Below are 71,895 nucleotides of genomic sequence, written 5' to 3' on the forward strand. Positions count from 1 at the left end.
TTATTTTTAGTGCAATGCAGCCCGACTCGCAGTTAAGAATCTAAATAATGTAGAAAGAAAAAAACTAACTTCATTCATCCGGTCTGAGGGACATGAGTCTCCCCGGCGCACTCTGCATAGGTGTGTGTTTGTTATTGATCCCAGAGACAAGCCCGAACAGAGATCATTTACTATTTGACTTCAAGAGGTGTTAAGATATTTTTCCAGTGTGACAGAGAGACAGACAGCTGCTGAGGAAGACAGGTGTCCTTTTAAATCCACCCTGCTCGGATGAATAACCGTCCCTCACTCATCCTGTTTTGTGTAACCACACAACTTTCCGTCACACAGACCCAAATCCCTAATTTCCACCACTTCACAGCACTCTGATGTTTAAATTGTAAGTTGCACTAAGTCCAAATGTCGTCTGAAATGTTCTGCAGATGTAACCCCTTCTCATGTGGTTCATGAAAGCAGAGATTTATCTGGTGAGAGAGGGCTCATTGCTCTGCGGTCGCAGTCTGCTTGCCTCATATTGTCGTCGCGGTGGGTGGTCCTAGCATCTTCTTATTTCTCAGGAGGATAAACAGCAAGTATCCTGCAACAATCAACTCCTGTTGATACGCTTTAAACAAAACGCCTAATTATATATTCATTAAAATCAAAACAAGTCAGCGTGGATCTTAAACTAGACATGTGCAGCTATGGCCTGTAGTGTAATTTGATCCACTGCAGTATTGAATTATGCATCGAAGTCGGGGTGAAAACAGATTAAGTGTAGAAAACAATAAGGCAATATACAATACGTGGAAGCAGAGTAAAAGTATCACACCATCTCCCGGCCATGACACGTCTAGGTGCATCTGTGATAGATTTGCACTGCTGGAGTGTTTGCAGCTGAGCACAACTGATGTCCTACCATATGCAGACATGCGTATCATACACACACACACACACACACACATACACACTTGACCTTACAAAAGCAGTGATGACAGCTTTCAAGCTCCTCTTTTCTGAAAAGTCATATACTTTCATCCCACTTCTTGTTTTTCTTGCGGTGACTTGTGTCTTCACTTCCTTGTCTTACAAGTATGAAGTAACACTGAACTTTGACGGCACAATGTGTTCAGACCTGTTGAGTGAAGGTAAGTATCCTTTTTGTTCATCTGAAATTCAGTCCCGAGAGGGTGATCCAGTCGAGACAATTCACCGACGTCCTTGGGCCAATGCATATATTTTTGAAATCCAAACACTGACACATCTGCATCTTGTCATCCCGCCTGAAGTCCTGCAGTCCCAGCGACAGGGAGTTTTGGGTCAGATTGTCGGTTTGTCTCCACCTCACATTTCCTGTTATGAAATGGTTGGAGATCTAACATTTTAACACAAACCATGAGAGCGGAAACCACGTTCGCATAGAAGTTTGTCTCACAGTGCAGTTCTTTTGAAATTGAAAGACTAGTTTCTTTACATTATCATTCAAGCAGGTTTTTAAAGAAATTGTCAAATTTCAAATTAATTCCACACACAGCTTTCAGAAAACACTGACAGGGCACAACCTCAGACACTGAAATGGATTTGACTTGGGATGGATTCCACCCCGGATCTTGCACTGATCTACAGAGAACAAAAAAAGAAGCAGCAGCAACACATTCTGTGATCACAGTTTCTATACAATGTGGTTAGGTTTTATCCAAACGCAACAAGGCCTGTAATAAATTTTGTCTTCCTTCCATCAGCCTGCCAGCAGCTGGGAGCTGTCAAGGGAAGCCACCCCAAGCAAAATGTTATTCCAGCTTGTTAGTGTTTGAAGTCGCAGCGAGCTGCGCTGCAGAAGCTGCTGCCTGTGGTTTATGGCTTGTGGGGTTGCTCGAGATACGGAGTCTCACTTTCCAAGTCAGGATGTCCCGCCGCCATTGAAGCCCACTACTGTAGCTGTGAGATAACGCAGGCACGTTCGAGAGGAAAGGACTTCAGAGCACACATGTGGTCTTGACTCACTGAATGACAACACTGAAGTGTGTGTGTGTGTGTGTGTGTGTGTGTGCGTGTCAGGGCCTCAGCTCGTGTTTTTCACATCCATGCAGTGCTGCAACCACTTGCTGAAACACGATCGCTTTGTCTACCGCTTCAAACCCAAATCGGTTATTTTTATTGTGACGATAATTTAATCAAGCACTCAAAATCCGACAAACCCAGATGGATATGAAATAAAAAATGGATGTGCCATTGTGTATGTCTGTGTAACATATAGAGGGATTTAATGTTCTACTTTCAAGGCCACTAATAATCGATTTCTGAAATTCAACATTGCCCCAAATATCTTTGTCCAGATTAGAGCTTCAGGGATATTTCGACCCCAATAGGTCAAAGGTTGTCGGTGTAGACGCTGCTGTGTCTGATATGTTTCTGAAACTCTCTCATTGTTGCAATATGATACGATTGCTTAACAGTGTACAATATTTAGTCACGTACAAAGACAACCAGTGGTGAAAGAAGTGTTGAGGTGTTTTACTTACAATATCACAAATGTCCAGCATTTCAAATGATTGTACTTTATACTGCAGCCCAGTATTACAAGTATTATGAGGAGAAAGTTTACTTTGAATTACTTCATACCTTGTTGGGTTGTTTTAACTCCATTAAAACATCATATTTTAAAGCCTGACTTTAAAGAGGGTGTTTTTCAAACTAACTGCGGATTAATCAACGGCGTTATCGTTAAGAGTAGCAATCGTCCCACTGTCACTTGGATGAGTTCTCCACGGGGCAGAGGACGGAGCCACCTGCAACAACGTACCCTCACTGAGAATGACAAGGTAGGATGTGAAAATGTCGCCTATTTACTATTATGAATAAACCATCAGGGGCTTAAGTGAAGGACATGCAGATACTAATTGGATATGCTCGGTCGATTCTATTACTCTATGAAGATAAGGTCAGGCAGAAAGGTCAAAAGGGCAAAGCGATGCTCCATCTGAGTCTGTGATAGTGTTCCCGACACCGCCGCCCCCTGCACACACACACGACCCGGGGGGGTCAGCTGTCGTGGCTTTGGCTCCGCCGCGTCCCTTTGGGACAGCGAGTGGACGGGCTATTGATCAGCCGCACTATTATCAGAGTTGAAGCGGTTTATCACGCTGTCTGCTCCCAGCAGGGAGTCTCTGTCTCTAATGGACCGCGGTGCAGCACCTGTCCTTGTCACCCCCACAACTTAAGCACCATCGATCCCCACATCCCCCGTCCTTGCCCTCTAGTGCTCCATTCTCAGTGCTCCTGCACTGCCAGCATCGTGTTTTTTATAAACCACAACGACAGTGTGGTCCTGAAACATTAAGGCTCATGACTCTCAAGTGCGCGAATGGGAAACCATCTTCGTCTTTATGTTGACGGTTGCTTATCCGAATTGGTCGAAATTCTGCTGAGGAGGAGATTACCATTCTTTCCTTCAAAGTCACCTCTAGAATGTACAAGCTTATTTTTTAATAAGCTTTTTAAGGTATTGTAAGGTGTTTCTAACAAGCTGTAGCCCACGTAGGCGGACAAAGCTTGAGTGCCTCTTTCCTTTGGGATGGAGTGACGTACTACATGGGATAAAACCGTGTCTAGTCACAGACTTTGAGGCAGTGGTCAATATCAGTTCTGTGTACAGCAGAGCTGTTACGCTGGCCTATTAAAAAAGCGGCAATAAATGTCCCACACCAGGAGCCGGGGTCGTAAAGCAGCCAGTGGACAGTGGTTATGCAGAGGTCAGGCTGAGTGCTCAGTCGTCTGTGGCGGCTAGCCGGGGGAAACAAAGTGATTTAATGATATCCAGCTTTGTGGCTATTGATAGTAGAGTCAATGGGCTGCACTGTGGGTGTCTCTCCGATACACAGCAGATTAGCGGCTCTGTGCCAGATGAAAACGTCAGGGATCAATAGGACACAGGGGAGAATCAATAATCGCCCCACTACTCTGTGGCTTTCATTTGGTAGATTGCTCTGGTCCTTTTACGGCCTGCCGTGCTGTCAGTGTGCCATTAACTGCATTCATAAAACATGCACCACAGATCTGTCACGGGCATCATATGTTAATGCCTGCTGCTGATGAATATGAATGCTCTGTTCATAAGCCAAGTCTCTTTCTCATTACATTGCTTTACACCTCGCTGAGCCCAGAGAGCTCGCCTTGGATGAAATGTAAATCACTGCTTTATTAGGGTAAAATGCATGACTATCGTACTAAAACGCCATGCAGATGAGAAAAAAATAGACTCACTTTGCAGAAGAGCCAATGCTTTGAAGCCAGTTGTCTTACAAAAGTGTGAGAAATGAGTGGACTAATTGTAACGTCATCACTGAGTTTAAGGAAATAGGAGGGGAATATTCAGTCATGTCCTAAATACTATAATCAGCATTACCTGGCTTGTCGCGCTTCATTATAGTCCAGAGATCTTAGATTAATTAGCATTATTCTGCACAGCGAGTGAGAGAATTGGACAGTAATTACATTAACCTTCGGGATCACACCTTGTCTTTTTACAAGACGTGTCTAGGCAATAAAAGATTGCTACTGCATAGATGATTACTCTTATCCTTGACAGTGTCTGCCTTCTAAATTGATCCAATTAGCCATTCGGGGCTAATTTAATTACTTGGGGCTGCTATAGCCTCTCTATCTTTCTGTCCTTGCCACCAGGATAATCAAAACTCTGAGAACTGGAACAGATTATCTTTAGCACATGCACGAAGAAAGCAAATTTAATCAGATATAGGAAGCATGAGTTAACAGTCCTCCTTGCTGCAACTGAACGCGAGCAAAGAAGCCTGCTTTGTCCTCACTTCTTCACTGTGTTGATATGAACCACAGCAAGCTTGTTCTTCAGTACAGACAGACCTGTGAAAGAGAATCTGGTGAGTCTAGCGCTGTCACAGCTATCAGTCTCACAAGTCTCCTCCCGGTGAGCTTCTCTGGAATATCAATCGTGTGTCTCCCTTCAAACACTAATGAAGGCGAGAGCTGGATCTTATGAAAGAACACATCCGTGTGATTAGTATGCGTGGTGCAGGCTCGGAGTTGATAGTAGGTGAGACCATCTTCATGCACACAGAGCAATCTCATCTGCCTTACATTCAGCGCAGCAGTGGGACGTCGGGCGTGCACCAGTCTCCTCTGCTCGGGGGGCAATATGGTTTTGAGAAATGAGCGGGGGAAGCCCCCGGCGTTGCCAGCCACATCCATAATTGGCAAACCGAGCATGATGACAATGAACTCTGGGCTTGGCTCGTCTTTGTTGTAATCAAGATGAAACTCGCCAATCGTTGAAGCTCACAAATGGAAGTTTGACAGGAGGCCAAGAGTCCATTGAAAGACCATTGGCTTGCAATTTGTATGTATTCATCTGTCTCAGCAGAGCGAAGGAGAAGACGTATCTCCAATCAGCATTCGGGATTGGGATCCGGTGAGTAGAGTTAATATATCAGAAAAAAGCAGTAAAAATACGCTGTAATGTAATTGAAATTAGATGCAGCAAAATATACTACAATTAAAAGGTTTTTGAGTAGTTATGTAAATGCATTGCACATGTGAAAGGAAAGCCAAGCTGCAAATTCCACCTTGTATCATCTAGTCAACACTTTGCATTTTGCATATTGAGGTAAAGACAACACAAATATCCACGGTAACCAAATGTGTTGAATATCCTGGAAAATCTTTCTTGTACTTTTAATTTCAGTTGCGTCGCCTCATCTCTCTACGTATTCCGTTAATAAGCAAGACAAGTTAGATTCAGGCCAAGTTTTGGAGCTAATGAGTTGAAACCGATCCAGAGGCTTGATGTGCACAATAGCCAGTGGGAGCCACATTAAAGGCTGTGTGTTTGCAGCCCTGCTCGTCCTACTGGGGCTTTCTTCAATGCCTGTGTGTGAATCTCACTTGGACACGAGGGGAGCGTATAAACAGGGTTTTAATCAGGTAATTGTTTGGGTAGAGTTCTTTTAATCTGTGATTATAACACCAGATCAATGAGGATTGCCGCTCTAAGCCGTGTCAATGATAAAAAGGAGGATCTACATCAAATATTCATAGGCAGCTTTCCCGGAGGATTCACCACCACAGACAACCCCTGACTTTTTTATTCTACACAGAGCAGTTGGAAAACAAAATCTCCAAGTGAATTCTCTGTAAAGAACGAGCTCCTCCAAATTGGGTTTCATGTAAGGGGGGAAAGTTTCATTAATTATCTACAAAGTGCTATCTTCAATGTCGAAAAAAACATCATTTTTAACAGGGCAAAAAAATGCTTTTTTGCCAACCTCCCCCTGCAACCAGTGAGCCAACGACATGTAAGGGTTAAACAGCGCATTATAAAATCCTTTTTATTATGGGGGGATTTGGCTTTTTTACATAAAAAGATATGCAATATTGAGAAGAAATAAAAACTACATTAAACCACATCAGTTGTCTGAATGGTGGCCTATACAATAATACTGTGTTACTTTAGAGGCACAATTCATGCTAATAAATCAGAGCATTTATACTGTCCACATTGCCATTTATAACGAAACAGAACTTAGAATACCAACACACGCTCGCAGCAATGCAAGCCAATTTAATATTTTTCAATGTTTGATGGTATTTGCTTGAAAGCGTAAGCAACAAGTACATAATTATCCGTCTAATTAAGCTGCCAAAACACAAGCACAGAGCTGGAGCACCTCTGAAACAGTGAGTGCACCATTCATTAGCATGTGCTATAAGCTTATTAATCATCTAACAGCCAATTAGCAAGCTGTTACCATTTGCAGTGGGTGTGTAAATACATTCCTGGGTTAATTTCTTCCTCTGATAATAAAGGAAACATTATAAAAATTAGCTCTGTGACTATGTAAATGATCTATGTCGTTAATTGCATAGCAGCGATAGATGTTTGCCATGAACAGGGCTGGTGATGCAACAAATATTTCCCAGGCTGTTAAAGAAATTAATCGAGTATCTGCAGATTCCCCGGAGGAATCCACAAGCTACAATAATGACATTTACCCAGCCCTCTGGCACGCTGATAATGACAATGTCGGTGCTTGGCAGCAGGCCAGTGGGAGGTGAGGGCGACGGGGTGGGGCTGGCAATCATCTCTGAGAAAGACAGCATGGACACAAATACACATGCACACAAATATGCATGCACACAGGCCACACAGGCAGAAAACAGTGGGCTTTAAGGACTAAATCAGCCCCTTGTATCACCCACTGGTAATTAATAATAATTGCTTTCTAATAAGGGCCATGCCATTAGCAAATTACCCCTCTACTGAAACGCAACCACAGCAGAACACGCTGTTATTGGAAACGGAATCTAATGGGATTCACTTGACCAAAATAAAAACGCACACACATCCACAATGGATTCATTGAAAACAAGTGATGACCACTCACTTCTAATGGAATTAGATGCATAATGCATTATGGCTGTCAAAATAATGCCATCACTTTCACGGACAGCAAGCTGAAGCATTGTGCAGCTTGACGGGAGAACCGATGGGCGGAATTTCTCTCTGCTGACGTTTTACTGACAAGTCACAGAAGTGAGATGTGTTCTGATGTCAGATAAATAAAAATTGAGGTGGGCTCTGCTTCTTTTTGCTCGAATTCCAGCCCCACGTTCTGGCCTTGTGATAAATGCTTCAGGCTGGTCTTAATCATGCGTGCGACAGAGGAGGAGATGGAGGCCGGGGCAGACAGGCAGGATGAATGGAGCATTTACTTCGGGTGGTTTCAATAAAACAGCTCTGCGTGGAATACCGCCCTTGTTCGTTGGCAATGTCCGGCGACTCATTGTGCAGCTCAGACACAAATACACTCTGCAGGGCCAAGCGGATGAAGAAAGGCTTCAATCATCTGCCTTCAGACCAAGACTAGTGAATGATCAGATTTGCATCACTTATATGACTTTTCACAGTCTTGAGGCATTGAATTGATGAGGTTTATTAATAGTATGAAATGACTCGTTTAGCTATCTGGGTCGCAACTATTTTGGCATATTACATAAGTGAAGGTTCAGAGTTAGTGTTCAGCTATTTAGCCTTGAAATCTCAGAGCAGCCCAATCAATTAACACACGGGTAATACCAGGCCTATTATAGACAGCCAAAACCTTCCCAGCCCTGTCATCTGCTGTTGGAACAATTGCTTAATATAACACCAGACTCAAAGGAGCACTTACCAGGGTCCAATCTTCTGGAATCAATAACAACAGGCAGGCTATATTGTTTCCAACAAGGAAAGAGTGGGGGATGAGAGAGAGGGGAGAGATGGTGGGTCAATACAAGTGCTTGGGTTTAAGAGACGCTGGCTCAGCCATAAAAAATAAAAATAAAATAATTGTGCTGCTGTGCTCTGATATGGATACAAGCCCCACATCCATGGCAAAGGGGCCTGTGTTATTAAGGCCTGAGAAAGGACACGGCCTATCACCAGGCCTCTCCAAAACCATGAGAAAAGTCACAAGGTTTAACCTCTAAACCGCAGCACAGCGGCTAAAAGGGCAGCGGCCCCCGGGGGGGAGCCGCTGTTCCGCCGTCTACAGCCTTTGTCACCGGCGCTGTGGGGGACGCCGTCGGGGAGAGGCAGCGGCCGTGGCATTTAGGGTCAGGGAAGATTTCATTTTCTTAATGATAATTACTCAGGAGCTGTCCATCAAAGTTGATGAAAATTCAGATTGCGCTGCAAGCAGATGATTAGAAAGGCATTTGCCATCCACGTAGCACAAATGTCACAGCCTCGCCAGCATAACAATGACAGGACAGAGCCACCCAGCCGCGCTAATGGAGAGCATTCTTCTAGTAAGTGAGGCTGTCGCCTCTCTGGGGCCTGTCAATGTCAGAGTCGGATGGATCGCATCATTTCCTGTGCCAGCAGGGCGAGCTGGCTTGGGACACCACAAGGAATCGATCGGTCTGTAATAACACCAGCAGGTCAGGGATTCAGAAGAAAAAAAAGTCTTCCTTTAGTGTTTAGCTTTAAGGACATGATCCAATTTCTTTGCCCTGAGAAGGAGAGGACCGCAAGAAGGAGGGAGAGAGCTACCGTGTCAGTGATCTTTACTACAGGCCGACCAGAAGAGCAGGCCGATATCGACGGCACGCTGTCTGTCATCGTGTCGGAGGAACCTCGGATGTCTGAGCGAGACTTCATCCTCACTGAATCATCTAGCACAGCTTCCAATAAGAAAACCTTACATTATTCCACCAGGTAAGCTTGGTTCAATCAGTATCTTCAAGAGGAGCATCAACGAGGCGGCAGATCACAGAGAAATGAAAGCCAACTGAGGAATGGGACTTAACATTCTTGAAATTCTCTCTCCCTCTCTCTGTTTCTTAAAGGGATGGAATGCTTCCTCAAGGTGCACTCACGCATTTCTATTAACACATGATCAGTGTAGTTAAATGGCTTTTCACAAACCTCTGAAAAAACGCCATGCTTTCAGGGGATGGAAATTTTAATAATTGTCTTTTTAGCTTAACAGTTGGTTTTGAGCAACAATGAATGGGTGAATGATCACACCCGCATCTTTGGATAAAGCCGCTGAACCTTGACCGACAGAAAATTGGATGGAGATAGTGATACAGATGAGGAGGAGGTGTGAACTATAACAATCTCCAAGAGTGTGATCATCTCTGCCTCTCATCTCACTTGCATTGATGTATTCAAATGAAAGTATCGCCAACGCAGACTCATCTGAATCTCGTGAAAGGTTTAAATGTTCGAAAGCTGCACAAAATGTATTACATGGTTTTACATCACAATTAACGAAATTACAACATTTACAACTGTGGATCTGCTCACAAAATAAAGGAGAACAGGAAAGTTTTAGAGGGTACATGAAGACAGACACATGATTTTGAACCCACCGGTTTGCCATTAAAAGGCATCACAGGAAAACAAAATAAACCTGTAAATATGAAGGGAAACACTTGAATCATGAATCTGAGAGAATGTTTACACTCATGCCTCAATATATTGTGGTGGACACAGATTTTTGGCCACATATCCGCCTGCTGACAGACTGATATATATATGGAGAGAGAGAGGGAGAGAGAGAGCTGTATAGCTGCTATTAAACAGCACACCATGACTTCTTCCAGCACGCTACCTGCATACATCCCCCCCAGTTGCCATGGTAATAGAGACTGGCGTAAGTAGTGACGGGCCAACCACAGACATCAGAGCGGCTCTTAGGCAGAAACATCAGAGGACTGCTGGCGTGTTCAAAGTCCATCTGAACCATAACAAGCCCATAAGCATGCCCCGGATCGAATACTTTAAATTGGTTTGGAAAGTCTTCTCCCTCTTCATTAAAGTATTCATATTACATTTCAGCATGCATGAACAGCTGAATGAAAGGACAACAACAATCTGAATTAAAGATTCCGGAGTGTGTTGAAAATCAAGCTCACAATATTATTTGGAGCATATCATGTTTATGCAGAGAGTGAGCCGTAATTTGCTGCTAAATAATTGACTTCTCCTATGTTAAGATCTCAGGAGACCCTTTCAGTTTATTCATTGAATGGCCTTTGCAGCACACGCAGCATATTAGCCTTTCAAGGATGTCTTGTCAGGTCTGCCAGCAGGCTGTGCGTACGGACTCTTCTCCTCCATGCTTTTCCCTGAATAATAACCTTCAACTAACCTTTAAACCACAGTGAATAATTTCAATCCTATTTTCATATCAATGGCTAAGTCAAGCCAGGCAATTATCTTTTATCCGTATACTTTGCTGTCAGTGGAGAGAATAATAAAGTTTCCCTTGTGAGGAGCCGGAGTAGGAAGAAAAAAGACGGGGGCCAAAAAAAAAAACAGAGCAAGATGCTGGAGATGCTATCTAAAGACATGAATGCAGCGATGAATTATTCAGTAATGACTACACGATCTGTCATAAAAAAAACTCTGCTAACATCTGCACTGTGTTCTGAGGGGGCTGAGCAGAGCAGGGCATCGACGCCAGAACGCCTCTGAAGATAAACATGACAAATTGGCAGATCATCTGTTCAATTAGGATAGCAGAGCAGGTGCGCCGGTAAGGCGCGTGTGCCACAGGATGACACAGTTACCAAGTCCAACCAGAGGCATGATGGGAAATACCTTGTTTGTGTGACAGTGATTTAGAGCGATGCACCAGAAGGATATCCCAAAAAAAAAAAAAAAGGATATTCCCCTTGGTACTCATTAAAATTCGACTGGAGGCGGCACCCTGCCCCTCTCCATGTCTGCCCCCTCTCCCTTCCTCCCCCCTCTCCCTTCCTCCCCCCTCTCCCCTCCCCCTTCGTTTCATCGCTTCATCCCTCTGCTTTTTGCTCCTCTGCTGCCTGACTGGACCTTCCAGGATCATTTCTTATTAATCCATAAAACATACCGCGCTGGTGATTGGATTGAAGGAAGCAGTGGAGCAGCAAAACATGAGGTATGGGAAAACATCACACATTTCGGCGAGCAAGCAGGCGGGTTCAGTGGGTGGATGGGGGAGTAGGAGAATAAGTGGTGAACAGGGAATAGGCTGTGTGTGAGAGAGAGAGATGATGTCAGGAGGTTCAATCATGGGGGCAAAGGAGGGAAGGAAGGTATGGAGGGGGGAGGAGGGGAGAGAGGTGGGTGGGGGGGGGGGGGGGGAGCAAGAAACATGTTTTGAAATATTAATCCGTGGTTCTGGCCGTGGGCTGGAGCACAGAGATGAAATAAGCAGGGGAACCTTTGAAGCGAGGGAATGTTCCCTGCATCCGTGAAGCAGACGCTGCACAGACGGCCATGTTGGTGGAGAACAACTGGGGCAGGTGCAATGTTTCTCCCTCACGTCTGAGAGCCCTCGTCTCCGCTTACCAACCCCACGCGCCTTATTGGTGCAGCGTGCATTTAGAGTGCTTCTTTTTCCTGGCCCTGACACAAATGAGATGAGTGTGGTACAGTCTCTTAATCCCCCGGTGCCTTGTAAAGCCTTTGAAAGGAATACTAACTGCGGCATAAACTCATCGTTCTCAGTCTTAAAGCAAGTACATTAGGCTATGTGCTCTGAGGGAAAGACAACTTTCTGCTCGCAGAATCCACCCCGGCTGTAGCGTCATCAGATTTAGGCGAAGGAGGAAAGGTGTATAACCGGAAAAACCACAGAATCGAATTGAACCTTAATGACCTGCTGATACCCTGCTGAGAGCCTAATGGATTCAGCAACTGCCCTGTGTGCCTGTTCTAACCTCGGTCCACTTACTGTGGCCGCCTCTCAGCCCTCTCTCAGTGATATCACCAAAACTCCTCGCTTTTTACGCATAGCCGAACATGAGCCGCGGCCACAATGCACATGGAGCAGCGTGAAGACGTCAGCACATAGTGGCAAAAAGGGGAAGGCTCATTAAACTTGAAAGAAAAAAACTCATTTAGGTGGATAACTTAATATGCAGTGCTCGAATCTACCACAGCAAACACATCTGCTGTGAAGACAATACATTAAAACACTTTGAAAAATCACATTGGGAAAAGTCATTATCATTAAAGCGTACTCGGGCTAAGTATCTTAGATGAATTATGCTCCCTGCTTTCAGAAGGCAGGAGGAATAACATTGAGAGTGTGTCCTTTTCGCTTCTATTCTCTGGCAGCGCCCTGCTGGGAAACTTGAAATTACCCTCTGTCTGGCTATTCTCCACTAATAATAATGATAACGTTTTTTATCCCTAATTATGCAAACTCTCAATTAGCATAACTCGTCCTCTGCGTCAGTACAAACAGTAGAACACCCCGCGGGCCCATGATGGTTTCATTCTGAGTCTGTGGTGTTTTTTTTTTTTTTTTTTCTCCACCGACTTCCTGTAGTGAGTTAATGAAGATGTATGTTAATGAAGATATGTGTAGTGGTTGTAGTAGGGGTGTTGGTGCAGGTGTTAAGGAGCTGCTGCACGAGGGGATGCTGTGTTTAGTATGCTGCCCTCTGGAGGCCCCCCACGGGGGCTGCAGTGCTGGGGAAGGCAGGCCTAGAGCCTCAGTTGAGAGGGAGTGACACACTCCCTCACACAGCCTGCAGCAGAGATTAAAGATGTATGTTTAGGGCAGATCAAATAGAATGCAAAATCCAAAGGCCCACAGAGAGAACAACACATTCATCTTTTTCTTTTTTTTCTTTTTTTTAAACATAACCATACATACTGTATGCTCAAGGCTTTGTCTGAGCCTGGTGTCATGGCGACTGAAAACGTCCAATCAAGCATGCAATTATCAAAATAAAACAGAATCAGGGAAACTAGAACTACTGGCTGTGATTTGTGCATTTTAAAAAGGTCAATGGCGTACTGAGGAAAAACCATGAGAGAAAAATGGAACAATTGATGTTCATTGCGATAGGATGCTGTTCATAGTTGCGCATGAAAGGGAATGCGTAGCAATCAGTCGTTACAGACTCAAAAAAGACTTGGGACATGTGGTGACTCATACGTTCTTGTTTTGTAAATGTAAATGCGCGGAAGTGTGAGAAGAAAGTAAAACATAAAAAACTGAAGGACAAGGGTGGGAACGTGTGTGCTATGTAGTGTTCATGAAAGTGCCTGAAGTCCTTAAGGGTTTTGCAGTAAACACTACAAACAGACAATCCCTGGAGAGGTCTTTCACCGCCCTCCTCCTCCTCCTCCTCCCAAAGGAAAAGCTCTTTGAGGGAGAACACAATTATTAAGACCAAACTGAGGGTAAAGACACAGCACTTCTTAAAAAAAAAAAGAGCCAGACCAGATGCCAGTAACCCCCAAATAGATCCATCTGACTTGTGCTCGATCAAGTATTCTCAACACTGGAAAAAGTCACAGCTGAAAGTGTGAAGTGGACACCCATCCACCACATGACACGGCGATATCCAATCAGTGAACACGTTTTGACACATCAGCAGCACTCCAGAGGGCCTGTGTCGACTCAAGTGTCCACATTCCTGCTCGGTGGGCGCTCGGCCTGGCCAGGAACACACACACACACACACACACATTCAGTGACACAGGCATGTACGATGCACAGGGTGGAGCAATGTTTCCTGTGAGCAGAGGAGATGAAAGGTCGCATTATGGTGTCAGATTAGACATGGCTTTGAGTCCGTCCCTCTCTGCGTCTCGGTCAGACACATTAGAGGGACATGTTTTCCCATCGCCTCATTTGAGGTGCGCTTGTGAGCCTCGTGAAATCCTCTCCCCTCCTCACATCCCACTTCCATCGCCTCGGGCACTCACAGAGAAAGAGAGGCGAGAGTGAGAAAGAGAAAGACTGTGTGTGTGTGTGTGTGTGTGTGTGAGAGAGAGAGAAAGAGAGCGAGGTTTTCACGAATGCCTTCATCATTTAAACGGCTGTGCTGTCGCTGGAACGCAGCATGAATAATTCAGTGAGACCGCTCCTTCTTCAAACAGACAAATAGAACAGGATTACGCCTCCACAAAGCAAACGGTAAACACCACAATCAAAACAACAGAATTAATTAGGTAATTAGGGAGACAAAATAAATGTGAAATAATGATAAACTCTTCTGAGACCACAGCTGCAACTCTGTTACAGTATGCAAATATGCAGATTCAAGAGTTGAGAATACATTACAGGCTCAGAGGATTGTTTGGCATGAATGGCACTGACAAGCATTTGTAAAATGAGGAGATTCATCACATAATCCACATCCAAGCACACGGCTGAGGAGGGATTTCAAAAGTGTATTTGCAAGACAGCCGTGCACAAATTTATACGAAGCCAATCAAATCAAATAGTGATGAATATTCCCTTTTCAGGTGAGCAGAGAGTGTTGTAGTTGCTTATTGTTTGCTTAAAATGTGTTTTTTAGGAGTGCTTTGATTGCCGGGTCTGAAAAAGTAAAGTAAGTGCAGAAGTGACTCAAACTTGCACTATTCATAACATCCAGCAGGGGGCGACTGCTTTGGTTGCAAAAATAACTCCAATTCTGATGCTGATTTGTGACATGACCGTTTTGGTATCAGTTTAAAATGATAAACGCCAGGATTCAAAACAGTCCTCGAACCCTTGGTTGACATGACAACGTCCACTTCTTACACGTGGTGTGTGCTTACAGCGCATGTCATTTCACTGCAATGTCCTAACCCTCTCTCTCCCCATTTCAAAATTTTACAAATACGGTACCAATACAGCTTTTCTGTGAGGGCTACCATGGCGATGGCCAACAGTTCTAACAGCAGAATAAAGCAAACAGCATATAAAAGCTAAAGCCTTTGGGGCACACATGCGATGACATGCAGGCGCAGGCAGACTCGTTGTATAAAAAGCTGAATAATTTCTCTGTATATCTTTCCGTTGCGAAAATCAGTGTTTGCTGCCATGTTAAAGCTCTGAATTCTGAATTTAGCGCATACACTTATGCCACAAAAGTTGAAGGAAGCTCTAAATCTTGTATTTTTGTGTATACACGCTGACACCGTTGAGTAGGAAAAAGAAAACAGATGGCAGCTTATATAATTGAAGAATGAACAGCAATCCTCAAAGTTCATTTGCAGTCTAGTTAGGTCATTTATCTCCTCCTCCTTCCAGATGCAGTATTTCTCTACTCTATAGCCTCTATATTTGAAGTGTAAGCAAAGAGAATCCTACTCATCTCTGAGAAATCCAACCGTGAAGAACAAGGGACAAACGCGTGCGGAGCAGCGGGCCTAAAGAGAATTTTGTTTGCCTTGTGATCTGGAAAGGTCAGGGCTAAACCTTCTGCTAGCAGCAATTAATGTCTTTGACTCATGGTGCAGGAAGTACAGTGATCATCAGCCGACATCCCAGGCTTTCATCGCATGACGGAGCCTGGCACGAGGGGCTTAGGTGAATATGAGTTATCCGTTTCAAGCAATATTTAAATCACATTTCCAATTTGCAGCCCTTGAACAGCAGTTTAGAGCAGGATGAGGAGGTTGAGGCATAATGACAGCTTCTCCAGGGTTTATTGAAAGTGATGAATGCTCAGAAGAGGGGATTGCTCGATGTGAATTCATGAATTTGAAAGAGATTATTTAAGCAGACATCAATTTGAAAGTCCTACAGCTCAACATTGATGCAATGTTTCAAGAGCACAAAAAGAAGAAACACTGAGCACTGAGCCTTTTCGCCCGCTGGAACAAATTAGCTCTCCAAATCTGATAATGCCTTCATCCAAACCGGTTTCATCAGAAATATCAGGGCAAGGGGGACACTATACATGACACACTAGAGTGAAGAGGTACTGTACAGATACTGCACAGCTTAATCTACCCACTGTATACGCAGCAGCAGGAAGTATAAGTGAGAAGATGAAACACAAGCCTTGATGTCCGCCGAGGCAGCAGTGGTCCAACAAAGAGGCCCAATCAGTAGCCATTACAGCTATGGAGCACACATTTAAAGCCAAACCGCCTCTGACCTGCTGGGACTAACTACATTAGTCATTGCTGACTACAAACCCCTCAAGACGCCATTAAAGGCCCCATAAGACAGACTATAATACGGTGGAACCATAAAATGATCAATGGAAACCAATCCCTTATGTCGGAGTAAAGACAAAATAAAATGAGATACGAAGATAAAGGAAAGAATGGGACAAAAAGAACGCGGCGCACGTACTTCTTGTGAATTCGGGAGTCAAATGGAATAGTGAATGAGGAGCTGCTGCTACTGTCCTGCAGGGACGAGGCGGCTGCTTTTCTACAGGAGCACATCCCCGTCTCGGCCAGCACTCATTCACTGATCTCATTAGTATCCTCACTCTGAGGAGGAGAGAGACAGCGGCTGCCCCCATCCCCCATCCGCCACTCCTTCTCCTTCCCCCAAGTTGCCGTTCCACTGGGTCCCCCCCCCCCCCCTCCTTCTCTTCTCATCTCCGCCTTCTCTGTAGTTCAGTAATTGGGCTCAGCTCATTGTTATTCAAAACCCTGTAGAACCAATTAGCTGCAGACCTTCTGACCTCGGGTTGCTATGTAATGGTGCAAGCTAAAGACTCTAAGTGAGAAAGCCAAGAGCAAAGGTTTTAAATTCCTTTAGTTCCTGATTAATAATCCTGTCAGGGCGATCAGAGGCATTAAAGAGAGACTCTGGTTAGGCTTCTGCTTTTTATGGCTTCTCCCTCATTTCTGGGCTGTCCATTAAAGCTTAATGATGCCGGGGGGGGTCACTCTCGCTCCTCTGTCTTGTCAGATAAATGTACAGTTAACAGGACGATGAGGAATCCGGATCCTCCGGCGATCTGGGACATAGCCGGCACCGTGACCCTTGCTGGGGGAGAAGTAGGGCAGCCGGGGAGGAGGAGCGGAGGGGACAACGCAGCCAGTGGTGGTGTGGATGGTGGGCCGTAGATGTCCGGCTGCCCGGGAGGATGGAGATGAAAGTGAGGGCCCAGATAGAGGCTGAGACAGAGATGAGAGGGATGCAGATAACACCTCATGCAACATTGATGAGGAAGGCAAAGGTAAAGTACAGGTGGAGCCTGCACAGACGTCCTGGTGCTACAAGGAATCTGTTCAGGAGGAGAGTGCACATGTTGGTCTACAACATTTCAATGGCATCTGAGGAAATGATGACTAAACGTATATAACGCAGCAAGGTTGTTTGTTTTTGTATGCTGGTATTGTCAGAGCATATGTCTATAAATGGCTTAATTTGCATGTAATCAACATTTCACAGGTCGACGCAACATTTAAATACTAAACAGCTGTAGGGCGGCTACAATTAGTATTATTTATTTTTAACGATGGATGGAAAGGGGTTGCACCAAACTGCACACAAACAAAGTAAGTAACTAGCTTGTGAACATATAGTGAAGCAATTAGCAGCTAAAGAGATTGAAGTTTACAAGATCAACTTAAAAAAAAATGACCATGAATTGCTGGTTTCACCTGTTTGCATTCTTAATGCTAAGCTAAGCTTACAGACTGCTAGAGCAGCTTCCCTCTTCACAGAAACATTCTCAAACTCAATAATAAATCGAGTGATTACACATCTTTTTCCAAAATGCCAAATGATTCCTTTAACTTACACTGCTCAACTATTCGAGTCATATTTACTCGTTCCCTAAATGTTTTTGTTACAAGCTTGTTGACTTGCTGTTTTCTTTTGTGTTGTTAGTATCAGTTTAATCGATCATATAATTGTATCAATTCCCCCCCCCCGACCACATCGGTCCATCTATGGCCTCTGACTGGTCTTGTTTGTGAATCTTTTCTGCAGGCGATTAGCTTTTCTTTTTTTCAAACCAAGAGCCCACCAAGCTAACACCTGTTTTCTCAAACCTGCTTGGAAAGGTTTTGATGTTTGCATTCCGACCGCTCAAGTGCTTGTTTGGTTGAGTTCTCCAGGCTCGGGCCGAGAGTTGTGGGAGGATTCACATGCGACGCTGTAAACACCGCTTCAAGCCCTCTGACACTGATGCATCGCCTCCCGGGCTGCTGTAAATCCTTTTATAACAAACTCCATGAAGCTCTTTGGTGCCTAAATATTTATGGTTCCTTGAGTTTCCCTCAAGGGTTGCTTTCTATCAAAGTACCAACAGCACTAAGTCATGTGGAGCGACTCCAGACATCTTATCTGGAAGTCGGGGTAAAGTGCCTGGCAGTCCGGCGGAGGAACACACAGGGAGGGGGGGGGGGGTGTCTCTAACGAGTGCTTCTCCTCACAGGCCTCCTCTGCTGGTGGACCCAATTGACCCGGCAAACTAACATGGCGCCGCGTGACCTCTGCAGACCAGACGGACAAGCCAACAAACTTTTACGTGTCAAAACTATGAAGTGCGACCACAGGGGGTGGGGGGGGAAGCAAGACAAACGACCTGGAAACGCCGATGGACAGAAGACAACAGCGGACGCCACCGGGCCGGGTGGGTGACTCATCGGAGCGGGGGGGGAGGTCAAACGCCGTTATCGCTTGCAGTGCACGCCATCGGTGTGCGGATAAGGGGGGGTTGGAGAGAGTAAACACAGGTGTGCTGACGGCGGATCTCACAGGTGGATCCCTTTTCCTGAAGCGTGTCATTTCGCCCGTCGCAGTCAGCTGCTAAACAACGTGGCTCCTTGAAACAAGTGCCTCGGAAAAAAAAGCAGCAGCGGGCCTGATGAGTCCTCGAGCATCCTCCCGGAGCTGTGATTACTGACGTTTACCCTCTTTAATATGTGTAATTCCCATTTTCTTTGATTCAGTAAGAGCCCTCGGGGGGGGGGGGGGGGGGGGGCACCACAGTAAGTGGCAGTCTGCCAAAGCCCTCCCGGAGAAAAGGCTAAGTCACTTCTCCCCGAGCAGTTGGATCCAGCGGAACGGTTACAGGTCGTCTCGCTTTACTTTCATTATTGTTTGCATCTTGGAGCCCGGATGATGGCTTGGTTATACAACGCCTAATGTCATGTGTTTACACATGCAGGTGTGACACTTATTATGACTGCGTGTCTATAAAAAGGCACTGAAAAATTGGAAGATGTTTCACACAAATTGCTACGAAGCCCATTTAATGACCACTGCTCAGCCAGCGTGAGGACAAAGGTTATTTTCCTAATCCATTTTCCAACACACTCATGTGTTAAGACTCTGGGTCAGAAAAACATGTTTGGGTTTTTTAATATACGATGACATCCCTGCACAATTTACATTGTGAGAATTAGAGAAGTGCAAGAATAATTTTCTCTCACATAGCATGTTGGATCCCCGCCCCCCCCCCCATCTCTGTCCTTCCCTTCCAGAAAGCATGTGAGAGAGTGCTTTCATTAAATGTCTAGTTAGTGTATTCTTTTCATCTCTGGGTTTCAGCGGGTGCTTCGGGCCAAACACAGAAGGCCCGGCCCGTCGGAGCACGGCTTCCCGATGACAGACCCACCGATGAATGTTGTCCTGACCGCCATGTGTAACGCGGCACCAGAGTTTCCTTATTAAGAAGTGAAACAATTTCCACCAAAGTGGTCGGTGGTGCTGACAGCCCAGATGAATGCTCTCTGTAAAACAGCCAGAACAACAACTGCTCCTGCACGCATCGTGAAAAACCAGTACGTTGGACTGGGGGGAGGCTGCCAGCTCGACAAATTCATGCATATTTGGGTCTGTGAACATCTGCCAGCGCAAATAATTTATGCTGTTCTCTCAGTTAAGGGGCAATGAATCCCCCTCTGCAAAGTTTTCTCCGACTTCAACAAGCACACCACCCCCCCCTCATCCCTTCATCCCTTCATCCCCCCCTTCCTGGTGTGAAGTGGCGCAGACACGCGCTCCGACCGTGGGCCGGGCTGAACGAGGAGGATCCCGAGGCGTGAGGGGAAAGTCCCCGAACCGGGGAGCCAACTGTTTCCTGTCCCTCCTCAGGCCTCCGGGGGAGGGGCTAGGGGGGGTAGGGGGAGGAGGGGAGGGGGGTGTTAGAGCACGCTGTCAAGGCCACATCCATCCATAACATCCCCCCCCCGAGCCGCAGCATGAATGGAGCCTTGCCTTGGGTGGGACCTTCCAACAGCAGGCCCCAGGTCTGTCGGTGGGGGGGGGGGGGGGGCCCAGTAGACATGCTGGTGCACCGTCTCGTGAGCGGCGGAGGCGGATCAAAACATTTGAGGCGGGCAGACAGTGCCGCACTATCCGAGAGCTCTTGTTGTTGTGTTCCAACACGATGGTATCAGGTGATTTAACATCCGTGGGGGCGCATTGATATTCAAAACGCCGCCACCAACAGATGCTCTGTTAATCATTAATTGATCGTCTGCCACATTTCGTGTTTGATCTCGCAGACACAATTCTAGGGTTCATTTCGCTCCACCGGGTCACGTGCCGCTCAGGTGATGACAGCCAGACTATTTATGAGCCTAGAAAGGAACCCGTCATTTCCCCCCAAAATGATACGCTGCTCTCTGTTCCTGTCGGACACAAAGCCAGCTCTTACTGCGCTACACCAGCCTGCAAATTAAATAACAACCGTCAAAATATTACGTTACACACCTGACAGCTAATTATATCTCATGAAAAACACCTGGAGATAAAAAAAAAAATGAAAGTAGTAATTTAATAAAGGAACACAACCCTATGACTCACATAGTTGAAATGCAGGGGGGGGGGGTGGTGTGGGCAGAAAAAGTTCAGGTTAACTGTGCCAAGTGTGTGTTGTTGTTGGTGTGCATCGGGCAAAGGCAAAACACTGTCAAGAAGCCCCCCCCCCCCCCCCTGTCTCACCCGTCTTCAGCCCTCTTCTCCGCTCCAAGGCGCCCCCCCCCCCCCCCCCCCCCGTTCCTCCCCTCCGGTGCCCGAGCAGGAGGGAGGTCAGCAACAGGCCACACTCGCCGGCAGCCCCAGAAGGGAGCTGCTGTCAACAAGCACCGCGGATAGTTGGAACACGGAGGGCAGTGAGGTCAGGAGGAATCACTCAACCGAGAGCTGACCAACAGCACAGTTGGAAGAGATGGAGCTGTCGTGGTTCAGGCCTCCTAATGAGATATCAACGTTACATTCCTGACAACGTTAAGTGTGCTGCTGCCTGTTGCTGTTGAGGATTGCACTTCTTCAGAACCTTCTAGTGGATCCATTGTGTATTAGAAAATATTTTAATAAGAATTTAAAAAAGAATAGCAATATGCAAAAATGTTCATGTAGTTGGATAAATTCGATTCGAGGGCTGTTATATTTTAAACTAGGTGCACCACAGGGAACTAGTGTAGCTTCTACTCCTCTTTGCTCTGAGCTCGACAGCTGATTCATCAGCAAAGTTTGCCCTCTGCAGGTGTAAATACGACAAACGTAGTTAAAAGAAAAAGCTGGACTCGGCAAAAACTGAAAGAAAGCAGTTTTACAACAGCTAAAGGACACTTTTTCTTCAAACCAAACTTTGGAGCAAGATTTGATTCATTATGTTATTAAACTTGAATCATTGTCCACATTGTCCCCACCGTAGACGATTAGCTCCGTGCTCTCTGGTTTTATTGGGCCTAAAGTTCTGTTTGAAACAGGACAATCTGCTCCTGAATATTCTACATTGTCCCAATATTGTGTTGCCTAGAGACATCTTTATGTTAAACAAGTCTATCAGATAGGAAACTACTAACCTAATAATGGGTTGTTTAAGTTTGGAGAAAGCTACAGGATCAGACAAGACAAGAAATGAATCTCTCTCCACTTCTTAGCCTTCTTAATACTGCCTTCCACCAGGTTTAGTTGTACTATTTTCTTCTTTACATTGCATTAAATGACTTCATCTGTATCATAAGATATGAAACATTATATTCCGACGCCATGACAAAAACAGACAAACTGAAATCACGAGAGCCTCCTGATGATCCAGAAATCCTTTTTTTATTTCCAATCATGAGACTGCAAAATCGTGGGAAGCCGATCAAACCTTCTCAAGGTGTCAAAGGTTAAATCATACCTCTGCCCTGCATTGATTTTGTTAGGGGAGCTTTCAAATATGTCTTATCTGAAAATCTCAACTAACAGAGACAAATCTTTAGCACAGAGACGCAATCGAACCGGCAGTCAGACGTGGATCAAAGCGGTGGGAAGAACGCCGGGGAATACCAGATGAAAGAGGCACGCATTAAGCTGTTTACTAAGGTGACATGAAAAGGTGTTTTAACTCAGGATCCAGCCTAATGAGGGGGAGAGACCGAGGGTTATCTCATAAGATATTCACAGCTACCAGTTCGCAGCCTTTTACATCCCCTCTCAGCATCAAAAGAAAGCTCAGTTTTCTGGCAAGGTTAAGTCTAATAATAGGGACGTCTCTGTAGAATAAATTAACATTTCATTTTTCCATTGAGATACTCAGTTGTAGCCTAGTCGGGCCCTAACTAGATGAGGTGAGGTGTCAACACAAGGATAAGGAAAAATAATCTACACAAAATGACATCAAGTCATCATTTTTTTTTTTTTATTGAATCCCAGGGATTGATAATTAAAACGAAATGTAACTTCATGAATGAACCGATGTGCTATTAGGATGGTCAGTGTTTATCACAGATAGGATCACGTGTTCATTTCTTTGTCAAATCACAAAAACCTAATAAGCCAGTAAATGTATCAAAATACTACAGCTGCCAATGAACGGTGTAAAAAGTACAATATTTACCCCTTAAATGTGGTGAAGCACACGTAAAATGAAGCACACAGTGTCAATATAAATGCTCTTGGTTACTGTCCACCACCCCTCTGGTGGTTCCTGCAGCAGATCGGAGCTCAACACAGGATGGACCCACCGTGTAAACTGAGCCCCCACACGCTCCGAAGCGTCTGCGATTCCCCACTGACTCGAGATCCTGTGCACAAAGCCACTACTGAGCTGCGTTGAAAACAGATGGATCAAACAGTCCTCCCCCTTTATTTGGACGGCTCTGTGTTATTGGAAAGAATTTCAGTAAGAATTACCAAATCTGGCCACCTTTCAGGAAAACAAATGGACACAGATGTAGTTTTCCGTTTTACAGGCTGTTTATGTCTTGCAAATTCCTTTTCCAGAAGAACGGGGTATGTTCTTTCATGTTTTAATGGCTCGGAGTGACCGCGGCCCTTTGTGGCAAATGTACTTTTCCAATACTAATGACATACAGTCACACAAGGCGCTGGCAGCAGTGTGCTACAGAGGCTGCATGCCCACAGTGTAATTAGTCCACCACTAACTCCCAGTCTGGGGAAACATTCACAACCACATTAAACGTGGCTGGTTTTTCACCTCAGAGAGTCTGAAGCAGATGGATTCGCTCAGAAGGAATCGTGTAGAGAAAAATGACTTCCATCCGTCAGTTAAAGTGATAACAGTTGGTGTCTAATGGGGGGCGGGGTTCTCGGCAGAAGAGCGAGACGGATTGGACTGTTTTTGTCTCTTATGTGGTCCCTTTAAAAGAAGCAGATGACCAAAAGAATACTGATAATAATCACAAGGAGTCAATACTGTACCAACTCCACCATGGTATACCACCATGGTACTCAAATTAATAATGTAGAAATACATTACTCTTTAAGTTCATGTTTGTTATCCATGTTGTTGTTGTTTGCTGCTGCTGGTTGGCTGAGGGCTTCCAAATAAAATGTCACTTCAATGACAATAAAAACCCCACGTCTTTTCTTCAGTTTATTGGTACAGTCCTGCCCTCTGGTGGCCATCACACACTATTACACCAAATTAAACATTATTTTCGGTGGTGGAAAAAAAATTGGAATCATTCAGTTAAAATCATTAGAATTTATATTCTTCATCATATCAAGAAATCAAAGTGTAGCGAGATATGTGGAAGAGTTGAATGGGGATGAAAATGATCACGAGTGTGCTTTGTGAAGGAGTAACCACGGCCTGCAGCTTTACTCTTTAGGTCCACTCATGCTTTTCAGCCAGAACAGGGACTACTGCAACATTACCGGGTCGACACCCGACTGCAGAACAGACACAAAGTCCCGTCAGCGACTGGCTGCGAAACGCAGCGAGTTCAGCGTTAGGTGTCCCTTTGGTGGAGAACAAAAACAGAGACTCAACTGAATAATTCCACCTCACCTGCTGGATGTAAATAGGCCTAGAAAAGGAATCAGTAAATAGGCACCTTTTTGCTATCAAGCTCTTGATATGAATTTAAAAGACGAATCTGCAGTAACACGTTGAAAGCTAATTCATCATTCACACACTTTCGAAGAGTTTCAGAGGTGCTGGTGAGTGGATTTTTACGTTACATGGCCACCTAATTTGCCATTTCCAGTCTTAATGCTTTTAAAACGCAAGGAGAGATTTTTACATTACACCCATTGATATGTAATTCTATTGGAGAAGAAGAATAAAGACTTGTCTAAAACAGAGAAACTAGTAAAATACTTCAAAATTGTTTTATTAGAGCAACGGTTTATTTGCCTAATTTATAAAACAGCATCTCGTGAATGCTAAAATATGCAGCTGAATCCTACAAGAGACCCCGAACAGCAATGAACTCGGGACATTTCAGTGGAGGGAAACCTGCTGAACCCCTCACTGGGACGATAACTAGCCTCATTAGCCGTGGCGGTATCATGCAGCGGCCTCTCTCATCTCTGAGGGGTAATGAAAGCACTGAGTCACTAGGGTCAGCAGAAGGCCTCCTGCTGACCCCCGCATGCAACGCCGTGTGTGAAGTGTTAATCGCAGCGGAGCAGGCCCAGAGGCGTCTCCCTGAACTGCAGAGTGGTGTGTGTGTGTGTGTGTGTGTGTGTGTATTTATGATGGGCCGGTTAAAGCCATCAGGGCGCTGTGATCTGAGAACACACTCCAGTGAAAACACATGGTACCGGTTGGGGCCAAGGGGGAAATCCGATTAAATAAACTCTTCTTGAAGCGGCCTGGATTGTTCGTTCCGTAACAACTGAAAGCAGCTGACAGACAAAACCACAAATCAGCCCGAGACTAATATTATGCCTCTCGTTTTCATGTCAAGCAAGTCACAACAGCAGAAGAGTGGAAGGGGGGGGTCTGCTGAATACATTTAGGCTCAGAGGGGGAAGGACGGGGTTTCAATGGCCTATTACATGTCTGTCCTTGCCAGAATACCCTTGACTGTACCACATGCTTTCAATCACCAGGATGTTATTCCATCACTGGCAGGAGGAGAACTTGGCTTGATGACTCAGAGCAGGAAAATAATCCATGACAATATAAGAGGAAAAGGCTCATGGGTATATTTGCAACACGATAGTTTGGCCACATTCCCCAAACTTGCTTGAAATAAAGTTAACAAGGGTGGAATGATAAAAGCTTTCAGGCAGAACCCCCCGCGCAGGCCTGACAAGGTTCCTTTTAAGTGATTCAATGTAAACCACCTGTCCAATTCGTAGTACATCATCAATTTCATCATTAGAAAAAAAAGGATTATGTCTTTGCTGAAGTCACAAAGCCACAATTTGAAATAATGCAGGCTGCAGTTAAAAACCCCATGCGGACAAACCAAAGCAGATGGAGCAGGGACACGAGTGTGTACAAAGGGAGACTCAACAAGTAGGCCGCTGCAGTTTGGATGGTCAGTGGGACAGTAAGAGCGACAATCCAATCAAAACAACGGTCAAGAGGCATTTTAAACTGTTTCAACAACAAATTTCCCACAGGCCAGTTAGACTTTCAATAACCTGTTTTATAAAAAATAAAAAAAGTTAAGACTAATCATTTTACTCAATTCATCCTTTGTACAAGTCTGCTGGCCCAACAGCAGAGGCCCCGAGGTGCCATTAGGACACACCTGTTTACACTTTGCACCGTTCGGTCTGTCACTCACCTGCTACTTGAATGACTTCACGTCAACGCACGTGTTACTATTTGGATAAGGGTTAAGAACCATTCTGGGTTGATATTATTAGTGCAAAGATGTATTAAAGATACAGGCGTATTGTCCTTGTTAAATAGATTGTACAGGTAACAGAAAGGACACCAGGTGGAGGTTTTGACCATTAGTTACTAAATGCACATTCCATATTTATCAACCTGAAATGTTTGACACTTCAAAACTTCTGGACATTTTTCCCCGTATTTTTGACCCGACATATTAACATTTTTTTCACCTAATATTTCTGAAAAATGTTTATTTTCTACACATAATTCTAGTTTTGTCTTGAATTTGGTCTTCAAAGATACACCAATAGCTTGAGAATGAGGTTTTTATTAGAAAACGATGACCGCTTACAAGACAAATTTAGCCAGCATCTAAACCAGGAAATGGAACAAAAAAAAGTTATGACGAAATTCCTTTTCAAAAGATCTTTGTAAACCACTGGACATAATGAGCATTGTAGAAACTAAAAAGTGGTACTCAAAAACATACCAATACAGGAAGAGCGTACTCAGCAGCTTTCCACATGAAAGAAAATGAATTTGTCCAGGGATTAGTGTGACACCTTCCTCAATAAATCAACGGATTTTGCATCAGTTCTCCGAAGGCCTTTAGTGAACTCTCATCCCTTTGACAGGTAAGAACGTTGTCTCCGAACTTCAACACACAAAGGCTTCAGATCCTCAAAAACCTTAAACGGCCTTGCGGTGGTACTCCGGAGGGGCAACTTCATAGTCACTTGCATTGAAGAGCGATGCAGAGTTCTTTACAAGATACCTGCAATGGAGTTAAATGTGATTCGTTACTCCTGTGGCTGAATCAATATGAGCCGCATTAATGAAGGCTTTGTGAACACTCACTTGAGGAAGTCTTGTAGATAACTGAGCAGCAGGGCCAGACTCTTCTCATCCAGAGGAGTGTACGCCAGCATAGCTCCAATTCTCACTTTGAAAACAGAACAAAAAGGTAGAATTGTTTTCATGCCGATAATCCTCAGAAAGGGTCATTCCAGTTATTAACGTGACACAGACCATGATGGTGGATGCAGCTGAATACTTATTTTTAACAACGTGTACATTATGAGTTGACCAGGCTTCGAAGTGTATTTGGTTCTTAATGTACACAAAGATAATATAATAGCAGATTAGGATGCATCAAATCAAAGGCTTCAATACTACAAAGATTCCCTGATTTAGCGTTGGAAATGTTCATTTCAATAATTACAGGATTTTGAAGTCAGATATTTTACAGATATGTTTCAGAAGGGAGAAGTGCGTTTGCCAATTTAGGGTGTTATGATTACAATATAGCAGCTACAGTTCAGTGATCAGTAAACCCTTTAAAAGCAGACAGTCTTTTTGTGTTGTACATGCGAGGAGCAATACATGCATTCATACCTATTGTTCTAGCCCACCAAACCTACAGTGACTTTAATGCCAATACCAATTCAAACCATGAGGACAAAGCTTGAGTTCAGGATGAGTTACCATAGCAACCCAACACCTAAACCAATATGGAGAGTCAATTGGTGATTAAATACCTAATTTATCCAATTCCACTTTTACTCGGATTATTTCCATGTTCAGATTGCTCCAGATGTTGATGTACATTTTTGAAAATAAAATTAATATTAGAGAAATGTTGTCTGAGTGTTTTTACCAAAGAGTCTGAGTAGGTGAGGGGCGCCATAGATTTGAGACATTGATGTATCTGGGTGGTTGGCCAGGATCTCTGCGTACTGCGGCCTCTCAAATTTGTACAGAAGTTGTGTTCCCAGCATAACACTGAAATATTCCCGGATACCAGCAACAACCTCGTTCACAGCAAACTCCCTGAGAAGTGAGGGAAAAAACGAGTTATACCTCTTTGACACCTAGAGCGAACAAGCAGTATTTCATATGGTTGTATAGCCTGTATGATCCACAACAGCTTAGAAAGTAGGAAAAAGAAGAAAGATAATCACACAGAAAAAAAGTGATGGTGATGAGTGAGCGGATTATTACTTGCTGTCAGAGTTTCCTCTTGATTTCTTGTAATTTGCATAATCTTCCAGGACAGCATCGACATTCTTTTTGGCAGGTAGGTGGAAAAGCTGATAATAAGATAATAAGAAAGAAATATTACTTTGGAAATGATTATGTTCTTGTAATGACAATTCAGCTGTGGCTTGGGAGTAATATATTGCAAATCAGTCACGTTTTTTCTTTGACTGAAACTCAAGTAGGATTAAAGCCTTTATATTATTACTTTTTTTAAATAGTAAATGTAATGCCTTGCAGGAAATCTGCAGGAACCCAACTTATACTGTAAATACATGTGATAACATTAATGAATGAAATGCTGCTGGGAAATAGCTTCGGTTACTCACCTGTTTTTGCCGTGTAATCAGGTCCCAGTCATCGACAAGCCATGGTTTAAGCTCCTCTGGGATTTTTACTTTCACCTCTACTCGATTTATGAAGGTCTCCTCCTGAGCAGACAGGAACAAATGAATGGCGAAACAAGCTTTTTCCACAGAATGTTTATGCAGGTAAGGTTCTTTGATCCTCCAAAATATATACCTAATGTACTAATTAGACTTCTTGCTCAGTTAATTTCAGTTCAGCTCAATAATAATATATTAATCAAATAGTATTTTATATTATGTAAATAAATCTAGAAAGCATATATTAGAAGATGATTACTATTTTGAAAGCTTACACTTTCAACAGTTGGGTCAACGCGTGCCCGCTTCTTCCGTGGAGGGTGAATAGGGTCTCCTCCTGAACTTGTCCCTTCTCCTGCCCCAGGAACTGCAAAGTCAGAAAAAGTCCTTAAATCGCATTTTCATAAATACAGAAGTAAAGTTATTTGTGACGCCCTGCTTGACTGTAATTATGCTTTTGTTCTTGAGTGGCAAAACGTAAAAAAGCTGTTTATTGATTTTGGAGGGCATGGTTTCGAAAGCGGTCTACTGTATAAATACACAAAATGACAATGCTTACTCTTTTGTTTGTTCTTTTTGGTTTTCCTAGAAAAGACAAAAAGACAGGTGTTAAAATAATCATTAAAAAGTGATCATCAACATGTATCATTATTACCTTAAATGTCATTTAGCTGACGCTTTTACCCAAAGCGACTTACATTGCATTATAACCCATGCAGTGCTGAATGTATTTTCTCTGTTCATTTTATATAGTTCATGAATTGAAAAGACTCAAATCACACACAGGGAATGAAAGCCCAATAAGACCGCAGCAAAATAATATTTATTATTATTTTTGTACCATTTTTTAACCTGGAAAGTGCATCATAGATTTTACAGTAAGCAAAATTCATATTTAAGACATGAACACAGCCGAGCGAAATTCACAATCATCATTTTCGGACAATGTGTTGCATAAGAGGAAACATCTCTTTTGCAAATGTATAAAAAATGAGTTATATTCCGATGAAAACGGGAGGAGGTTGACGTGGGCTTTGTTGGTGCATCACTTGTTGCATCACATTTTGCTCGGGGAGCAATTAGGGGTTAGGTGTCTTGCTCAGGGAAACATGGCACATGAGGCAGCCGGGATTTGAACCGTCAACCTTGCGGCTCCCAGCGCATCACACTACTCCATGCACCATCATCACCCAACGGCTAAAACAGGGAGACATCATAGCAGCTGACATGCAGAATAACAAATTACTCACACATCGTTTTTCTGCGGTGGAGCAGGTATCTTCTTATTTGGCGCAGCTCCCCTCATTCTCCCTTCTACATAATGGTCTCTACAGCAAGAAAACAATTAAAGAATACATTATTCAAACTAAAGTCAGACTGATTTAAGCCATTTGACTAGTTAGTTTATTGTAGAAAAATAATAATATTTGTCGTGGCAGTGCTCTGAAGAAGAGAAATAGACTTACTGATTGGCCCTCTGAAGCTCTTTCTGTTTCTGCAGATTACTGTCCACATACTTAAGCACTCTGCTTTCAGGAACCCATTCGTCCCAGCTGGAATATAAAAAGACCAAGAAAGAAATCAAGCACAGGGCAAATCATTACTGCATTACTCTTGAATTTTAGATTCAGCTGAACAAAAACTTACTTCTTATTCCAACCACTGTAATGAATAAAGTATTTGATGTGTTTATCCTTGACGTTTATCTTAACACACTGCGAGGAAAGAAAAATGCATTGTCAAAAGAAATGCCATATCGGAGATGCAGAGGAGGATCACATGATCAGAATATCAGGCTAAGTAATGTGGCCTACCTTAGCTTCGTAGAGCAATGGCCCATGAAAACACAGCACTCTTTCACCTGAACAGAGTGTTGGTCAATTAAAATCAGCATGAGAGCAGTCCAAGTATAACACGATGAAATTGTAAAGCTGACTAAACTACTCCTACAAACACACACAAGAAAAACAATTATACTTTAAACTAAAAACACAGACGTCAGAAAAAAGGTTCAGTTAGCAGCAGACCTCAAATTAAGGGTAAGGCTTGGCCTAAAACCCCCAAGATTAGTTTTATTATTGATTTGTTTGTTGAATGAAGTTACAAAGGTAGTTACAATTGCATATTTAAATCAATGACATATTATTAATTAATTAGATATAAATAGTATAACACTAAAATATCCTTGATACGGCATACCACTTTAAATAAGAAACTTGCTACTCAATTATTCAATCGCATCCGAAGTTCACTCTAAAGATCTAAATAAAAAAACAACTTATTTTTAATAATGAACGGTTAATGAAAATTACAATTTATTACTTAATCAAGTAACACAATTTGGCCATTTTTTAACTTGCAAAAAGTTAATTTGACACTGTATATAGATTAAATACTACGACCTGTTGTCATCTCGCAGACCGCTGCAGAATAACAGCAGCAGTTAGCCACACAGGCGTTAGCCAGCTAGGACTCGGCTAACTATTCACTGTGAGGTGGACAGTCAAATCAATGGGGAGCTAACGTTGCATGAATGAAGCTAACGCTTTTAGCTAGCCGTTGATGTATCAAGAATTCAACCCCTGGCTTTACAGTTTTATGAACATACTACTAAAAGTGCACTGTGTTGTAAAGTAAATAACTAACGCGTCTTTAAAAAAAACTCTATACGTTACATGCAACAACAATGAAGGCACCGCTAGCGGTTCGGTGGCGGCAGTGTTACAGCTAGCTAATTGTTCGGACCTTTGCGAAGGTTCCAGCCCAGACAGACAGTATAAATCTACCACACATGAGAACAGACCATTTGTTACCTTCTTGAAATTTAGGTTTCGGGTCCTGTTTCGGCGCCATTCACGGATTAAACTAACAAAATATGCGAAAAATTGCTAGCTTCCATTCCAGTCTGAAACGGCGCCGCTCTCTAAAACCGTCATAACCAGCGCAATGACGCATTAACACCGCGACAGGAGATGCGCCCGGAAGCAGAAACATTTATGTGTTCCTCACTCGGATGTTATGGAAGCCCATTTCAGACATTTTGAAGAACAAAACAAAGATCCTTTAAGTTATTATAATGAGAACCCATCAAACTTTTGAGCATTTCATTATTGTGACATACGATCTCATTATAATAATAATAAAATAATTAATAGTATATCAAGTGAAAACAACTTGTCTTTTAAATACATTGTGTTATATTTATTGAAGCGAATTTTCATTTAATCTTTAAAATTAGATTTTTTTCAATTTTTTCATTTAACATTTCATTAATACAAAAACTGATGAGTGGAGATTACATTAAAAAACCGAGGTTATGAAGCACGGTTCAGCAAAGGCATAGCTACACCTCAAGAGAAAGTTCTCTCGCAAAGAAAAAAATAGTTACGTTTTGATTTTCATTAATATGTTGGAATCATTTGCTGTTTCTGATGGTTTAAATCAAATACTTATTCAAAACTGCCATTACTAGAAATACTATCGAGACATACATGACCGTTAGTCAATTGTATGTAATCGAATTTAGCAACCTACAATAGAAAAATTAATATTGAGTGATACTCAGGCTAGTCCTTCATAAACTGTAACTAAGACATCATTTGCTAGACACTACTTGGGACATGACCTGCCTTGCATGTTTCAGCAGTCAGAGATTTGATATTGGGGACTGTACGTTAAGTTTTTTAATTCACAGATAGACTATATACTTCACTGCAAAACCAGCATAGTGCGTAATATAAAGGTGATACTGTTTGAAACACCTGTCTGTCTGTATAGACCGTGGGGTCTGCATTCCTGTTAGGTGTGCCGGGTTTGGGCATAAATATTATGCATATTGTTTTGAAATTGGCGAACACCTTTGGGATTGAGATTAATGAATAACTATGTACCATTTCTTCATTTTGTAATTTCTGATTCGGTGTGTGTATAGAGTAACCCAAAGTGTTGCTGGATGGATACAGACATTCATGGCTCACAGATTGTTTTCCTTTAGCATTATCCTGAGGAGGATGTTTGTGCTCTTCTAAGTCAAATGTTTCAACAACTTTTGGATAGTTTACATGAAAATCTTGTGATAAGTCAGTGCTCTCTGGGAAAGAAACTGTAATATGACACCAATTCTAAACTACCGTTAAACATAATGGTGTTGCTTTCAAGCAAATTCTAGTCACTCAATACCTTTCCCATTAGAGGATTGTTTGTCAGCAAAACGTGCTGTAAATATTGTACATGTATATCTGCCTCTAGGACAAGCATTTGCAGTATTGTGTAATTACGGTTAGGATGTTTTCCCCAAGTAGCTGAATGGAGAGGCTTTAGAGCAACTACAGATGTGCACTTTCTAATACCTGTTTAATTCTTACAAGTATCAAACAGCACAGTAGACCGTGTAGCGGTTCAAAATGATCAAAGCCTCTATTGAGTTATTGACATCATCTGATCATAAAACAAAGAAAATGTTACAATGTATGTCAAGCAACTATGACATCTTTAAATAGCATTCATTATATAATTACAAAAGAAATATCACATGTGACAATGACAGCAATGCATATCCACAAATCAAACAAATGCTTAAAATATATATGATAATAAATAATCCTAATTGTAAGCACATGTCAAGAAAAGTAGAGGAAGGGGATGCGTGCTTAATAACTTCAATGGTTTTAACTTCAGGGCGAAAATGCGTCTTGTGGTACAATCAAAAGAATAAGCTACCCCTGTTCTCGCACAGGCTGATTCAGAGAGACGTGACCAAAAGGCAATGCATACTGTATCCTCAGTAAGAAGCTGCGTAGCACACAACAGGTGGGCTATCAGGCAACTTGCAGGGACATACAGCAACTTTGAAAGTGTTCCCTGAAACAGTGGCCGAGCCTTTACTGCTCCACACGGCCGTTAGACAGAGATCAAGTGCTAAACTGACAGAAATTTTAAATTACCTCAAATGTATCAGAAACAAGATGTCTTGAAAGACGTCAACCAGCCACTGTTCTGTATTCAAAATGAGACAGGTGTGCTTTAGGCGAAGCATACACAGAAGAAAGTGGCTTGCTGGACTTCTGCCATTTAGTTACCCATTTAAAAAAAGCCTGATTTTAGAAAACTGATTTACTCCCAATGCATATGAATTGTAGGTATAGTCCAAGCTATACACTACGTTTTGTATGTGATTGACTGAAACAGGCAGAAAGGGTGCAGAGATGTGACAACAGGAGGACCTAGCGTTTTGATTCTAGTGGCAACATTTCCTAGAGGCATAAGGAATGCTTCTTTATAAACCGCGTACATACAACATAACTTACTTCATAAATAATTCCTTGAAAATAAAATGACCACAGCATCGATGTCTTCTACAGTGACGGCAGAAACGGCCACATCTTTCTGCTGTCAAAGCAGTTTTGACAAAAACAATGCGATTTAGAAGATAGTGTTACACATGTTTCTGTTTTGCTGTGACTTGCCTTTTGTACATCTATAACAATGCCCATTTTCTTTATACTTTAAATATTACGTTACATAAGGTGTCATCTCATTGGGTTCTGTGCACATATACTGAAATAATGCAACTGACATGGAATATCGAACTAAAACTGTAAAAACCAGGTACAAAAGGTACAATATAATCAAAGGACCACATGAAGAAATGTGAAAAAGCCTTCAGTATTCACAGAAAAATATCAACTGAAGTCACTCACTGGACAAGAAGCGTCCGAAGTTTATATACACATGATAAGTAAAATTGAAAATAGATTTTCCTCTCTGTACATAGCACTGTATTCTTTCACCTCCCCCTTCCATATTTACAAAGAACTCCTGTTCTCGAGGTCTCCCATGTCTCTTAGTTTTTTGTGTGGATCTAGTCGAGAGAGATAACGTCCGATATGGAGCCATAAATGGCGGCCGCCGCAGCAGCTTCCACCGAGGACCTCGACAATCCCGAGATGGCGTGGCTGTCCCGGTCCCTGTCCCTCTCTCTGTCTTTGTCGCGGTCCCGCAGACTGCTCGAAGACACCAAACTGCTGGTGCTGCCACTGTTGCTGCCTCCGTTGGTGGCTGCCAGCGTGCTGCTACCCGGGGTGCCCGGCTGCTCCCGCAGCATCTGAGAGGAGCCGTAGGGCAGGAAACGGTTGAGGAGCAAGTCGTGGTCCTCTGAGGCGGATGCCGATGCAGCTGCCGCAGCAGCCATCACCATGTTGTAATGCTAACAGGATAGAAAAGAGTGAGGAATAATGTAACCGCGGGAGGAAAAAAAAGAAGAGAAAAACACACCTCAGTATAATGCTGCAAAAGTGTATGTGCGGGAGTCAATATACCTGATTGTCGCCTTGGAGGAAGGAGAAGAAATTTAGATCTGGAAGAAAAGGAAAAAAGTTACTTTAACCTTGATATAACCAACCAATAATTCATATTTGCTTAAATGATGTCAAGTATGTCTTAAAGTAAATGTAATTGGCTTATGTACATCCAGAGAATCATTGGTTGCTGGAATGATTCTGGCCTCATTATAGTTTGGTCCCCTTACCAACACAATCAGCAGCTAGAGCCGCAGCAGTGACTATGACACACGACATGGAGGAAATTAAAGTAGGATTCATTGAAAACAAAGCCCCCAGTGGCTTTGAATACTCCAGTTGAAAAGGATCGTGACCTTATCAGCACTCCATGTTAAAACTTAGCTTAGGTTAATAATATAACGCTTCAGCAGATTACGGTAATCAAATCAAGTGGGTGTCTTCATCCCGGTAGTCATGTGATCACATTTACTGCCGAGGGTTTGTCCCAGCAACAGGATTACACATGACTATCAGGACATATCACATCAGCACATCTCAGGAACATATGGGCATTGTTGTATGTTTGTTTGTGGCAAGTGACAGCGGTACCTGGCAGGTCACTGGCTGTGTGGTAATAGTGGCGATAGTCCTGGATGAGAGGCGGCGGGGGGGGAATGTAGCTGGTCTCCACGTTTGGCATGCTGGGGGCTCTGCTCACAGGTGGGGACGGGCTGTGTAGGTTCAGTACTCTTGAGAAGACACAGAGCCACATCACGTTAGATACAGACAACATAGCGCAACGGAGCTGAGCACCAAGATTCCAAAATGCATCTGCATCTAACTTGCTCTTTATGGTTTAGAGGCTTACCCCTTGCTTGGAGGTGGGGAGATGGGAGACAGTGAGGGACAGGGCCTTTTAAGAGGCGGCTCATCGTCTAGCTCCTCTTCTGAGGAGCTATCCAGTGTCAGGTCAATCACATCAACATTCCTGCTGTTGTCATGAGACGATCCCCGTTTCTGCTCATGCGTATCGGTCCGAGACGAATCTACACAGGAAGCGTTAACTCACACTTTGCTCACAGCTCTCAATGACTTCTGCATTAGAAGAATCTGAAATCCACTGGTTACCTACCGCTGTCTACGCCGTTGTACGAAGCCGACACATCCTGCACCTCTTTCTTTGACCTCATGGGGGACCAGTTTCCATCTTCTTTGAATTGGATTTCATCACAGTCAGAACAGCTATTCAAGATTTCCATGAATAACCTGTGAAAGCAGAATAAGATTAATTTACAGTTTGACAACTTTGTCACCATAACTACAATGGCTTTAGTATTCTATAATATTTAGTTTTGGAAATACAGTATTAGTGGCACGTTATAAAGCAGCCATTAAGATGCTTTTTTGTAACCATTAGATACAAATTAGATGATGAAACATGTTACAGGGAAGTTGGTGCTTTATCTAAGTTCAAAGAGAAGGTTTTTCTGTCAAAAATGTTGATTGTAGCAATCTTTTATCTACGTTTTTGGTTATAGCAAAAACAAAAAAGTTTCACAAAAAAATTGGGGATATAACCTGGAACTTTTTCTTGGCATCACCTCGGTCAGAGTTCCAAGCTAAGCCAATACAAGTGGACACACTATCCTGCACAAACCCAGTACTTTTGAGCTACTTTCAATAGTAACCACAATTCTTTGTCTGCTCGCAAAGTTGCGAGGGAGACAATTCCATTTACTTGACCAGTAGCTGTTCCTTCGGCTCTATTGCCAATGGAAAGATTGAGCAAGCGTCTCGTTGAAGATGATGTTACAGGTGTTTTACGCAGCTATGGTGAGGTAAACAGCTGGGAGTCCATGCTACTAGGGCTGCAACAACGAATCGATGAAATCGATTAAAATCGATTATTAAAAGCGTTGGCAACGAATTTCATTATCGATTCGTTGTGTCGCGCGACTATTATCTTTTAGTATTAAAAGAAAGTTGCGCGCGCCGCGCAGAGCTGGGAAAAAAAAGTTGAGCGCTCGCGCAGCAGAACATCGGAGAGACCCGTACTACTGTTCTGAAACATGCGGAGGAAGAGAAGCCAATGCGACCTAAATATTTCACACTGAAATGGGGGGTGCGGGTCCTAGCGGGCAACGGGGGGGGGGGGGGGGGGGGGTGCTGCGGTTCTCTTTGCAGCGCCAGTAGTTTTACGTTCTAATCGCCGCGCTCGACTTCAAGGTGTAACCTTTATTATTGTTCGGTCTGAAACAGCGCGCCCAGTGACGGGTGGTGCAGCAATATTGTTGTCCTGGTGGAAATCAGGAGAAAGGTCGGTCCGGGATATTTTCGGGAGGGGCTTTGAAATTCGGGAGGGTTGACATGTCTGATTGTAAGATATGCAAAAGCGACATGGCCTGGCACGGGAGCACCACGGGGATAATTCATGATTTTGTGCCTAATATATTTAATTTGGCGGCTATAAAGTATACATCATTCAATGTGTGTATGTTTTTTGTGTTAGTCCATTTTATTTGCTTACTTAGGGATGTTCAAGGAGCAATCTGTTAGTTCAAAACATATTTAGGAAGTGCACAGTCAGTTCTATTTTTCAATAAAGGGTTGGAAATTAATGTTTTTACATTTTTTATCCGATTCATCGATTAATCGAACAAATAATCGACAGATGAATCGATTATTAAAATAATCGTTAGTTGCAGCTCTACATGCTACACTAAAGGCTGGAACATGCTTCTGCTTCTGGGTCTGCGTCTTGTGTCGACGGAGTTGTTTCAATTCATGGTTCAAAAAGGCTTGCGCATGTTGCAAAGCAATTCACCGCCAGAACACAAGGTGGAGGACGTTTTTTTGTTGAAGACGACCTAGAGAGTGACATCTTTGTGTGTGGAAGTCGTTGGTTTGTTTATTTATATATCATAGACTTTTTTGCCCCGTGCATCGGCAGTGCTGCTTTTCATTGCATTTTTTTCACGGACATATTTATACCATATTTTCCTCCAGAACTTTGTTCACCCCTCGACCAGCAAACCGAGGTTTGCGGAGATCCGCGTCCACTACAAGGACGCGTGGATGGCGCCAATGACGGGTTGTATCAGTGGTCATATTTAATTTTTTTCCGAAAAAAAAACTCTTCTGATTCATTTTCTTGTAAAAAAAATCTTTGTTTTAATAATTGCGGAATTATGCTACGAAACCAGAAATGTGAGACTCCTGAAAGGATGTAGTTAGCAGACCAATCACAGCCTTGCGTGCTGCGTGAGCTCGCGAAGCTTTTGATGCAAGTTTAGAAAAATGGGTCAACACAAGCAAGCATGCAAGAGGTGGTGAAAAGGCACGCAAGGAGCACACGTGTCCTTGCGTTTCTCTGAAAACACAGAAGCATAAACTTAAGGGGATACCCACCCGCAGTGGAAAACCAAAACGACAGCAACTGGTACCAAAGGTGTTTGGAGTAGAACGAAACGATGCAGTGGCAATGAGGCATGAGACAGTATTCTAGCAGGACTGTGTGACTCATGGTGCTCACCCGTCGATGATGAGGTGCTCATACGGCGCCTTCTTGTCACAAACAGGACACACCCAGGTCGGCTTCTTCTCATTCATTTGGATGTAAAGTGTAGCATCGAAGCACTGAAGGTGAGAACATGTCAACGCTCTGCAGGGGATCGTCAGCCTCATCTTCCCCAGCTTGAACAAAAACAAAACAAACTAAATAAATGGTGCTTAGTTTTATAAAGACAGAATATTGGAGGTAAACGTAACAGTGTTACATTTAAGAATACAGTATATGTTATATAGCGTATATAATGTTGTCCCTCTGTCAGTAAAATGAAATTGTTTTTAAAAACTAATAACAAATCCCAAAGTAATTAAAATCAGGAATACATGTTATACACAGTACCAGTCAAAACACACTTTCTGATTTGATTGAATGAGAGTCCACATTTTTGACAGGTACCGTAGCTCTATTGAATATATACTTGACTACCAGCTTCTCTGGTATGTTACTAGGAAAAACTTTCAAAAATAACTAAGAACAATAGCTACAATTAATATGCGGTGAGGTATTTACAGGACAAAGGAGGGAGACTCGTAGGCTGGTGGTGGCAATCTCACTCTCTGGATCAGCTGTTAATTTCTCTTTGACTGTGAGAAGAAAAAGAAATACACAACAAAGTGATTATGACTGTTTTAATAGAAGGTTTGCTAATGTTGATTTGTACTTCAGGATCTCAAGCTACACCCAATCTAATCTTCTAACAATACACATAGCATGCACCACTTCAAAGAGGAACATTAAATGTCATGTAACGCAAAAATGAATTGGCCGTTTTTGAGAACCGCTACAGAACTGAATACTCTTACAGAACATGGTTCCTTTTTCTGGGTCCCAAATTTAATCCCGGAGACATCCACATTTTAGTGACTGCGTGGTCCAACACAAATGAAGAGGATTCACTACATGAATTAAATTTGATTATATAATCTAAAAAGATGTAGAGGCAACATATGTTCCATGTTTTCACTGCAAAATCAGGGGGAAACTTACTCAAAGCTCTTGAGTGGTCAGGGTTCCGAATTCCTTTGGCTCGTAGTCTTTGCAACAGCACGGCAGATGACTGCTGTCTTACCAGATAGACGGCCATAGAAAAACTCTGACAAAATAAAGATAAAATGAGGATGAACAAGTTATACTGGTGAGATGAGTTTCCTCCTTAATGGAAGATATTTTCTTACCCTCCCAATTTCTGAAGTCCATGACACAACAATTGTGTTGGGAACAGTGGTGGAAAGTCGGACAAGAGAAGTTATGTTTATGGGGCGGCTGGGCCTTTTTGGTTCAACTCCATTTTTGGTTGGAGGAAGATATCCCTGCAGACAAAACATCAAACATTAGTGACCTTGATTGTCACTAACTGGTAGTGTTACACAGAACATTTGACAAGGAATTCTGACAAAAATGTGCCTGGACTTACCGGGAGATTACAGGGTTTGCTGTTCACCTTCACACAAAGATTAGGGGGGAAATGATCCTCTTGAGGACAGCTTGTCTCCGATAAACAAAATCTGAAAAAAAAGTGGAAGCTTAAATGTCAAAAGAAATGTGGTTCTAGTTGACACAATTCTATTTGTGTCAAATGCAGCAAACTATTCACTTTAACAAGATAGACTTCTTGCGTATAAGAGAAAAGTAGGTTATACATACCGTAACTGAACTTGAACCGCAAAGTCACATTTGGTCCCAGATATGTCCCTACAGAATTAAAAGCGAAGTCAGACCTACCCGATCAAAGGTTTAACACAATCTAATACCAACATAGTTAACTTTTGATTGCTGGCTGTGTTAGAAAATACCTGCGTTCAAACTCATGTAAAAAACATTCAAACGTTTCTTTCATAGTATTATTTCTTCTTTTCTCTCATCACTTACATGGAGCTGCTGATCTGTTGAACTTGCTGTGGTGTTAATGCAAAAGCATAACATGCTTCCTGGAACCGCTGACTGTTGTCTGAAGCTACAAAAAAACACCAAGAAACAGAACACAACAGTCAGAAGTAAAACTAAGAGAGAACTTCCTCGGCTGACTTTTAACAATCGGGTTTCAACAAGTGATGGTTTGGATATCTGTGGTCACAATGCTGCATCAATATAGAGATAAAAGCGAGCTGTTACTATTACAAAGTGGACATGGAAGTGGTGAACTCACCGAGGCTGGTTGGCTTAATGAGCTCATCCAGTACGTCGTAGAATGGCAGTCTCTGGAGCTTGACATCAGGATGTACAGGGTGAAGGGCGGAGGGGAGGTGAGGCAAACCCAGCTCATGCTTAGGCCCAAGTAAAGAAACAGGCAGTAGAGGCGAAGCAGAACCGTGACTGTCAAATCCCAGCTGGGCCAGGCCAGCGGGCAGGCTGGAGGCAGAGTGAACACTGGGCAGAGCCAGGTCGACCGGCGAAACCATTTTGGTTGGGAAGCGCCGCCTGTAGAGCTCCTTGATCTTCATCTGCACTGCGGGACTGCAACCGGCCTTGAGTAGGTGGAGAGCTTTGGTCAAAAGTTCGTGTTTGCGCCCGTGCTTATTCCGTCCTGCATACCCCAACAACACCTGGAGCTCCGAAACTCGAAGGCTCATCACCATTTGCTGGTGAAGGGAAAAAAAGCGGGTTAATTAATAAACCCTATCTCAGTAGACTTACCATTTAAAACCAAATTCTTAGAACAAGGTTTGTTTATTTTCTTTAACACCGTTTTTTATATGCGATATGCATATATGAGATATGCGTCGAGCAGGAATATGTATAGATTTATTTGCCCTTTGTCCAGTTAGTATCTCAAAAAAAGACACCCATTAAAAGCATCATTGTGTCTTATTTAACAAACACACTCAGATGGTTTTGGCTGAGATGCTCCTTGGCTTGACACGCACATAACATACACGTAATTTCCTTTTAGCAAATAAAAATGCACGGTTTGTGGACAATCTATTAACAATCTAATGACACAGGCTTTTTATTCTCAACCTGACACATCCGACAGTACAGTGTAACCCTGATAATAATCAGATCAACAATTCATTTTTTTTTAAATCATCGGATGGAACCAAAACATTTTGAATGCTCAGAGGTCCTCTTGTTCAGGTTACTTTTAGTTGTAAATATAACTATGTTCAAGCATAGTAATGTGCTGTGAATAACAGTGACTGAGCTGTTAATAAAATCCGGTTTTGCATACTACAAAATGTGATGGAATATTATTATAATAATAATTAATTTTTATTAATTTTTTTTAAAAGGAGATGAACTTTCCCACTGTATGGAAGAACAGCTCATATGCGGCAACGGATCAGTGTCAACAGCGCCGAGATTTGTCAAGGAAGGAAGCCGATCAAAACGTGTAACAGTGAACGTTTTAAGACAAATATTAATCGAGAGGCAACATTTCAGAGAGTATCGTTAGAAGGCGCAGCAGGACAGCATAGATTTAGCATTCAGCCGACAGCGTCAGTGTGATGCCGGTTCGACGTAATATGACTGAAACAATCCTTAAACGTACAGTATTCACTCCATCTCATGTATTACACTAGTAATCGACAATATAGGTTACATAACCGCCAACCAGACGGTGGATACCAGCTGTATTTCGTGGTCCATCGTCACGTCATATCAGAACTAACATTAACGCTAATGGATGCTAAATGCCTCTTGCCTTCCAGGGAATAGACAGAGCCCAGTTTTAAAAACAGACATTGTGTTCCACTTGGGCAACTACTGATATTGTCATTTGGCCAACATTACAGTGCGGATGGGATGAAAAGGTTGACATTGATGAGTCGTTTTAAATATGTTTCTAAAAGCGCTATATGGCCTTATCTGCAGGTGAGTCCCACAGCAAAGGCAGCCTAACGGAACGTCGGCAACAATAACAAAGCTAATGCTAACGAGCTAGCCAGACAGCTAACATTTTGCCGGTTCCCATTGCTCTGTTGTTTTGGTATTAAATGCTTTTTTGGCGAAATATGTTGGGTCTCTACTGTCCAGTTACAATGGTTATATGATTCAAAATCCAATTCTCGCAACATGAAACGTCTATTTGTCAAGCTAATGAAGGGACTCGCTTTACCTTCAGTTCCGCACTGTCCGCCATCTTGTTACATTTGGTACGCATGCGCAATAGCCATCCTCAAGGGAGAGAGCAAATTCAAATTTGTGTCACTCCTCACCACAAACAGAAGGGGTCGCTGCAGCCACACGTACAACTGTGTAAATTATATTTATATATATTTTGTATTTGCGGTCTCCAATGTAAGGATTTGCTACTTGTCATGAATTCCCCCCCAAAATGTGAAAATGTCACATCTGGGAACTTGACTCCTTGACCTTCTATCGCCTGGTCAATCTTATGTCTAATCAATCAATTAATCAAATAAATAGCTATTCAACAGTAAACATAACTGATTGTTGCATCTGTTCGGTGGCCAATGGAACAATGAAAGTGTTTCTCATGGCTTCGCTTTATTCGAGCTAAACAAACAATCATCACTCTCACTTATTGTGAACGTTTCACGTAAATTTAAAGGTGAATTGCTTCTCCCGAGAGAAATTGTTAACATTTTATAATTTCAGCTCAAGTGCCGAGGGCAAGAATCCACATTTCTTCAATAAATAAATAGATTTATTAGTGATTAAATCAAATATTAGGCTACATGAACAAATAGGTTACTCAAATAGTAAGTTGGTAGTTCGCGGGTGATCCTCAGCCTATAACTTCAATGTTTTGTAAGTTTTCAGACAAAAGGCATGGTTTGACCACTACAATGTAAACCTATTTCAATGCACATCGATGTTTTTTTAATGGTAATTCCCATCATTTGTTTAAAGTGCATTACATCTAAAGGAAACTATTTGCTTGCAAAGAAGAATACAGCAATTAGGCTTAGATGACTGAGATACTGAGAGGACAAGGAGCAATGAATGGATTCATCAAAGCTGCTATTATTGAAAACAACAACAACAACAACAACAACAACGAAATAACAACCTAGAACTATTACAAGATATATTGTCATTGCACTTTGCCACAAATAATAAATATCATCAAGCTATAATTTCAGGAAAACAAATTACAATGTATGCAAGATGTTGACACATATACTGATGGGGGTGATACACATTTTGTAATATTACAAATAATTACAAGTCTTCTTTTAACTTGACTCCTTGGAGGTTTTCCGTGGGCTTTCCATGGGAGTCCTTGGTTTCATTCGAATATAAATGTGCTATAATCTGATTCAGGGGGGTAGCAGAGGGGATTTGAAAGAGCAGGATCCGCTGCAATGGCGAGGAGTCAACATCTTACACGAAAAATGGTGTAAAGCGTCCTGAGCTTCTATGGAGAAGGAGATAAAACAATCAATAGTGTACTTGCAGATTATGGCAAATCTGTCGGATGAAAAAAAATATTGATATTGATAAATATATGAACACACATTTGTTGATGATTTGAATAAGGAATTGATAAAGCCTTATTTCACACAGTTGAGCAATAATAGGTTGCCGATTGAAGGTCATGCTCCAAAAATGTTGTCGAGTCTACACTGACAGATGTCTGTCTGGAATGATCTTCTGGCTTCAGAATTATAATCTGCCAAACTGCTGCACTGATTTTACAATGATTTATAAACTTATGTCCAACTTATGGATAACGCGTCTTGAGACCTGATGGAGCAGATGCACAGAGAGCCCAGGTCCATCTCGAAATGAAATGTTATCTTTATTTGAAATTTCCATCACGTAGATTCATGACTGTATTTAATATGATAATGTACGCCTCTGTGTAATAAGTGGAAATTAGCTAATTGTGCAAAAAAATTTTTTAAATAGGACTATTTTCTGCTTAAATGCTGGTGGATTCGCGTTTATTTAACGGACTTTGCGTAGTAAATCACAGGCGGCAGACTACTCACGCAAATCCTTGATATCCAATATACACAGAGGATTTCAAGCATTTATCATCAATCACATCGGTAAACATGCCACTGCAAATCTGTGAATCCGCGCTGCTACATCCGCTCCCTCTGCTTTATTTCTCTCACCTCTGACGATGTGAAGCTGCTGAACCATCTCCTCTCTGTATGAAAGTTCCCTTTTCATTTGATCCTGAAAATTATCTGAGAAACAAATGTCAGATTTTAGTTAGTAATGCGGTGATCAATAACCGCAACCATCCATTAAAGCTTGATTCTTACACACGCAAACACACGCGTCGTTAATTGAACTATACTGTGAATACTTAATAATAATTAAGGATTAGTCCACTCATATAGAAAATATAAACTAAAGCATTGGGAGGTTAGTCGGATGAATAATATTGCCATGAATATTGCTCATAGGAGGTAAACGGCGTTGATCCGTTCCTAAGATCATTGGCCTCTAGAGGGCGCTGTTCTCAAGAAGAAGACACAAGGACCAACTTTCGAGGCTAGTGTGGACACACTGTACTTGCAATTCATGTTTTGTGATGGAAATAGCAAATTAGAATTTTTGAAGACAATTGAGTTTAGAGCAAATTAAGTCAATTTAAATGTAAGCATAATTGCCCGGGGAGAGTATGAACAGTATATTCTAATCCTCTTCAATTAAAAAAAACTAACACAAATCTAAATATAAATATAAAGTAGTAATTTAAGTGATAATAATCCAAACCCCAAATCCATTTTAAGAGATTGATTTGTTGAGAACCAAATATACTTTAGAGATTTTAAAACAACAAATCTAATACAACAGGTCACATTTGAGATATTTTTTAAATGATCCATTTTTAGGTGTGCGTTCAAAGATTGATCCGCATTTGAGAAATACTTTTTAATACCTTTGTAACCCATAACAGAGTCATTTTTTCACTCTCTGTAGATCTGAGATGTTGCACAAATAAATTACATTTGGCATTTTAAGATGTTTCCCTTGTGTACAGAGTTACAGTGAGTCAAAATACTGGAGTATTCACAATGTGGGTCTTGTTTGGTCCTGTGATTTACCTGATTCCATGTAAGCACTCATCTTCTGGATGTGGCTCATTTCTATATTAAGAATAAAGATGTATACAGCACCCGTGTTTCTATTAATTCAAATGCAGATATTCTTTATGGATTTATTACCCACTTTCGAACACTCCAAAAAGTCAATACGAATATTTTTTATCCTTTTTTGATATTACCCTCGCTTTTTTAATTTTCTGTTTTACACAATGCCAACAACTTCTATAATCTAGTTTCTGTTGTTGACATTGAACTTTCTTCAATTGTTTCTGAAGCTGCATGGATGTTTTTGGATGGAAGGTTTTATAATTGCTCCACAAAATAATCCTCAAAAATCATTGTTGAAGGATTAAAAGGTTTTGAAAGCAGCTCTTTCCAGGTTAGTGTGACCCTGAACCACTTAGCATTTCTAGAACGGTCCCCTCTAAAAGATGTATTTCTCTGCAGAGAGGAGCACGTTGCCCTGTTGAGGTGGACATGGTCCTGGCAGGGCATGAGTCCATGCTTTGGTCTGACTCACAAACATAAAAGCGGAGCAGCACTTAACATTCACCAGAAGGATTTTTAGTCTGGTCAAAACAAAAAGCAAAATAGTTGGAGAGCAGGGCTTCCAGAATTTAGCTTACCTTTCAAGTTTTGAAATTCTCGTTCCAGCTTTTTCCTCAGCTCAACTTGCTCTAACAGCTGCTTCTGTAGTTCCTCTAAAAAGCAGACAAAATAGACGACGTTGGAGGAGGAGAAGAGGTACAGCAGGATTCCTTCATATGACACTGATGAGAATATCATCATAATTTATATTGAATATTTCCTTTTATATTTTTGGGGGACGGATGCCAAATAATCTGCCTTAAGGCAATGCTGGGAGAGGACACTAAAATCTGTAATTGTACATTTTATTGAAAAATGATATTATTAATCATGAACATTCGTATTATTAATGAATAATATTGTGATCTGTCAATCGTTTCACCTCAAGGTAAGACGTGGTCTTACCTTTTGCCAGACTTTCTATGGCTCTTTGTGACGGCTGAGCTCTAGCTGGCGCGTCCTCGGCTGAATACACAAAAAAAAAAAATCAGATTTCTCTAACTGCAAAAGGTAAGGCCCATATCCTAATTCTTTAAAACTCGCTAACCTTGGTGTAACTTACCGTCGTCATCTGGCTCTCGCTGGTTCTCATCACTGCTTTGTTCATTAAACGATTTCGTTTCGATCTCCTCCACTGTGGAAGACGGCTCTTCTTTACTTGGACTCTCATCTTAAGAGAAAATAAATTCGACGTAATTCGAAAACCTCTATTTTCATGTTTTTTTTTGTTCTTTCTTTTTACGGCGAATTTTTTTTAACAAAAAAAAAAAAAGAGTCTAACCATTTGTTGTAAGTGCTCCAGTCTTGTAATTCGCAGGTCCGAACTGATACGGACTGCTCCTTTGTTGCAGCTCACCCCTCTCCGCTGTGTACACCTAAAGAAGACACAATCACCACTTCTTTCAACTCTTCAATTTGCAAAAAAGTTTAACAAAAAAAAGTAAAAATTAAACCAAATATAATAATTAAAAATAAACTCTAAGTTGCAATGTGTGTACACTTTTATTTAAAGAATTGATTGTTTTTTTTTCTGAATATGTGGACATGCTGATCGTTGCTGCTGTTACACTGTTTTAACAAGACACATTTCGCCACAAGACCACAGAAATAACTGGTTAAAAAATACAAACACACACACACACACGCACACAAGCCAAGGAAAGAAACCCATTTGCCGAAAACTTTAGAGAGAGATTTTCATCGCATTATCGTCACGTATCTCAGTTATAAGTCACTCACTTCAGTAAAAGACGCGGCTATGTGGGTCTCTGATAACTGCTTGTTCTGCAGTTCTCTGTCAGAGGTCTGGGCCACGTGGAGCCTCATTTTGGGGGAATCACGCAGACTGCTCTCCCGCAGGTGCTTGGAGTCTGAGCCGTTTGGGGAAACGCTGTGGGCCAAGCCTTGAGGAGTCCGGGGACACGCGGAGGGCAGAGGCCGGGAGTCCTCCTCCTCCTCCTCCTCCCCCTCCTCCTCATCCGGGGTTTTGTTTGACTCCACATCCACGTCCGGCTCGCCCTCGCTGTCCACGCAGGGGGACACGGACCTGTAGCTTGAGCTCTCACTCAAAAAATCCGGTGATAGATAGCCGGTCCGACCCCCGCTGTACGCGCCCCGGTTGCCGTACAGCTTGGCGATGCAGTCGGCGTCTTTAATAACGGGTCTGAACGCGGAGACGTAGCTGATTTTCCGGGGCGCGAGGGTCATCCCCTCGAGCGGCCTCGCTTCGTCTCCCGACTTGTCGTCTTCGTTACGCGTGGACTGGGTGCTCGAGCACCGGTCGTTGTCCACCATGCTGTCCTTGGACGTGTTGGTGCTCCGGTCGCTGTGCTCGGACATGTCCATGTCGGCCTGTCTCGGCGGACACAGCAGCTCTGGTGGGGGTTTGTGATGAGTCTGGGGGTACGGAGGCATGGGCAGCGCGCCCGCCGCAGGCCAGAACATGGGGAAGGTGTGGTAGGCGCTGTCCTTGGTACCGGGCCACAGGACACCCGGGAGGCCCGCTTTGCTCTGCTCTCCCAGCGCGCCGTCGTCTTTCTTCTGGCACAGGCCGAAAGCCGGGAACCCGTACGGGTGAGGGAAGAGCGGCGGTGGGATCTTCTGCAGCATTCCGAAGCCTTTGCTGGGCACGGGTATGACTGGGTAGCTGCGCGTGCTCGCCATGCCTCCCCGGTTGTCCTCGCTGCTGAGGATTTTTGCCGGTATATCGGGTGACTCGCGGGGACGGCTGTGTCCATGTGATTTTAGGGAAGAGCCGGACTCGGACCCGCAGCCGGGCAGCGTCCTCTTGCGACTGCCCCCGTTGAACATGGCCTTGACGTCTTCCCACGCGTGTAGTATGTCGGTCTGGCTCCCTTTATCTGACAGTTTGAGATGCCGCCTCCAAGAATTAAAATTAGCTGCGTCCGGCTGCGTGTATTTAGACTCGGGCGTGCGGTGCGAATGAAATATGAATTTATTTGGTGAAAAATACATGTTGCAATAGAAGCACTTGATGCACTTGGCCCTGGAGCTGTTGTATCTGGCCGGGATGAAGTTACCTCGACTCCCCCAGGCGCATTCATGGGAAACATCGAAGGCAAAATTTTCTGGAAGCTTAGGCGGCGCATGGGCTCCTAGGAATGACTTGCATAGTCTCTCGGCCTCGCGTTTGGTGATCATCCCGCAGCGCCTGGAGGAGATTGGCATTGCACCGGCCCTCCGCAGGATCTCCAGCTGGACAGGCGTGCACTGGACGCAGGTGATTCCCAGCGCAACACGCCGGTTGTGTATCTCGTTATAGCTGTACGTTTTCAACAGCGTGTTTGATATCTGTGCAAGGCAAAGTCTCTCCTGGCCATCGATCACCAAAGACACTATCGGTATTCCGTACAGCACCGTCTCTCCGACCTGGTTGGGCTTCAGGTTCTTGGTGGTCGGGTAGGAAAGTTCTTGTTTGGAGTTTGGTGAAGAGCTGGCGTCTCGTCCCGCAGGTATGGAGTCCATCCTTGGAGGCCTGGAAGCTGCACAGACGACGTACGTCATTAAAATGTGAGATTGTAGCAATATAATAGCCCCGAGGTCAGGTTTTTATAATAACCCATTAATGGAGCTTTTTAGGTCATGATTTCATGATCTGCTGAACATGACAACAGAGAGGATAGAAAATTGCAGGCCTAAATTTAAAGAAATTTGCATTAACACGATTTTTGTTTTTTTAAACAAAACAGGAGTAAAGCAGTCATTTTATTAAAACATCGTGTTGAGGTGCAAATTATATATTCCTCGTGCTTAAGGAATATAAAACTTAACTTATATTATTTATATTGGCCAGCAACTTCACCCCTTTTTTACTGTCAGCATAAGGTTTTAATTCTGAATAATTGAACGTTATAATGCAAACAGACTTAGCGCGATGGTTGTTTTTTTTCTCCCTTTCAAGCCAATAGATGCATTAAAGTCACAAACAGACTGTACCGTCAAAATCAGTTTTCAAAATTCACCTTAAATGTCCGCGCAGCTCCCCTCCGTCGTGAATGAGAAAGCTGTGATCAGGCGAAAGTCGGATGCGATTAGAAGTCGGCTTTGGAGGTCGTAAAAAGATGTTTGCTTTCGGGCGGGGGACGCAGTTGTCCGTGGAACACCGTCCTTCACTCACACTGCTCCGATGTGCGTGTGCGCGGATGGTTTGCGTTGAGCGAGCAGCAGCAGCAGCAGCAGCAGCAGCAGCACCGGTGTCCACATGGCGTGCAGACTGAAGTACAGCCCCCTCCACGACGCACACGGCAATCAAGTGACGGAGAAACTTGTGGCGAGGCACTCCCCCCCCCCCCCCCCCCCCCCACCACCACACACACAAGCACACGCGCACACACACACACATGGATTCAGGACCAATGAAGACGGTTTGAGGGTTTTTTAGCAGCTCTATACACATAGGTTTATAGAATTGTACAATCATCAGACAAAAAGAAAAAAAAATGGTTAACTTAACATGATGATAATGCAGCCTATATGTTCAAATATATTCCAAAATAAATCAAATTAATTAACATTAATCTGCAATTACTCTGCCGAGCAGTCTGTCAACAGCCTTACATTTAATCAATTATTTTGCATTTTCCTGAAAAAACATTCGCGATGTGATTGTCAATTTGCACAGAGGAGGCTGCAGTTCGCATTTGACACGCCGCTGAAAGCAGCAGGGACCCTCGGACGCATTGTTGTGTGCATGGAGTCGGGGCCCCGCTGATGGATGCGGCGCGCAGGCCTCCAACACGTGCTGGGTTCCCACGGATCCATCCTTTACGGGCAGCACTTCGCCTACATGCGTTTTGACAATAACCAGCTGCTCTAAAGGTCATTCTTCGTGGTCTGCGCTTTGTTTTCTGCGAGCGGAAAGAAGGGGGGGGGGGGGGAAGATGAGACAACCACACAAGCCCACACCATAAGCGACGGGCGTTTAACTTTTTAGAGTCAAAAAGGCTTTGGCTGAATCGTTGTTATTTGGCAGCACGCTCGCCCCGAGCACTGATGTAATATTGATGAAGGCAACTCGACACTTCTTCCGTCCGATGGACTTCAGAGGGACGGAGCTGGACAGCAGTGATGACCATTACTAATTAGTATTCCCTAATTAGAAGAAATGAGAATATTGTTAATTTAAGTTCTTGCAGCACGGGCTACATATATTTGGTGAATGGCTAATTTCAAAATAATAACACTGTTTTTGGGCCAATAAAACGAATTTGATTGTAAATAGTCGAGCTACTAAATGTAAATAAACACATTTTTACAGCAATAAAAATAATGTATAGAAAAATGAAAATTTGCAACCTTAAAGAGTTAATTATTTAAATTGGATTTGTTTCTTGTATGTGAGAGAATTTGAAGAGATGACACACGTTTCAGAACCAAGAACCCTTAAAATATTCTTTGTATGTATGATATGACAATGCATTTGGCTCTCAAGCAAAAGCCCAGGTGACCAGCCTGTGATCCAACTTGTGGAGCGTCTGCATGTCAAAAGAGAACATTCAAATCAAGCAGCTATCGACCCCATCGGCTTGTCTATTGATTACTGAACAGTACGGCCTGGTAAACCTTTATTCTCATCACAAGTAAAAGAGCTTAATTGACAGTGTAAACTCAAACATGGACAGATTAAACATGTCCCTTCTGCTGATGGGATTGTAAAATATTTTCAATATTTTCAATTAACTCAGAGAGACTCAGTCACTGAGGTATAAGTGAGAAAAGTAACCCAAGAATTCAGTAAGGTCATTGTAAGGCTAATGCTTATTCTACCTTTTTCTGCAAGGGAGAACAGCTCATTTAAAAGTGCGTCTGCATTAATCACAGTGCTGCATCAAAGTATGATAATCACCTGAACACTCTATTAAAATAAAAGTCCCAGCCCAGGGGAAATCTTACCTTACTCTTTAATTGTTTTGGCTTTTTAATCTAAGATTAATTTATGCATTCTTAAATAACTCTACATATGATTAATAAGCTTGAAAATTAAAAGGAGACTGAAGCAATTATAACAAGTGGTTGGTCATCACCTCATTAGATGGTATTAGAAAGATGCAGTTTGTGTGTGAGTGCTTGTGTTTGCCTGATTGCATATCATAAAAAATGATCACAGGTTTTATTCTAGATCAACTCAAAGATAAACAAAATAGAAAGATCATCTGTTCCAGGGGCCACCGGAGAGACGCAGTGAAAACAGTGGGACTTGCTAAATGGTTGCTAGCGTGTAAACAAGACATCCCTCCTCTCCTGCTCGGATGTTTATCTGCCTCCAAAAAAGCCCACCCCCGGGTCCTGACCCCCTATCCTCCACCGCTAAACGGAACATTTTTTTTTCTCCCAGAAGGTGGTGTGCAATATGTGTGAGTGTGTGTGTGTGTGTGTGTGTGTGTGTGTGTGTGTGAGAGAGAGAGTGAGTGGGGGTTTGGGGGGACTTGTTCCCTGCATCAAATGAGGCTGAGCCCAGGGACCCTTTTGTCACAGACAGGGACTCATCTGCCAATGGTGAGCTGTGAGGTCCTGTGGGAAGGTAGGAACAAAGGTGCTAAAAGGCTGTGTGACAATGAGGGTGCTCCGAGGAGAGCCTTCAAGTGCGGGACGCAGGCTGCACGGGACAAGCTGTGCCAATCACTCCGCAATTACTTTTTTGTGTCAATCCAGAGGCCTTGTGCGGGCATTCATGGAGAGACGCAAGGACACGAGCAGCCACAGCGAGGTCTGTGTCTCTGTGTGCTTTGCTTCCTACATAGAGCGGACACTAAGCTCACCGTATATTTATAGTAAATCACTTGCTACCCTGATGGCGGAAAAACAGAAAAAAACAACGTCCTCACGTAGGCTCAAATGCAATCGGAGAGAAGAGGACGTGTTAAACAGAATGCAAAGCATCTGTTGGAAATAAGTACGATTTCACCATTCAGATGAGTTGAGTAAAGATGTTTTTCTTACATTATCTGTGATGAAAAGAAATAGGAAATAATGCATTGTGCTTCAGTGTTAAGTCACAGTAAGTTAGCTCAATGCTTTTTTGTTATTTTAAGTTTGTGGAATTATTAATGAAGACAACAGAGTTTTGAAAAAAACAACGTGAGTTATATTTAGCCATTCAACAAACATGCGGAATCAGCACACAGGCCCTTTCTTCTGCTAATTCATAATGACAAATCTTCTGCTTAATTGTCATCACACCGACTGCTTCACTGTGTTTATTTGGGGAGTTTAAGTTTGTGTATAAACACTATCAGTGTAATGAAGAAAGATGCAGGAATTTGTCCATATCCAACCCCGAGCAGTTTCAGTGGTGTAATGAGGAGTCAAGTGAGAATGGGAATTATCGTAATGATAACAAAGGTCTATGCACCATGGCTGGGGGCTATATTGTGGGGCATTACCATAAAGATGCAATGTGCTTGTATTGCAGGGTTTTTGTGAGGGAACAGGCCAAAGAGATAATAACTATTAGTAGATGACAGTGCTTTGTGGGATTCCAGCTGTGGAGCCCAAATTTCCATACAGATAGAATGGCTCTGGGTGTATGATACGCGCGGGGGAAGGGCTGGTCGACTCCGTGGACTCATCGCACGCGCACACACGCACACACCATAGTCTGCAAGAGGCAAATCTCAGTGTAGGACTCTGCTTTGGAGTCCCCTGTCAGACTTTGGGCGGAGGAGGGAGCCTCCGGTTGGAACACCCTGCAGGTCTCTGTGGAGGAACTGTCCAGAGCACAGAAAGTTGTTCTGTTGCTCTGTTGACAGCTTTCAAAGTCAAGAGGTGCAAATAGCTGGGTCCTTGTGAACAGACGACTATAGATTTCCATAAAGAACACATGCAGGTGAGAAGTTGTGTAACATACTTGTCAGCACCAAGGATTGATATTGCCGCATAAACAAGTTGAAGCCCCCCTCCAAAAAAAGAAGAAAAAAAAACAAGGTTATGCATTATGCACAAAGCACATAACTCGAAAGCTGTATCCAATAGGTTTCAAACATGTATTTAAAGAGTTAAAGAAATAGCTAAGAATTTTGCATTTTGGAAAATATGTTTTCTTGCTGAAAGAAAATGGTCCATGTGTCACTTTCAATGTGAATCTACAGCTTAGCATAAGGACAAGAAACTCTCCCCGGACCACTATGACCTGCGAGGTGAGGGTCACAAAACAACTTCATTCAAACATTAGTGTTATTTTTATGTCATGAAGGATTTCAAACGTATTGATTCTTTTGTATGTGATGATAGATCTGCATTAGAGTAAAAAGGAACTAACAATACATTATGTTTGCATAGGCATACAAGTATTACAAAGAACACATTTTCTTTTACATTGCTTCTCCCAACTAGCTTTAACGAGAGGGAATGAGAGTATTTCCCAAAATGTCAAAAAAGCTCTTTAATGGGTCTGTAACTAGTTTTATAAAATAACTCTTTAAACTGTTGTTGATGTACTGAACCAGGTGATTGTGAGAGTGTGTTGTTATGACCCAGAACGGACAAGCAGATGAGACGCTTCAAGGCCAAATGAGACAGAAAATGTGTGGGATCAGAAGGTAACTGTGATGAATTATTCATGGGAAAAGGTTAGGTTAATAATAGCAGAAGAAATGGTGGCTGCAAATTAAAGCTAGCCGTCTTCTGAGTTCCAGGCAATCCCGCCGGTGTAAATAAATCCACAAACAATCCGTAAACAATAGAGCACGTGTTTCCTATTAAACAAACACAGCTGTTTAAAAGCAAAGCCCCCCTCCCCCCGAGATTGAACAGGTAAGAGCGCCAAGGTCCCGGGACTAAGCAGCTTTTTGGTCGACTTCCAGTGTGCGTCTACGTGAGGGCAAGGCTAACGGAGAGGAGACAAAGATAGTAGGAGCAGAGAGCGTGAGGAAACCAATCACCCTGTAATTATCCCCCCGGCGTGTGAACTGCCCAACTCTCTGTCCTTGATAGATTCACCTGACCCAATAACACAACACACGGCCACAATGGACCGCGGGCAGGATAAAGACAACACCATAGATCAGCCAGGGGATCAGCAATGAGACAAAGACCTAACATTTGGGAGCTGCGGTGAAATTAAAGAAGCGAAAGACTGAAGCAATCCCGCCACGGCTTTCCATTAATAGCCTGGGAGCTGCTTGAGAAACTGCATAAGTGAGTGATGCGGGAGTCTATTTCATTTGATATTACAGAAACACCCCATGGCATCTCTCGCACCCTCTCCCTCTGCTGCTCACACATCAGTCTGTTACCTTAGAGTGATGTATTAAGCCATTTAAATTAACAATGAAATGACCTATTCTAATACACCCGTCCCGAGGAGAGCCCGGGATGCTTGGCGGAGTGGGACATCAACGCCGCCTCCGAACCTCAGGCTGGGCAGCGATGCGCGTCGCTCCCTCCAGATCGCCCCAACAATCTGGCCGGCACTCCATCCAAAAGGCAGACGTTCGTACGGTCATTATGATGCGGAGAGGGTGAATAACGCCGCTGAGCCTGTCATTACTGGATACATCTCCCAAAGACAAGTAAGTACACAATGTTTTCCGTGGCGGAGATTGAGAGAAAAAGCAGTAAATACACCAGGATCCTATAAAGAAAATGACTTCTTCGGGAGTTTGAGGCGCAGGAGTGGAAGCTGCAGTCTTTATCAACTTTAGCAGCAGCTTGTAAAATCTCATATTACTGCTTCTCACAGTCCACGTCGGATACACACTTCTAAATCATTCATATCCGGTCTTGGTCAGCTGAATACAGATGAGGATACAGTGGGTGCCCTGTCTGTCCCTCAGGGGGTGTACAGAAATACATGTGAGAAAAGCACAGCTTGATTGATCCTGCTACATTCTGAATAATGATCGGTTCAGAGGTCAAACTACTTCAGCGGCGTGCATTATATCATTAATTACCGACATCAATAAACAATAGGACAGTGCCCATATGTTTTAAATGTGCTTAGGCCCCCTCTCCTCCGCTACTCGATGACTCCACAATTAGTAACCGTTACACAATGACCTTAGGAATAAAGGAAAAAAAGGAGACTCATCGGCTATTGATCGCATTCTCAGAGTTTCACGTTAGAAACATAGTGTTGTAATTACAAGTGATGAGAGAAGCACATTTCTATCGCACAGTTACATTTGCAATTAAAATATTATTCATTACCTCTTAAATAAAGGCCTGGTTCTGGAATCCCATTAAATTTGGGATAATTGTGTGTGTTTAATTATAAACGGTGGCAGGAAGAAAGGACCTTTCGGAGAAAGTAACAGAATGTGCTTTGACCCAGATTGTCGAGGAGACATTTTGTTTTAAAAGTGACCTTGCTGTAGAACCTCAGCTCAGAATAGCTCAGATAGTTTCAGATGAACCCTCAGAGCACAGAACTATCACTTCAGTAAACAGGGCCATGACATCCTCACATTTCTATATGAATGAAAATCTTGTAATTTAGTCTGAATACAGCACTATCATTTGTTTTGATATAGTCTGACTGGTTACTGATTTATACAGTTATGGTGCTTGAATTTGAATACTCTGGCAGAAGAGACAAAATAACTGCTGGCCCTTTTTCAGAGGAAGAATATAATAAAGTAAATGTATTGTACTGAGAGATGACTCTGGTTGATTTGATCATAGCCTACACTTCACTACACTTCTTTGACAGCAACTTACTTTGCAAATAAAAGAAGACATTGGGAAATGCTCTTAGTTTGATACCACTCGCACATCAGTCCATTCAATAAGAAGTTCCAGCCAACGACCGGGTTGCTTAGTTACATTAATAATAAAAACAGCTTAGCTAAAAAGAGCAACTACCCTTTTTTACAGTTAGTTTTTTGTACATGGTTGAGCTTTAGAAGTGCTGGTCAGCATATTTGTTTTCCTTCTTCAGAAAAAGCCAGGCTAGCAGTTTCCCATGGTTTCCAGTCTTTGTGCTAAGCTAAGCTAAGCAGTTACTGGCCGTAGCGTCATACTAATAGTACAGGTATGAGAGTTATATTGTTCTTCTCTAACGTGTAGATATTGCAGCATCGAGCGATGAGGTTGCGGATTGTCACCAACAGTAACTCTCCTCAACATAACAAAGACACCATTATTATTTTCAGATGTTTGTAAACTAAAGTAATTATAGTAAGTCATATTTTATTCAATTTCTTCCCATAGATCCCCTTAAGCTTATAAACTGTACCTTTAGAATATAAGTACATATTTTAAACAATATTTTCTTGATTCTTCTGCCTATCTTTGTATTCATTTAAAATGTGTTTATTGCTTCACTAAGGCACATATCGGGAACACTTTGGGATTCCTGTCCCCAGACTTGCTCAGCCTGTGCATAAGTTCATGTGTAAGCTGTCTGCTGCCGCGGCCCAACATCCCCTGCTGGCTCCCTCAGAGCAGCTTGGCTCGGGCCGATGGCTTCAACCTGCAGGCAGCCATAGGACAGCCCAAGCGGAGCTGTCTGCCACTCCTGTGCTTCATTAGGAAACAAAATATAAGGTTTCCACTCCATTAGGAATGACTTTAGGAGTGAAAGCACATAAGACGCCGACTCACCTCATCAACAATGCATTGCAATAACGGTTGAGGATGAATGAGAGTGAGGGGAGAGAAAACAGCATTAGCCTGCATTCAATGTCTTTACAGCAGAGTGGAAGGGAAAAAAAATCATTAATGCAATAAAATGTGGTCAGATTAATCAAACGCCTCAAACTCTTATGAAAATATTACAAGGAGAGAATTTTCTATTACATCTAATGGTATCTAATCTAATACTGGCAGTTAAAGGCTTGGGCATCTATTTATTGTGAAACACAATTTAGGAAGTTTAAAGGGAAGCAGTGAAGCATGCGTGCTACATAGCCGTCAGGAACAAAGGCAGATCTTTTATTTTCTTCCCTCCAACTCATAAAAGCTAACTATTAAAGGCTGTGGGTCTCTCTGATTCGGGGGTGGAGTGGAGTTGGGGGGGGGGGGGGGGGTACACAGACAGGAGAGGCAATATGTAATTAGCATGTCATAATCAAAATGACCCACTCGGACACTTTATGATCAGCGAGACAAAATTACTGCACCACTGGTGGCAATCTGTGGGCATTTGTTAAGAACATTAACATAATGAAAATACACAAATGTTAATAGCCCGCCTTCTCATACCGAAGAGGAGCTGAAGCACAATGTTAATTTCACAGAGCATTTTCACTAACCTTCAGGTTGTGGGGAAACGGCGGGCTGAGAGACATAAAATCTTTTTGTAAATGGCTTGGAAGAAGAAGAAAAAAGGCTCCTTGTCTCTTAAAACAATCTGTGAAAAGTATCATTCCCCTGCTGCACATCTCCGGTGAGAGATTCTATGGAAGATTTTCAATTAAAATCTCATTTGCTTGGAAGTTGAAATGAAATCATGTTGTGAATTAGCACATGAATTTACATACTGGGATGGCTGCCAGTGTGCACAGACAGTAATTTACCTTAAAGATTGATTTGTGTATGAAAAAAAGGATCTTTGTGACGGCGTGATAGCAATGGTGGATACGTGGAATCTGAGAAAACATTTACCAACATCCAGCAGTGATGAAAAACTCGATTGCAAGATGTAACCAGTGAGGAAAAGCCAATTCCGTCTGAATCGATGCACAGTTGAGGAGCTTCTCTTTAAAGAGAAAAACGAGAGTCAGCAAAGTTACAAATATAACAACAAAAAAAGTCACTTTAAAAACTTGGGAAACCTTCACAGACATTAAAGGATTGTAAGTTCATTGTTAATGTAAATCAGATTGGATCGCTTGAGAACGAAAACACGCAAAGCGCTTAATCTTCGATATGGATTTATGTTTGGGAGAGAAGGAACATCCAATGCGTCTGTCATCGTCTGATGAGAAGAAAACACCGTATTGACAAATTGCTTTGGTTCCTGTAACCGTCCACAGAAGGTCCTTGTTCTTCATCAACTTCTTTAAACACACCCGCATGCATCTAGCTCCAGTTGAGGGACTGCTTCTCCTTCAATCAGCCATCCGCTGGGCCTCGGTTTGTCCGCGGTAAATTACTTGCTCATTTTGCAAGGCCTTCTCTGACAAAGGGCTACAGCTGTTATTGATTCATTCTTTCAATTAAATAAAGCTTTGCTCTCTCCACTTCTTGTAAATACCTAGAGACCCCCTATCCAACACAATATCCATTCTTCCTACACTGGTAACATTATCAGTCTGCACGCAAAATTAATTCCCCCACTATTGCTGAAATAACTATAATTGCAAACTACGGAGAGAGAGAAATTGAAAACGGTTTTAATATACATTTCCAGGTGTATTCTCCATTTGTTCAAGTCAATAACATTTTTCATTAACATTTGTAATAAAAAAAAAAGAGAAAGTTCTGCTCCCTGCTCATTTCCTTTTTAATTCAGAGATGAAGTCACGGCACACTTTCAAACTGCTATGTGCTACAGTTTCTCATTTAATTTAGCTCAACACATCCAAATGAGATTAATGTTGGCTATCAAAAATAAAACATTTTAATTTACATATTTATCAGTTGAATGAGCCATGACTCACAATAGGTAAGCGGTATTAACACGATTGAATGTTGATGCAACACTTTAATATAATGTGAATGTGCATGAAAATGGAAAGCAGCAGGAGCAGCGCCATTCTTGTCATTTTAGATATTAATTTGATTATTTCTGTGACAGACTAAGTATTTGTCTGTATTTGAAAATTCTATTTGTTTGGTCAAAAGAGGCGTTCCGTGTGGGAACAGCAATATTCTATTGAGGGGCGGATGAAGAAAAGCAAGGAGACGGTCAGTGTGCAATGACTTTCGGGTGTCTCCACAGACAAGCCAAGAAGAAAAGGAGAGAGAGAGATGGAGAGAGAGAGAGAGAGAGAGAGAGAGAGACCCCGGGTCTGTCCCCTCGCCTTCATTGTTATCCTACTGACAATCCTGCAGGTGGGCAGAAATCGGTGCCGCCTGGCCTCAGCTGTACTGAGGTCAGCTCTCTGCTCGTCTGTGCTGGAATTATGGGCTGTAGCCTTTTGCCCGCGGCACACAGATTTAGCCGTGACCCTGAACACGGCCTCACCCAGAGGTTGACAAATTTTATCACCGCATTTTCACAACTTTGCTCGGCACACACCAAACCGAGTCGCCAACCCAGAGCCAATCCAGCCCCATCAGTGTAGCGTCCCCTAACCTCATATCTCATCCCAGACATAATGGGAAAATAAGACCTGTGTGAGCAGGAATCTTTTAAGATTCATGGGAAATAAGGGCACCCACTGGGATGACCGCGGACACTGAGTGCTCACAGAAATGTACAACCCTCAAGAACATTAGGTTGTAATGATTACGCCCACTTACTCATAAAATGTTTTGAAGAATCATTTTAATACATAACATTTTGTATTAAAAAAGGAAAAAGTATATTTGAAAAGTTTTTTAACTTCCCAAATTATGAGTAACTGTAATCTAAAACCCACTAATATCTTTTGCAATTTTGCAATGGACTGCAATGGAAAATATACATAATTTGTCTCAATAATACACAGAACAGAAAACTATAAATGTTTTAAATGTAAATCTAGTTTAGAGAAAATCATGACAAATATCTTTGGATTAAATGTTTGTCTCCAGTCTGCATACCATTGGAAAGCACAAAGTCCTACCCAAAGACAAGGAAGATGGGGACAAATTAGCGAACACAAGAGACATAATAAATCAGAAAGCTCTTTGCTAGCGGCTGCATGTACATTAGACCTCATCTTCAAGAATTTCAAAGCAAAGTGTGGAGCAAAACTCCATTACCTCCTGACACAGAATGCAAATGAATCACAACATGGGGTGGGATGGAATTAAAGACCCTTCCCTAATCAATGACAAGCCAGGATGAAACCCTCTCTTCCATGGCTCAGCCATAGGCTAACTTCAAGCACCCCGAAAACACATCAGATACAGACTGACAGACACACACACACACATGGGCGTCTGGCATCGTCTCTCTGGCTAAACTATGCCTTTCGATGGAGATCTTGTGTTAACTTGCCCCCTCCTTTTTGCATTATTCTTAGAAATATTAGCAGTTTCATTTGTTAGGTGAACGGTGAAAGGAAGAGCTGTCTCTGTGCTATTGTGCTCCGTACGGCTCAGACAGATGCACGGGCCTGTGTAAATGACAGCCTGAGCCGGAGGATGTGTGCTGGCTGCCGCGCGGCCTGCTACAGCCTGCAGGTGAAGTGTCTGTGGCGCCATATGGAGCGGGGAAAATTAACAACGAGAGGAAATTCTCCAGAACAGCGGGGGGCCTTGCTGGTCTCTCCTCCAAACAAAATTTAAAGACGTAGAGAAACAAGAGAGGGGGAGTGATAAAATTAATGGGGTTCAACGTTTTAACACAACACCGACGGCAATGTTTGCACAGAAAAACAAGAATTCCCTTTACAGTTTAGTCACACTTCTCCATTATAAATCAGTGCCTGGCCTAAGTAGTTTGACCTGTTCTATAAATGTACATTAACCCTGCCGGTGCTCCCTTGCAGGTTCTAGCCTGCTACACAAGCCCAGCACAGTAGCTGTTAGTGCAGGTGAGCTGCCTGCATCCCTGGCGGCTCCTTATGCTTGCTGCCATCATAGCCGAGGCGCCCCCCATGGAGCCTCTCTTGGTTTGGGTCATTGATTACAAAGAGCCTCCTGGTTTTGTCTGACAGATGTGAATCCATGCTATTTAATTTGGAGAGTTACCCTCAAAGGGACCGCCATTAGCTTTCCAATCTGACCACAAATAGTGTTCCATTAAGCAAAGAGTTTGAGAAGCTCTTGCGGTGCGTCTCCTGACAGCATGGAGGGAGCCCTGGCATATTACACTGAATGTTAAATGCCTGGTTGTTTAAACAAAAGGGAGATCTTACTTTAAAGGACGTCTTTGTTGTAGAGATACATAAACAGTCCCCTCAGCGGGATTCTTCAGGCATATTAGAGCTGAAACTGTCCTTGTTTAGTGTCTAAAGAGGGTGGGGTTAGTAGTTAAAATGTTAATAAGTGCAATTCAGTTTTAATTTAACAGCCCTCTGCATTCCTAATTACTCCACTAGCTGTGAATAAATGAGGAAGAGAGCTCATCTCTTTCCCTCTGCTTTCAACACAAAACACATTCTTACCATTTCCAATATGGAGCTGAAGAGTACTGTGAGGAAAGTGATCTCAACTCATCGTCTCTTCATGAGCAAAGCAGCATGGCTCAGTTGACGATTCTAGCTATTATTTTCTCAGTAGGCAGATGCGTTCCGATCTTTGCCAGAGCTTAAACGGAGTTTGGGTGTAAAAAGTAAGAAGACCAGTGCAAAAAGTACAAGGAAGCAAAGCAGAACAAATTCAAAGAGAAAAAAACAATAAAAGAAACCTGATGATCATAACATTTTCTTTTTAAAACATTCAACAATAGACGCATGCATCCCTGTGCAGCCGTGGAATAGAACTGTGCATAAATTACTTTATGTAATCATACAATGTAGATTAGCATGATAATGGTGGGTGTTAATAGATGCCAGGAAGCAAGGAGTGACAGCACTTTGAAATGAGACATGCTTGGGGCAGTGGGCTCACACACGCTCATGCATACACACAGCATTGGGGAATAGCCACTGAGGCTCTTCTGCCATTACGACAAATGTGAGTGACGGGGAAGAAAGCCACATTCAGTCAGCTGCCTGAAGGCTGCTACAGTATTTCCACGAGTCTGTAGGCTCCTGGTCTCTTGGGGAGCTCTATTAATTGTGAGCAAAATGGTCCACCATTAGATCTAATGCTTTTAGAGACCAGAGGACATCTTACCCAGCCACGGCAGCCAAATACAAAAGATTGCTGAAATAGTGCCATCCTAGATTAGCCAAAATGTTACCTGCGATGTTTGATGTATTTTGTAATGTATTTGGCATACACAAAATACATATCAAGTGGATTTAGCTTTGAAATTCCTTTAAATCTGGAGTTAGGCTTTATTTAAAAGAAAGAAAGGTGTTGAGTATATAAACCAAATAATATATATAATTCTTTATATGCGTCAGTGAGATTAAATAGGCAGATAACCACGTGTCTAATAGCCTGCTTGAAAGCCAAGTAGAAGAGAAACCTACATGATGACAAAGCTTTGAGGATAGCTCTGCAGTCTAAAACCCTCGTTTCTAATAAGATCTTAGCCATTAGTGAATCAGAATAAATGTAGCTTCCTATGGAGACAAAAGAGGGGTAACATGAAGACTGGGATAAACCTAAGTTCAAGGGCACTTATTTAAAAAGCCCCTTTGAACACAGTTGACACTGTCAACAAAGTCCCACCTCCTTTCATCCTACAGCAGCTAGCAGATCACAAAGGGCAGGGGGGCAGGTGGAGACATAAGGACCTTTAGATTTACAGGCCAAGCGGGTGTGACAACTCCTGTGGATTAATCCAAATTAGAAGGGCTTTAAGACAATAGCAATTTGATCAACTCTGATCCGGCTTATCTGCAAGCCACACAGATTTGTACTCATGCATGGAGAGCAAGAGCATCACTAACCTCCTCACAGTGGAGTGTAACTCGACACATTCTGTCCTTCTGAAGCTTAATAGGTTATTGGTTTTGACGGTAACTGATACAGCCATGGTACAGAGAATTACCATGGCAACTGACAAAATAAGGGTCAAGTACTACTGAAAAGCCATCATATTCAGGATCAATACTCATCATCATCTTCCAATTTCCCTTACCTCACCTCAATCACACACATATTCTGACACATCAACCCTTTTTGTAAGGACGAGGGTCACAGCCTCCTGAGTCCAGTAGCAAAGAAAAAGGTCCTCGTGCTCGGGGAGCCTGCACCGTTGACCTCGTGACAGCCGGGGCAGAGGAGAAAGCGACATTCATGAAGCAGATCTAAGGGTCAACGTCACCACACAAGCACTCCGAGGAGAGCCGACTGAAAATTAATTAAAAACGCTAGTGTGGGGTGAATGACAGGCCGCTTTTGTTGCTTGTCTGCATTGACGGAGAAGGCAGGACGGTCCCGTGTCCCTGGTTGCTGGCGAGCCCCTGGTGGCCTCCACCCATTGTCTCGCTGCCAAGCGCTTGCCTTATCAGCGGCGGCATATCAATGAAGCTGCTGTCTTTTTCTTGCAAATGGTAATTACAACATCCACATTTTTGTGCATTAAAAAAAATAATCAAATTTTAGTCAGGAGCAAGGAGCGTTAGCGGAGAAGGGTGGACATTTAAACAGACCACGGGGAGGATGTGCGAGAGGTACACAAAGAAATCCCAACCGGGTGCATTCCATGACATGAATACAGACACACACACACACACACACGTTGCCCACATAATGCCCACAACCCACATAATCAACAATATACAGTGACAATCCAACAATCTCGTGGATAAATCTCCCAGTGTGTGGTCTTCCCACAGTGATATAGCAGAAAAGATTTAGAGTCCAAAAGCATTTAAGCAGGATGAAGCTCAGAGTTTAATGTGGTCCATCAATCGCACTCACACAGGGCTGCAGCCTCTACATCTGTCCTGTGAGACCATCAGAGTAGTTTAGTGGCATGTTGCAGTTTAAAGGGGCAACAGAAGAGTCAAGTAACAAGGGACAAAATAGTCTTGCCAACTCCAGTTTTAACTACCCAGGTTCCCTTTTGCCCCCATTAAATGCAGAATGCATTTGTCCTTGTAGCTTTTCACACACAAATACATTGTGTTGTTCACAACTCACCACATTCAAAGGCGACGGCCATTAGGTGTAAATGGATGGCGTTCCGGTCTCAGCTGAGCACATGTTTTCAGCAGCAAAGCAAAGGCGAAACAGATCTATTGAACTCAATCCAGTAACACTGTTTTGGTTTATATTATTTAAAACAAGATGTCTTTAAGTATTACACTGTAGGAACTTATTGTGGCTTGTATTCTTCATCAAAGTCATGAGTTCTTTGAGTTTACAGAACAGACTTTTCCCTTATTTCTATGCACCTGGGAAGTAGGTGAAGTGGCAAAAAATCACTTCTGTAGTCGGACGAACCAGAAGGCCCTTTTGGGAATCATGACAAGCAGTTTTGGATTTATTTCTAGCACAAACAATTGAGGGATTTTTTAAAATTAAATAACTGGCAGGTTAACCAAAAATAATCCTATGTTTCTGTGTTGATTTATAATAGAGACAAGAGTGGAAAAAGGGAATTGGACTGATGAATTATTAAGCAAGGCCCTAAACAGGGCAATCGGGTGAATAGCAGAACATTAACACTTTAGGTTAATTATGGTATTGTTTGTGGTTTTCTTATTGGTGTTTTAAGAATGACTCCCATGAAAAGAGGTACCGGTAGATTGACTGCATCGCTCAGACTGAAGACCTAAAAAAAAAAAACAATAAAGAAGGTTTTGATATCCGTTGGAAAGCAAAATAAAAACAGGGGACGGTAGAGTGCTCTGTTGTTGACTCCATGGTGAGCTGAAGGGTCAAAGGAGCGGTGTTAAGCTCTACAGCCACACGCAAGTGACTCAATTACCACATTTGCTCTTTGTGTTGACCCCTCAATTAGTGTGGAACTGTAACAATCTGCCCACCAAATACAGTCATTCATCACCGACCGCCCAAACCACCAGCCTGCTTCTCCGAGTCGCCTCACCAGAGTGGAGGGCACGCAGAGGTCAAATTAAAGTCTGGCCTTTGTAACTGCCCCCCTCCCACACCCCCCTTAACATCCTCTGTTCGACAGGATAAGCTCTGATAGCTCCGCAGTCATTACAGATGCAGTGCAACAAGCCACCAGGCACCAGAGTAACGTAGAGGAGACCGGACTGTGAGTCTCTGCAGGAACAGCGCTGTGTGTTCTGCAGTGTGGGGATTTAAGACGCTCCGCTATCTGACGGCATAAGAAAGGCTGGTGTAGATTCAAGAACGTGAATCAGAAACCAGGAAACGTTTATTGCCATAATATGTCAGACATACATAAAATTTGACTTGGCGGTTGGTGCATGACAGCAGACAGTACAATAATGACAGACAACGTAGTGCAGAAATAAGATAACAATATAATAAAATATATGCTATGGGTTAGTACGCTAAAGCTATGGGTTAGTAAGTTAAGAAATAAAGATAAAGTGCACCAGCTAAGAGAAAGTGACAAGTGAAAGTGACAAAGTGTATGTGCTGTTGATGAGCCCGACTGCCGAAGGGAAGAAACTGTTAGTGTGGCGGGAGGTCTTAGTCCTGATGGACCTCAGCCTCCTGCCGGATGGAAGGGGCACAAACAGTTCATGTCCGGGGTGGGAGGGGTACAATCTTTTTGGCCCGCTTCAAAGTCCTGAAAGCGAACGAGTCCTGGAGAGACGGCAGATTGCAGTCAATCACCCTCTCAGCAGAGTGGATGACACGCTGCAGCCTGCCCTTGTCCTTGGCAGTGGCTGCAGCGTACCACACGGTGATGGAGCAGCAGAGGATGGACTCGATGAGGGCCGTGTAGAAGTACACCATCAACGGCAAAGTAACCTGCTGGCCGATGACTGCATTTGCAAACGCCTTCTCAGAGGTAATGGTCGATGTTCAAAAGTAGTGCGGTAAGTAAGGACAATGTAGGAGTAACTAAGCGAGCGACAGCGCAGATATCCAGATAAGGCCTGAGTGGGTGTTAGGTGGGTGGCTGTTGCCCCACCAGCTCCTGCCACGCTCCACCATACGCAGAGGTGCTGAGCTCACGGTTACGCCGTCATCACCGGGCCGGCGGAGCCACGCTCCTCTTACCCCTCTCCTGCTGTGGTTAGGGTTGCAGGCGCGCTAAAAGCGAAGCGCTGATGATTTAATTATGATACCGGTTCATTCAGTCACTGAGGTTAGGTTTCCAGTCGAGGGTGAAGTGATATGAGCCACGTTTGGTTTACGTTTACAGAAGCACGCGTCGGAGATAACATTTAATCTCCCTGGAAGGCTGGCCGGAGGGTCCGCGGGGGGAAACGTCCCATCCCGGCTCTGCGTAGCTATGCCTCCTGTCGCTACTCTCTCAGGCCTAGTTTATTCATGATATTTAACTATCCACTGTCTTGCTACCCTCACCGCTTCATCTCCTGCCTCGGCAAAGTCAGTGACGCACCTCACTCTGGGGGATACAGTTACTCAGATAAATGCTTCACAGGTTCCAGACTGCGCGCTTTGATTAATGGACAATGTCTGCCCCTGAGTGGAGACTATCATAATTGATAATCAACCCAACCCTGACGGTTACAGTGCCTACTTAACCTCTACTTCATCTTAAGGAAGACACAACAATGTATGCAAACAGCTTGCGGTTGCGTGTCTTTTGTTTTTAAGAGCAAATCCCCTCCCCGCGCCGTTCTGTCTGTTATGACTCCGGGGTCCGCTCTTTACTTCTTAGTTTGATAGGTTGCTTTTCCTTGTAACTACAATCAATACCTTTTGAGAAAAAAAATGCATTTCGTAATTAAAGCAAGAGGGAGATATCAATCTGGAGCCATTATGCAGCAGGCCTTATGGTGTCTGACATTTAGTTGTGATTACACCAGTGCCTGTATACTGTCATGAAGTCATTAGACTGCTGTCATCTCAACATGTTTGCCTGGCCTCATTAACACGGCGTCATAATGCAACCAGAGCGCTACCTATAAGGTAGAACTTGAAGGAGGGTGATTAGCATTTTGAAAGATAATTTATTATAGTTTTGGCACTGCCTTGAAACTATTGGATGGATTGCAATTTAATTATTTAAGAGGATGCATCCTACGGACTTCCTATCTTGTCATCTAGAGCTTTCATCGAGACAGAATGCTTCTTAGGATACCGGTTATTTGTAAGTAATTAGCAAACTTAAGCATGCTCAACTTCATAAACATTACCAGCTAAACATGGCCATGTTAACATTGTTGGCATGATGGTGTGCTAATCTAAGAATGCTTCTCAGAGAGGACTCTTTGCAGGCATTTCAGAGAAACATCAGCTTGCGTCCTACTGCTACAGACACCAGTGACACCTGAAATTTGATCCTGGAGGTCGAGTCTGAGCAACACACCTGGGAGTTTGAGACGTAACAATATTTATAACACTACGAGACATTTTTTTGAAAGCTTTGGAAAGTTACTACTGCGGAAATGAATTCCTTTGCACACAGCGATAACCAGTTTAACAAATAGTTTCCATGCACGAGCCTCACTTTGCAGCAAAGTTTCAACTCTTTAGTCGAGCAACATTGCGCTTGCTTTGCCGGAGACCTTTTCATATTCAAATGACCGAGATGGCTCCACGTTTCTTTTTTGATGCAGGGCCACTGTTGGTCTGAATTCAGCTGTCTTGTTTCCCCAAAGCTTACAGGAAATGTGAAAATAGCAAAGCCATGTGTAACAGACCCGTAGCGAGCCTGATCCTTGAAACGGTGTCCCAGTCACCTGCATCTTATTTACATTCAAGTCCGGGCTGCGGCGAACACTCTGACATCAACTATTCATGGTGCTTTCTAAAGCACCCATCAGATGACAGTCGTGACCCCAGAGAGAAGGGGCTGTGCGACAAAGGCTAACGGACCAGCTCAACTGCATCAAGAACAGGACCGTTTCTTACTTCAGAATGTGTTTGCTATACATTGGAACTGTGTGTTGAGCCCATTGAGGCATCCTCTGCAATATCAGCTTACAAATGAATAAATAAAACCTGACATGTTTTTATTTGAAGGAAACACAGTCTGCTGAGCGCTTAAAGAGCACATGCGCTTTTTGGTTCAGCACCACCTCCCGTAAAAGCTGTTGTCTCACACTAACCTGTGATAGAGAAAACAATGAACATACATCAAGAGCTTGACACAAGTGGCAGACTGGGAAATTATTTTTAAGTGTCAGAGTGGTTCCGGAATGATCGAATTCACGTTAACGCTGATAAAATGTTCAGTTGATACTGGCTTGTAAAATAAAGCAACATATTTCTTTCATCATCTAAGGTGCAGCCTGCAACAACTACATATTCTTTTTCAAGCACAGGTACACCCGTTGGGGTTTCTTTTTGTTGTTTTAATAAAAAGACAGATGGGTGAGTAAAAAAAACAAAAGTAAAAAAGGGTGTATTTGTGTGTATTCAAACAGTTTTCTTTTCCTGTGCTCCTGCATGTGATCCTGTCTGACAAATACACAGAGAAAAGCCCAATAGACCACATGGCGGAATTGGAAAGCAATCTAATGTAATATCCCCCATGACCTGCTGCACACAAATAACCCAGGCGTAGCGGTCAACCTTGCTACGTTTTTACAGGAGTTTCTGCATGTACATGAGGTGGAGCACAAAACAAATTATAAAGCGGTAAAATGGCCACAAGGCTCGTCCTCGCACTCCGTTCTAAACATGGTGTCGTACACTCACTGCACCAAGACGCATCCCTCACAACATCTATTCTGTGGGAGGGGGGGCTGCCTGGAAGCTAAATGATATTGCTGTTGTTACTAATCAATTGTATGGGATTAGTTAAAAGTGGAAGACAAAACACTAACAAATCAGGTGGCTTCTTCTAACACAGCGCCATAAAGACATAGAGCAGCAGAGCATATGGATTTTCCACGGGGCTCAATTGTGTGAGAAGTTGTTGCGCTTGCATTATTGACTTTCTCAGTATGGTGGAACCGTGGTAGTTAGGTGTCTTTCCTCAACTCTAATTATGGTGTCATAAACAGGAGAGACCATTAATGAAACCCACTCATGGCTTTAAAACTGCAGATAGGATTTGGAGAGGAGAGAGGCGGGGGGTTAAAAGCCGTCGGAGAGCAGCGGCGGTATCAATCACAGCAAACTACTCCTCTGCTGAGTAACGAGCATGAGAGCTGGTCAATAAGTCAGCCAAAGAGCCAACAGACTGTAATAGAGACACAGCGGAGGATGGGAGGCTGAGTTATTTGACTTGAGACCGCCTGTCATGTTCACAAGGCCGCAGCCGTGCATCATCGAGGAGAAAAAGTCAGCGTGCCATATGCGTGTCTGCAAAAATCAATATCACACAATACGACGGCACGTCGGGCGTTTCCTACAGCATCGTAATAGGAAGTCTGAATGATCTGTTGTTGTTTGTTTTTTCTTAGCATTCATACTTCAACCTGGTGCAGAAATGAGATGTAACTACCAAAATAAATGTGTAAAGATCATGCTGCATGATTGAGATACAAGGGACATATCTTACCAACTTTAAACATCTAAGCTACAAAGAAGGTCATCACAAGTCCAGCTTCAACGAGGGGAGGAAGATCAATATAACATTTTCTGTACAATAAAACCAGAACACCAGGTAGAAGAAGCTCTTGTGACAAGTTTATTGGGTTAGAATTGAAATCTAATTTTGATAATAGCTCTTGGGACAGTTTTTGAAAACAAGGCTGGCATCATGTGACAAGAAGAGCCTCTTTAATTTCCTTTACACCAGTAGACACAAGAGGGCATCGCCATAGCGATGGTGTCAAGTGTGACTTTTTAGTCTCAGCTCAAACACCTTCTGTCAAAAGCTGTTTTAAAAGAAAGGACTTATCACTCTCAAGGCTGCTGATAAAAAGCACCAAAAGGCAGTGGCAGTTGTGAATTTACTCAACTCGTGATCGAAGATAATTCTCTTCCTCCCATCACTGCACCCGGACGACCGGTAGTACCACTAACCACTAGTTAGTAGGTGAATAGTTTACTTGACCAAGTGGAAAAATGTACATTTTCTTTTCCTCAAATATTGCACTGCTATTTCTTCTGATGGTAAAACGTTGTACTTCACCATGAAATGGAGAAAGTCATCAGATGTAACTTTATGTAAATGAGGTGCAGGACTATTCGATGCATTAGCTGTAGCAGCAATTCCTTTGCAGGCTCTTCTCATCTTCCTTGTGTGAAGGCTTCGAGTGCCTCTCCCACTGATGGCGAGACAACTAGCCCGTCTTCGTACATTTACCATATGATGGCCGCAGTGAAGCGATTTTGATTTTCTAGAGTGAGAGGCCATAAAATGTAATTACCACATGTTTTACTATTGACTTCAAGGCGTAGTCGCAACAGCCAAAGTAATTCCACGCTGCCTGTAAAAAATACTATCCAACGAGAAGAAAAGGCAGAGTCATGGTTGAGTGGCAGAGGAGCGAAAGAGAGGCGTTGATGGCCCTCTGTGGGCTAACCGTAGACCCGAAACACTGTATTACCAGACAAATCTACTTCAGACACATATTAGATAAATATTTATACACCATAAACTGTATCAATGAATCCCTCGGGGAAAGGAAGCTATTCCACAGCACGTCAATAACTGATTTCACCAGCAGATCATTTTTTCTCTCAACGGCGGCGCTTGATATGACGTCGATACGTGCTGTCAGAGTTCATTCTGGCGGTGGCAGTTAGGGAGCGTGACACTGAGGGGATATGGCATCCTTCTATTCAGGCTCATTGATTGGGGGTCAGTGCGTTAGTGGGTGGTGGGGGGGGCAGCTGTCGTGTCTCATGTCGTGTGCCGCATTAAGCTGCAGGGAGGCTGAGGGTCGTGCATGCGGACGGGTCCGAGGCTCCATCTGACCGCCGTGATCCAGGGGACGCGGGAGGAGTCAGGCCTCTTAACCGTCTCATCGAGGCTCGGCTGCGAACAAGTAGCCGTGGTGCAAAGCAAGGGGGGAGGAAGAAGAAGGTTCATGGGTCTGAACACTGCTCTGATACAATGAACATATACAATCAGTCAGGATAAAGATCTCACCCGTGGCGGCATGAAAGGGGGGAAAGTGAGCAGTTCTCAGGAAAAATCAATACGGAACTGCTCATTTTGGAGGGACATGTGTGTCACAGTCAATAGGAGTTAATAGCCTGGGTTGTTCGGTGAAGACAGGCGGCTTGGGAGAGCGGCCCACTCTGACAGCTTAATACATACTGAATGGCAAGCCGGCTGCATGTAACAGCCACTATGGACACATCGAGTGTGGAATGGAGCCTGATGGGTGCAGGAAAAAGTTAATTATAGAGCTGAAGGTCTTACGCACAGACGTGCAGAATTACCCATCCAGTAATCAGAGCAGACTCATGCAGCTGACCCACAATACAGCGCACGCTCTTATTCTCTGTTATTAACAATGACTCTAATATCCACTGTGGAAGGCTTGGTTTGAGATGCTCTTCTGATTGACGTTTAAAGCATGACCTGCATCGTCCTGTGTGGATGACTGAGATGACTCTAACTTGAACGATCCGCGATGCAGGTCTTTTGTGTTGGGCCGACGCACACGAGGGAACAAAGGCAACAGACAACGGCTAAATCTCAGTGTTCAGCTAAAGGGCTTCCCCCTGGCATCATG

General features: G+C 43.0%; 3 protein-coding genes across 4 annotated transcripts; all 3 read right to left on the reverse strand.

Moving 5' to 3' along the window:
• Positions 1–26,547: 26,547 nt before the first annotated feature.
• Positions 26,548–31,631, reverse strand: morf4l1 (mortality factor 4 like 1). The gene is made up of 12 exons (XM_037452504.2): positions 31,472–31,631; positions 30,473–30,519; positions 30,306–30,373; positions 30,125–30,211; positions 29,909–29,986; positions 29,218–29,243; positions 28,934–29,025; positions 28,602–28,703; positions 28,237–28,325; positions 27,893–28,065; positions 27,094–27,178; positions 26,548–27,010 (listed from the first exon to the last, which is right to left on the reverse strand). Exons 1-12 carry the CDS (start codon positions 31,509–31,511, stop codon positions 26,926–26,928), a joined length of 972 nt encoding a protein of 323 aa, XP_037308401.1. The 5' UTR covers positions 31,512–31,631; the 3' UTR covers positions 26,548–26,925.
• Positions 31,632–33,049: 1,418 nt separating this feature from the next.
• pias1b (protein inhibitor of activated STAT, 1b) lies at positions 33,050–42,669 on the reverse strand. Its single transcript, XM_037451544.2, has 14 exons — positions 42,562–42,669; positions 40,651–41,083; positions 40,374–40,458; positions 40,149–40,196; positions 39,919–40,009; positions 39,680–39,814; positions 39,492–39,597; positions 39,015–39,088; positions 38,469–38,629; positions 36,069–36,202; positions 35,805–35,982; positions 35,546–35,685; positions 34,976–35,013; positions 33,050–34,863 (listed from the first exon to the last, which is right to left on the reverse strand). Exons 1-14 carry the CDS (start codon positions 42,604–42,606, stop codon positions 34,519–34,521), a joined length of 2,013 nt encoding a protein of 670 aa, XP_037307441.1. The 5' UTR covers positions 42,607–42,669; the 3' UTR covers positions 33,050–34,518.
• Positions 42,670–42,947: 278 nt separating this feature from the next.
• On the reverse strand, positions 42,948–49,812 carry skor1b (SKI family transcriptional corepressor 1b). Of its 2 annotated transcripts, none has more exons than XM_037451543.2 (8): positions 49,546–49,812; positions 47,303–49,065; positions 46,845–46,938; positions 46,626–46,733; positions 46,469–46,528; positions 46,102–46,176; positions 44,534–44,608; positions 42,948–43,824 (listed from the first exon to the last, which is right to left on the reverse strand). In XM_037451543.2, the coding sequence occupies exons 2-8, from the start codon at positions 49,046–49,048 to the stop codon at positions 43,730–43,732; spliced, it is 2,253 nt and encodes a 750-aa protein (XP_037307440.2). In that variant the 5' UTR covers positions 49,049–49,065; positions 49,546–49,812; the 3' UTR covers positions 42,948–43,729. The 2 variants fall into 2 exon arrangements, with proteins under 2 accessions (XP_037307440.2, XP_037307439.2); XM_037451542.2 differs by having other exon boundaries at positions 42,948–43,827.
• Positions 49,813–71,895: the final 22,083 nt, after the last annotated feature.

The sequence above is a fragment of the Pungitius pungitius genome, chromosome 6 (assembly GCF_949316345.1).
Source record: "Pungitius pungitius chromosome 6, fPunPun2.1, whole genome shotgun sequence".
NCBI lineage: Eukaryota > Metazoa > Chordata > Actinopteri > Perciformes > Gasterosteidae > Pungitius > Pungitius pungitius.

Bases quoted from the DNA above. Each gene is read 5' to 3' on its own strand.
- morf4l1 (XM_037452504.2), bottom strand. From the start codon at position 31,511: ATGGCGCCGAAACAGGACCCGAAACCTAAATTTCAAGAAG. The intron at 28,066-28,236 runs GTAATAATCCGC...CTCACTTCTCAG, and splicing joins AGAGGAAACTCTGACAGCAA to GGAGTTTGCTGTGAACGAGG. The intron at 27,011-27,093 runs GTGAGTGTTCAC...ACTCCATTGCAG, and splicing joins TATCTACAAGACTTCCTCAA to GTATCTTGTAAAGAACTCTG.
- pias1b (XM_037451544.2), bottom strand. From the start codon at position 42,606: ATGCGTACCAAATGTAACAAGATGGCGGACAGTGCGGAACTGAAG. The intron at 39,089-39,491 runs GTAAGTTTCCCC...TTCTTCTCACAG, and splicing joins TGACCACTCAAGAGCTTTGA to TCAAAGAGAAATTAACAGCT. The intron at 38,630-39,014 runs GTAAATACCTCA...TTTTTGTTCAAG, and splicing joins GAGTCTCCCTCCTTTGTCCT to CTGGGGAAGATGAGGCTGAC.
- skor1b (XM_037451542.2), bottom strand. From the start codon at position 49,048: ATGGACTCCATACCTGCGGGACGAGACGCCAGCTCTTCACCAAACTCC. The intron at 46,177-46,468 runs GTAAGACCACGT...TCTGCTTTTTAG, and splicing joins CATAGAAAGTCTGGCAAAAG to AGGAACTACAGAAGCAGCTG. The intron at 44,609-46,101 runs GTAAGCTAAATT...TTTGTTTCTCAG, and splicing joins AGAATTTCAAAACTTGAAAG to ATAATTTTCAGGATCAAATG.